This window comes from Dromaius novaehollandiae, chromosome 3 (assembly GCF_036370855.1).
Source record: "Dromaius novaehollandiae isolate bDroNov1 chromosome 3, bDroNov1.hap1, whole genome shotgun sequence".
Taxonomy (NCBI): Eukaryota; Metazoa; Chordata; class Aves; order Casuariiformes; family Dromaiidae; genus Dromaius; species Dromaius novaehollandiae.
The window spans coordinates 17097336-17169424 of NC_088100.1; the positions used below are offsets into that span (position 1 = coordinate 17097336).

The window sequence follows — 72089 nt, forward strand, 5'->3', positions numbered from 1 at the left end:
ATTCTGTGTGTCTATTTTAAAACAGGATTATTGGATATTTTTTTCTCTCTGCTAGGTTATACTTTCTACTCAAAACACTAGCTTGCACAGCCTAAGATTAAATTTTGCCAGAGTTATTTCAGGTGAAAACTACAGAAAAGGTAAGAAAAAATATAACAGAACCAGATTTTGTACTTTTTCCCAGTAATTTCTATTATTTCTTCAGAGAACTTTGTTGCATGAAGACAATAAAATAAGGGGATCTCTACACCTGTGAACAGATCCCTCCAAATTGTTAGTCACAGGAACCACATAAGTGAAAATACAAACTCTGGTGCTGTAAATGAGGACAGAAAAGTCGTCTGCAAGCTTTCTGTGAGCATATGGGACAGGGGTATATCTTTGGTGGTGAAGTCTACAGGGAACATGTCGCTCTCTCCAGTGCTTCCTCATTAGCCATGGCCTTCATTTTTTTGTACCAGTTCTGCTTAATTTATTACAGCCTATTTGAGGCCGGAACACCACTGAAACAGGACTGGGATAAGAGGGTTTAGGAAGGCTACAGCAAGGGAAAATATGATGGATTTGAGAGCGCAGGACTCGTATCATGAAACCACCATGCCAGCCACAAAATGCTCCATTTTACATAATTGGCTTGATTCATCATTTTAATTCACCAGCTTCCCCAGCTCCAACTGAGCATAATTTGTGGGAAACCTGTTCACCCCACCTGGCCTCACTGGGACATCTTCCAGACAGTCACACAAAGAAAACAGCTTTGTAGCTGGGTTTTGACGCTACATTACTCATTGGACATTATGTGTGACACTGCCAAGAAAATTCGAGGCCTTTTCACTTGTTCACGGCAGAAGAGACCCCACCAGCCCACGCAGCCAAGGCCAGGAGGCGTGAGCTCAGGTGAAGCACCATCTCGTGCCAGCTGTTCAGCAAGTTGCTGAACCTGGAGCAGCAGCACTCCCCTTCGTAGGCTGCGTTCCCTGGTCCCACAGCACAGGGATTTGACTGAAATAGCCTTATTGGATGACTAAAAAAGCTGAGAGAAGGAAAGAGTAGCAATATGCCCTGGCAGCTCAGCCAGCAAGTGCTTGGCTTGCTTTTGCCACGGCAGCTGCTGTCTCCATAGCAGTAGACCTCTGTGAGGAGGCTGCAGGTTTCAGATCACAGGCAAGGCTCGGGCACTTCTGAGAAGGGTTTGGCCACAAGGCTCTGGGCGCAGTTTTCCACTAAGCCGCTCTCTCCTTGGAATAATCTTCCAACGACAAAAAGCCCATGCATATCCTACAACCTTCTCTGGTTGCTAGTTGGGTTATACCAGAAAACACCACAAATGAAACAGTCATGACATGGAAGGGTCGCAGACAATCCAGCACAACACGGGCCACACAAATATAGCTGATGGGCTGCCTGCTTTCACTTGCTAAAATAGATTAAGCATCTCTTCTCTTAAAGCTAGAAGGGAATTCATGACTAGGAAAATATGTTGTTTTGCTAGTGTTACTGTCCCTTGTCACATACATGTCAAATACAGAAAGCGCCTCAGATCTTATTATTCTGTAGTGCAAATTTGTGGTTTTGTAAATTCTGCACATCAAGATTAAACAGTTGATGCAAAGTCAAACTGAAGAGCTCTAAAACCATGCCACAAAAGCAGCTGCATTAGAGGACACATATTTTGAGGCACTCTGCAAGCTAACACCTCTGCTAACACAAGCATTTAGGGGGTCACACGGCAGCTCCCCAAAATTGCTACCCAGATGAGCTACTCACCTTCCTCCTATCGGAATATGCCTCTGTGCTGCTGAACTAAGATCACTCTCAACCACAGAATGTCATGTTTAAGATTCAGTTCTATAAAACCCTCCATTCATTTCAGCAGCTTTCAGGCAGGACATGTATTCTTCTAGCTTTTTAAGTCCTGACTGAAAATCATGAACAACCTTGCTAACCTGAGAAGCAGCAGGGAAAGGGATATGGAGGAGAGAAACAAATTTCAGTACAGAGAAGTTTTGCACAACTTCAAGACAAAGACAGTCAGAGGAATATGTAAGGCTGAAAAAGAGACATAACCCATGCAATAGCCATGAAAGAAAAAGAGGAACAGAGGCAAAAAGTTAGCACAAGTTAAGGATGTTGAAATCTGGGAATTAGCAATTATGGCTGAATCTCAATCCTGAGAGATGTTTTTGATGGGAAAACTGAGGCAGACATACGTTCTGTAACTTACTCCAGTACCCCAGAAAGCTAGTGGCAGAATCAGGAGTGGATCTCTGTAGTCCCAGTCTGCTGCCATTTACAATGAACCTGCTAAATTTGAAAGCTGAACCCTACATCCTCATATCACTTCCCAAAAGAGAGAGGGCTAAAACTGACTTCATTGAAATCAAGTGAAATTTTATCACTGACTTCAGTAAGGACCCAAATTCTGTCCCCAACGCCTACCTTGATGACAAGTAGATCTCCACTTCCTTGTAGGTATTTGACAGACAATGACAGAAGAAGCATCAGTGTGTACCACTGCCTGCTTATTATATAAAAGCATTGTGCCTGAGTTGAACGTCTCATGAGAGGAGCACCCTCAAAACCTATTTGATGCAGGAACTAGTGTCTGCAGTCTCCCCAAAGTAGTTAAAACACTCTCTGTACCAACCATTTGAAAGCTTGTAGAAGCTACGGCTATGTGGGTGGCATTCCCAGCCCTGAGTTCTCTGGCTATGGCCATACTAATAAATTAAACAGTGCTAGGAAATATTGTTGGAATTCAATCATCTCCACTTGCCAAATGCTAGTTGCAGATGGGGGAAGCACATACAAGCTAGCAGTCTCCTGGGTGTCCTGGGCAGGCAGCGCTAGGACACGTGTTTTGGGAGTTAGCACAGATCAGGACCATTCCTTCTGGGCAGACTGAATTAGGGGAGGGGAGTTGAACCAACACAGCTGGTTGCGGTGTACTAGTTGGTCCTAGTGCCAAAGACCAGCCCTGGAAAACATTAAATTCACTAATACAAGTAGCCTCTAAGCAGTTTCTAGGTCCTATTTGCAACATCATTTAACCCATTCTTCTCATCTGAGGACATCGGATAAGAGTACTTCAGTCCCAAACTCAGGGTAGCTTGTTTTCAAATGCTGAGCAGATCTTTTGCTGGGAAAGGAGGAAGCAGTCTTCTGCCCTTAGAAGAGAAGTGGCAGTATGACTGAGATGCCTTGCTGAAGGTACAAAATGCATCCTAGGTTTTACCACAACCACAGTCTCATCCATGTCTTCCAAAAGAGACCTTCCGAAGGGATTTGCAGGTGATCCCTTCTTCTCCCAGTATTAGGGAGGAAGATTCCTGCTGGAAATACCCTTTAGCAAATACAACTTTAAATGAAGTAGATGGCACAAATGAAAATGATAATCAAAAAAAGAAAAAAGAAAAGCAGCACATAATGTTCCCTTTTATGCACTTTTACATGGCTTTTTTGAATAAAGTTTTATGTGATAGCTTTAAAACTAAATCTAGAGTGCCTTTCTCATCCAGCAGACAGGTGAACTATAAGAAACCAAGACACTTGAAAGTCAGAAATGTAGGTGATGTTGATAACATCATCACACAGTGCAATAATAGCATTCAGTCACTCAAGGTCTTTCATTTTTGGAACTGCCCCATATGAGCGTGACATTCATTAGTTCAAACCTGCATTGTGCTATAGCATTTGGAAAAAAAGTCACTAGGAAGAGTATTAAAAATTGCATGAAGGAGTCTTTCCCTCGGGCATTTCTTCCCAAGGTCAGAAAGCCTTGCTCTTTGTTTTTTCTGCTGACATGAAAACGTTCAGAGATGACGTGACATGAAGACTCACATCTAATCCAGCTCTTTAATTTTGAAAAATCTTCATCTTCAAACACTGTTTCAGATATGATTTTGTTTGATCTTCACTAAACAAAAAAAATATATAAGTGCTGTGTTTTCTGACATACCAGCTGTAGGAGGTACCCATAGAAAACCACATGGGGATGAATAAAAACAGCTCCAGACCTTCCTTCATCCCAGCGAGAAGAGAAATATTTATGACAGTTGAAAGGCACAGTGACTATTTTGCCCCTAAGCTTTGTTCTTATTTTCCTCTTTGCATGCAGTAATTACTTGCGCTTATTCATAGATCCACCTGATGCCTTGGTGCAAAGGTATTTTTATACTAATTAACACAAACATTTACCAAAATACTTCTCTTTGAAAGACTTCAGGCCAAAATCACCCACGGTGCAGCTCTGTCTATGCCAGTGGATTTACACCCAAGGTGATCTGCCCCTGCATAACAAAACAGAAACACGAGCATTTGCCACGCCAACACAGACGTGCTAGGTGAAGGAACCGGTCGAAACCTTTACTCGGCCCCGACACCCAGCTTTCGCTGCCCCACAGGGTGTGCGCAGAAGCGGTTCATGGGGTGAGCGTGCTGCCGGGGGGGGCTATCTGCTCTCCATGCCAAAGCCCTCCAGCGGTTGTCCCCATCCCTTCGCTCTGGTGGAGAGCCCCGTTCTCTGGGCCCCAAATCTGGCATTTCATGGCTTCCACTTCTGAAGATCACTGACAACAACAAGAGAAGAAACACATCTGTCAGAAAAAGCGTGGCTATTCCCGATAAGCTCTAAGACTTTCAAAAGGCAGTTTATGGAGCTGAGTAGAGGAAACTGTCTCGGCATTAAAAACAGAGCTTGTCAATATTTTATGACCTTCCTTTCCTCCTCCCCCCAGCCTCTCTTGCAGCAGAAAAGGGCTTCTTTCACCTCAGACATGCTTTTTTCATGAACAGTTCAGTTTTTCAGTGATTGACTAAGCTTATCGAAATCATACAGTAACAAGAACTAACATTTTGAAAATGTCAGTGTGATTTAGGAACTTAAATCCTTTTTAGTAAAAATGATGAAATCCCTGCTCTGCCAATTCAGTAAATGTGGCTTTGGGGCTCCTAGGATGAACACAGGAGTCCCAGGATCACAAAGCATGGGTTTGGCATAAGGTCACTTTGCCAGTTTTAACTCCCTCAAAAATCTTGATGATTAACTTTTTACCTGCAGTTGTTAGGCTGAAGTTGGGTACCACTTGCCCAAATGAGGCTAAGTTTAGATCAGGTGTAGTCTTTCCTAAAGCCAGCATAAAAGCCTGAAGCTGGTATAGGCTCTATACTGCATGCTCTGGCTAGTTTGACAGCGAGATTGCACTCCCAGCATGCTCTGCTGCGTCACCTGCAATGCCCAGACTCACCAGTCATCTTCTCAGAGCCACAGGCTGAAGGATGGCACATGGTACACTGGCGCCCGTCTCCTCTCCATCCCTGGCTTCTCATGTCTTCACTTTGACATTCCCCCAGGTTGTGCAGATGCAACTTTTTGTAGGGCAATGCTGGAGCCAGGGTCATGAAAGTGATCTGGGTTTTACAAATGGGAAAAGCTAAGATTGGCCAAGAAAGAGACATTTGTCCTGGCTCATTTGAGCTGATGGCACAGCCCCACAAATGGTAAGTGCAGCAAACAGGGAAGAACAAGTGACAGGAATCTCTCAGACTAGCTTTTCTGGAAAGAAAAAAAATGTACATGGCAATCCAGCCTGAACTCACTCAAAAGCAGGAGGATCTAGGCTGCTGCAGAAGACCTCTGGCATGTAGGCAAGATGCCTACAACGGTGTGCCATGGTGTACACCCTTTACCGTCCCCATCCTGCTGCTGCCTGTGTGCAGAGCTCCAGCCCCACCACCCCTGCAAGGCAGGGCCAGATCCTGCCTCCACACGCCCCCAACACAAGCAGACTGAGCTCAGCCAGAACTCAGCGCACACGTCCTGCATTCCCCTTGCAACTCCTGGACTACAGCTCCCACCCTTGGGCACTGGCGATGCATTGGTTCTCCAGGTGGAAGAAGGCTGTTCAGGGCACAAGGTATCTGACTTATCTCAAGCAGGGGGGGGAAAGCAAAGCAAGCACCAAAATCTGTGGAGCTCGGTTTCTTCTGGAGGTGCATGCTGCCACTGGACTCTCTCATGCCTCAACATGCGAGTTCAAACTGAAGCTTTCTGCAAGGTTGGGAAATTCGTAACAGCTCCCTCTTGTGTGGGTTCTTTGGTATCTAACAGGGCTGAGCTCCCACTGTGGTCCTTTCCTCACTGGGGCATCTCAGAGCAATTCTCCCCTACCTACTTGCCAGGACATCTTATCTTTGAGTTTCTTGCCCCTCTGCCCCAAACTTGGCTGAAATTGGCTTTTGCATTCAGGGAGGGATGCTTCTCCCCAGGTAGGAGGAATATGCCCTCACACAGACTGTGACTGTAAAGCTTCATTTCCTTAGGAAGCCAGCCTAAAATCCTGTGTGGAACAGCCCAACACCTGGCCATACACAGAAAGGAGAGATACGGCTACAGTTAGCACAGTGGGTGTCTGGGCAGCCAGGAACAGACTGAAGAGCTTATCCCTGTTTTCCCCTAAGTTCACCCAGGAGGCCCCGGATGCTTCAGTGCCCTCAGCCAAATCACAGCTGCATCCAGGCTCAGCAATCCCCATAAGACCAGAAGGAGCATCCTCTAACCAAGAGCAATTTCCATTGCTGAGTCAAGCGATAGACATAGACCCATGCCCCAAACTACTGCACAGCAAACCGCACAGTCCTTGGGCAGCTTGCAGCCCATGGGGGCTCGGGCAAGCACCCCAATGTGCTGTGCACAAGGAGGGAGGAAGGACACGCTGGGCCAGCAGATGAAGAGTGGTCCAACAGCCGTAAGGCACTGCAGTTCATGACCCCATGCCACTGGATAGCTTGGCAGTGATCAGAGGCAAGTCTCAGTTTTACTGAACGCAGTCCAGCAAATCCATTTGCTCCTGTGCTAATGCTTACGTTTTTCTCACTTTCTACTTTTACAAGAACTTTCTAACACAGATAGCCTCTGTACTGTGTATACGGAAGGCTTCATTGTTGACCTTTAAAGCTAATGGCTCTGTCTACATTTCAGATGTTTACACTTGTACATTTAAAGCCAGTTCTTGGGTTGATAGGTGCTGTGAACAAAATTGCCAGCCCTTCTGGCAGGCCATCCAAAGCCCCAGAGCCATTAGTATGCAGCTCACTGAGCGGATCTGCTGTGGGGACAGTGCCAAAGCAGCTGGCCCATCCTGCCTGGGCATTGGGATGCTTTCTGCAAGATGCTGCTGCTGGCAGCACGTTGTTTGCAGGTACAATAGCATGATCTGGAAGGCAAAAGGACTGAAGGATCTGCACTGGCCCAGTGCTCATGGCCAGTTTCATATCTTTCCCTCTAACACCTAGGCAAGATGCTGAAGTAAACAGGTTCAGCTGCCCAAGTGATGCTTTTCTGTCAAGAATAAATCTCAGTGATGGAAAACGTCTTTGAGATGAGGTGCCAAAGCACTGAGTTTACTATCACTGCATTTACTATCACTGATACTTATCAGCCTAACCTCTGCTGGCAGTTCATTAGCTCTGGCAAAAACAGAGATACACTCTCACACATTGTGTTTTGTGTCCTAGTTGAGTCTATAAGCACACTGTGAGCACTCTCTGACACAAGAAACCAGTGCTCCAGGGAACGTCCAGTCTAGAAAGAACATGCAAGAGAAAAATAACATTAAATGACTGTCCTGTCCACAATCAACCTGGCTTCTGAGCATGTTACTCAGCATCAAGTTACGTTAAGCAGTTGTGTCATCTGTTCATGTGTCTTGCAGAATAGCACCAAATCTTATCATTAGAGCCAATGTATTAGATTTCTTTATACTTAAATAATCTTACTAGTAATGTATATGAGTGCTAACAACCTGTGCTAGGCCAACATGACACTAAGCAGTAAGTACTAAATAGCTGATGGTTAGTAGGAACTTCCATTAGTTGAAAGAATGGAGAACAATGCTTCTGGATCAGAAGAGTTCATTTCTAAGTCCTCAAACCATAAAAGCAGTATTTTGGCCATAGAGTTACTATGTATTTCTTGCTGGACCTTCCTGCAGCTGAAAGTCTTTGTATTACATAAACCTGAGTTAGAGACAAACACAGGACAGAAAGCACTAAGAATCTGCATAAGAAGAGTTAGAAGCAACAAATACCTGGTCAAAGCAAAGCAAAGGCAGCATTCTCCCTCAGCCCTGATTAGAGCAGCTAGGACGCCAAAGGCCATTTTCAAATACCTTTATGGGAATTTTTCTTGTCTTTGGTAAAGTACTTTCAGACAGTGCAATCCTCAACTGCCCCTATGCACTTGCTCATTTTCTGCATCTGAGGAGTGCACCCAGCAGCGTCAGTCATGGCCAGCGCCGTACAAATACATCAGTGGGAGTAAGGGAGGTTTTAAACACTGAATCAGAGTAGCACAGCTTTGGCTCGTCAAAGAGCTTGGCAATCATCCACTCATCTTCAGCTTCGCAGCTCCCCATCAAATACGGGCAGGTCCTTCAATGAGAGCCCAGAGCTACTGTCCCTAGTGCAGATGAAAGCCAAACCTGACACTGATATTACAACTTTTCAGTCAGCAGGCAAGCAAATATTCTTGTTTAATTGTATTTGTTGAGTGACACATGCAGGCCCTATGTAGTTTAGAATTTGACGTATCATTTTATTTATCATAGCCGCTTCTACAGTTTTACAAATGGATGACACGCAATCCATTATCATTTTGGAAGCATTATTATCTGTGAAAACATGCCCCTGAACCTTGAATTTTTAAAAATTGTTCTATTTTTTACATTCCTCTTGCATTCAGATTACAAATTCCTGATCTTGCCAATGAGATTTCCTCCTCCTCACCAACCTAAAATAAATTAGAGAACAAGCTGCTATCTCTAAAAGCTTTATAAATAAAACATATGGCACACACACACAAAGGCTACAATTTTAGAGTACTTCTGCATCCTGGATGGATTTAGAGATGTCATTGCAAAGGCACAGACGCTGCCAGTCATAGGAGCTTAACAAGTGCTGTGCAGTTTGACATCCCATCCGACTGTGGCCTTTTGTGGCCTTTGAGGCTTCCCAGGGCAGCAAGTAACATGCCAATTGCTTCTATCAAAGCGAGAAAGTTCTGGTAACCACACCAATAGTTCATCCCATGATGAAACTAAAATCACTCTTTCCTGGTTCAACTAAAAAAAATTATGACAGTTTGAAAAAATGCTAAAAGTTTTCTGGAGGTGGCTAAATCACATCATTCAGAGTAGTTAGTGGAAACATTTGGTTTTTTCTTTACTTTAAAAAGGAAATATTTTTCCTTTAAAAAAAATTTGGGTTTTATCTTCTTCTCTTTTCCAATAGAAACAGATTAAATATGAGGAGGGAGAATAAGAGAAAAGAAAGGAGCTCCAGAACTAAGAAAGCTTGACTTTCTAAAAAATTTGTGTTGATTTTTGACTGAATTATGATAAAGCTGCCATTTAGCCCTTTTCTGTGTCTCGAAGTCCCCTCCTTGGAGGTCAGCTGGAGGGGACACCATGACCAGTCTGATCAAGGGGCAGGCTCCAGCGAGGTTTCCTTCCTGCACAGTTTCCATTGTGTCGAACATAACACATATGTTGACTGAAAGCTCTTCATGGCTTCAAGACCTCTGAATGCCCGCAGGGACTGAAAAGGAAGAAAAGAAGAAGGAGGGGAAAAAAACCCCTGTGTATTGGACTGTCACTTATCCAGGTGACACAGCCAAATGTATTAACCTGACCCTGCAGCGAAGCAAACGCAGTGAGTCTGCATGTGTCTCTGCCCATCTAGTGTGGTGTCTGGCCCCCGAGTGAGACCCCTGGTGCAGCTCCCAGAGCAGCGTGGGCTCAGAGGCAGTCTGAAAAATGCCAGCCCAGGCTGACCCACTGCAGAGGCAGTCCAGCCTCCTTGGCTTTTCCTGTGAATAAGATGCACACAAACCTTATAATATCTTTGTCTGCCCTGGAACGGTGGATTTATTATCCATGTGAGAGTCTGCTTTTTGGAGCTAAGCTAAGCTCCTGGCCTCAGCGAAGTCCTACAGACAGACAGCAAATAGAGTTGGCTTCTTCCATGCCTATTAGATATGTTAACTTCCATTTCCACTGAATTTCCCCTGTTCTTGGAACAGGAGAAAAAGCAAAGGACACAGAATGACCTTTTACATACACCGTTTCGCATTTTTACACCATTCCATTCCACAGCCTGTTTTGTTCAGCTTCTTTCCAAATCCGACAGAGCCAGCGTCTCTTCATCTGAAAACCCTTCTGTGGTGTCAATCACGCAGGACTTACCTCTTCCCATTTCTGCTGTGCTTTATGGGTCTGAATTCACCCACCTGACTCTAGGTACCGACCTGCTGTACCGACATTAGGAGCCTCAATGCCCTTGGCTGCTTTCGTAGGCAGGTGAAAGAGGCGGGCACATCCAAAAAGCAGCTCCAACTGGTGGGTCAAGCAAGGGGTAAATCTCCCTCTCTGCCCAGCCAGGGTGACTGCAAAGAAGCTGGACCATACCGGCCTGCTTTAAATACACCCCGGACTTCACGCTGGGGCAGAGTGGGGATGAGCGCTCACACTGTCACTGCAAGGTAGTTTAAGGAGCTGTCTCTTACCTCCTCTCCTAAGCCACTTCTTACTACCTATTAGTTATTCCTTCCCAACAGAGTACCGCTGGGACAGAGCTGGGGCTCTGGCTTGTGTCAAACAAGCAAGACTGTCAGGCACAAGTCCAAGACAAGCAGTAAGCGAAGGTGACAACAGGCAAGGGACAATGAAGAAAATCAAGTTGCTTTTTAAATATGATTCCAGTGATTCAAAGGAGTCATTATAGTAAATTCACTGATTAAGAAGTTAACTACACTGGGCACAAGGTCAAATCACAAATGGGTAAGATCTATAAATCCTCCATTTCTGCTTGAAGGCCAGTACTAAAGAGAAGAGAGAAATCAGGTTTCTGTCTTCATTAGCAAAAAACACCTGCAAGAAACCATAGATGCCAAACATACCTCCTCTCCATCTTTCTCTGCTCTTCTCATACCAGCCCAGTTCCCTAATCTGCTACAGCTGCCAGTCCTTTAGTGGTAAGAAATATTTTTAATAAGCATTGCTGAATGTTACAGAAACATTGGAGAGCAACTGGAGACCAATTAAACAGCCTTATCCCAAGGCAGCAACATGTTGAAACACAGGAAAGGCAAGCAATAACCAGCAATGGGTTATCGCTGCAATGCACCAACTTTCATTAAAATTGATCTGCCCATGAAAATAAATCCTGCTGAAGTACAGCTAGTGCTTCATCTTATTTACAGTCTGATCTCGAACATCAGCTGGTGGTAACAATATGATCAGATGAAGGTAAGAGAAGAACATGGCACTAATTATATAAACTTCTAGGCATGGGTACCAAGGGGGTCAAAATCCTCATACCTTCAGAGTTCAGGAGAATATAGGTTTTTTGGCTCATGTCCCTCCCTCCCCTTAAGAGGACATGAGGGAAAGCAACTGCTGCAGCACCCTATCATATTCCCCCAAGATCTGTGGCCAGGTTTGTGCCTCTGGTCCCCTGACCACTTTTTGCTAGAGGACACAGTGGCTGCTGTGCAGTAGCCTCCATCCTTTGGTTTCAGAAATTGTCTTTGGCCATCTCCCTCACCTCCTATACAATTCAGTTCATTAAAAGACATAGCAGAGGGAGACAGAAATGGACATGAGACAGGAGAAACGCTTGGAGGAGCCCAGGCATTATTCTTAGCTTCGACAAATCTGCAGAGAAGTCTCTAGGTAGGCTCTGAAGCAGAGCATGCAGCACATGGTGATGCCAGCAAGACACTTCTTTCCCTTTACCCCTGCCCCTCCACCTTTGAAGGAGGCATTTAGTGAACATCCATCCCAGATATCCTATGCATTATTTCTAGATGTCCTCCCAGCTAATCTGATTCCATCAAAACCTGAAGGTTGGACATCCCTCAATACTTTGTGTCTTTGCTGAAACTGTGGACGCTGCATGGAAAGCGAATGGGACTGAGATTATATCCTTCGCATAAACCTTCTCACTGATGTTGTCATGGTCTTCCTAACTTACTGATCTCCACTCTACCAGAGGTACCCTAAGAAGGGTTGGGACCAGATAGGAAACTATGTCCCAATGAGACAAGACAACAGTCTACGTCTGAGCTGCTCCTGACGATGGTGGGAAGTTCCAGTCCAGGACAGGGTCTCATAGCTTTACTTGCCAACACAACATTTTCCAGTTCTAAAGAGAAGTAGTTCTCTTTCATGCTGCCTTTAAACATACTAAATCAAATAAAGACTAACAGCTTGCTGTTTCTGTCCTGCCTGTCAGGCACTGCTTATTTCAGCATCCATTCAAAATAGCTAAGACTCACAAGAGTATGTCTCATGCCCTCCATGTCTTTACAAAGCACACTTATCTTTATGGGACAAGAGATAGATGCTTTTATTGCAAGGACTTCTTTTTATTCTTTGCTTAAGCAGCAGCTACCACAATGATGCTCTAGCTTATGACAAAGCTCCTAGGTACCCTCACAAAGAAAACAATATGCAGGAAATGCCATATAAATTATATCTAACACATTATATATTTCCATCTTTCACTAATATCTACCAGCTGATTCTCTAATCTTTTATAATTTCTGTCTCATATGAAAGATACAACAATTTGCCTCACGCGTCAGCCTCTGGGAGCTACCCTGGGTTTGAAATCAGCCCTTCCTAGCTGACAGGAGTTACAACACTCAAATTAGACCCATTGCCTGGCCTAGGCATCAGGACCATAGAAGGAGCCAGGATTTGAGCACCTGAATCCGATTATTCTTTGGGATTTAAACCCCCAAGTGAAAACACGTGCTAGGCGCCTGTTGGGGGCAACCTGGATTCATTCATCATGGTGTTCTGCAACACAGCCCACTGTGGAGGGTCCCTCAGCAGTCATGTCCAGTCAGGCCACCAGGGCTGCAGCTCCGCAGAAGTGAACAAAGCCTAAAGGCCCTCCATGTGGTCACCCCTGCGTCCTGGGGAGCCAGGGCAACAGCCGAGAGCACAGTCCTTACCAAGACAGATGTATGTGTTCATCCAGATCAATAGTGAGAAAGATTCCCTAAATCCCAGCTCAGAGCCTCTTCCTTAACCTAGCCATATCCTGTGGTCGGGGACCAGTATCCCTTCTGTTACTCCTTCACAGCATCCTAAGTAACACAAATGAGCTCAGGGCAATAAAAGGGTCCCCGGTTCCTTTGTTTGAGGTTGCCTGTCTTCTTGGGTCTCTTTCTATATCTTCTATGATTAACAGTTTAATTTTGCAATTACAGAGGGAAAGAAAATATTTGGTACAGCTTACTCTATTGCCTTAGCCTGAATCAGTCACCAAAAGGCCCTTAAAAAAATCTCCTAGCTGATCCTGCCCCTAAGACAGAGAAGTAAGGATCCTAGCCTGACCCTGGCAGATGTTCATATAGCTTGTCCTTGAAAACACTGGTGGAATGATTGTGTATAACCTTCCTGGGTGATTTATTCCTCCCTTCCTAGCTAAAATGCCTTTCCTTCATCTAGTCTAAATGTTACCATCACCCAAGTCATTGTGCTCACAGGTAACACCAGAAGGAAACTGCTAGGGGGAGCAACAGTTTCACCATCACTTGGTGACTGCTGACTTCAGTAACACCACCTTGCTCTCATCCACTTCAAAATTTTTCTGAACACCTTACTAATGGCAGCCTCGTTCTCCATCTGCCATCTCTCTGATGGATCCTTTTTTTTCAACACCTTATATCAAACACATAAATTATTTGACCTCTCTTTTTTGAGCTCCTCTTTGCCTGCTGTTTCTCACACACCACCTCTTAGACATGGACAGAGTTCCCAGGAATGCTTTTAGGACCCTACGTTTTTCTTTCCTTGAAACCCTCCTGGGCCCCAGGGCCTAGGACCTGCCCTGGCAGGACCCCAGCAGCTGGCGTACAGCAGCAGTGGGGACTGCTGTTAATTAAATAGTATCACTCTTGCATTGCACCCTTCATTTGCTACACTGGCCTGTCATTTCTCATCTTAAACTTAGGCATTAGGGCCATGGTTCAATCACCAAGGCTTAGCAAACCACCTCCATGCCCCAGGGGTGGTCTGTGTGTGCACTCCCAGACTGTGGGAAATGGGAGGTAAACAGACTTCAAGTGTCCATCTAAACTAAGTTGAATTAGGTCACATTTGCTATGGTTAAAAGCATATATATGGACAGGTACCAGTGGATGATGATTGGCAACTTATTACCTAGTAGTAACTTGACAGAGAGTCTGACCCCTTGACTGTGGCCCAAAAGAGGTCACAAACTCTCTTTCTTCCATGTTTAAGTCACAAATGGGGCCCAGCTCCCTTCAGGCAATCATAGTTAAACAGCACTCTCAGGAGGAACAAATTTCTTCTGACGAAACATTTGTGTTCCTCCTATATTACCTTCTTATCCGTGAATAAATGCAGCAGGCTTATCTTTGCTGCTCTGTGTTTGCTTTAATAACTAGCATGAAGCCTATATTTATTACCCAAATCCTGTTTTTAAATCTCACTCCTAGATAAAGCAGTAATGACATGACTCCTCTGCTCTGATAACCCTGCAGCAATTCTTTCTTTCATGAGGAGAAAAACCCAGCCTCGCTCTCCCCCAGTGGATCTGCTGCCATTCTGCTGTCTAATATTATTGCAAGAAACATTCCTGGTTGTCCCCAGTTTCCATTCTTCTTGGGAATTCAACACAAAGATTGCTGCAACTCTCCAGGACAGATGCACATGGATATAAGGCACTTCTACATTTATTCAAAATAATGGCAGGGAGCTCTCTGAAAAGGAAGGGGGGTGCATGAAGGAAACATTGTTTTCATGTAGGAAAGACGGATTCATCCCCCCCCAAATGGCAAAACAGCAACTGGATTCCCACCTTTGGAGACACACTCAAAGGTAACAGAAAGCTGTTTCAGAATAGGTATTCACATGGAGGATCTCATTAAGAAAGATGTTCAGATTTATCTATGCTGTGAAAGTCTTAAGTAGAATAAAGATTCTGGTAATCACAACAGAATAAGCTTGAGACTTCCCTTTGCTGGGAAAACTAATCTGACTTGGAGAACAATGTTCTCATAGTGATTTGCGCTGGTTTTCTTCCACACCCTAGAAGAGCAGTATTGTCTATAAACAAAAGAGAAATTTTGCTTGAGGAAAGACACAGGAATGAAAGATGGTGTGGAGGGAAAGGAAAGATTCGAAAATGACAGATATGTAAAAAGGGAGAGAAACACTGAAGTTTACAACAGGCAGAGGCTCAACTGTCTTTTAAAGCAATTGAAATTGTCCTCTCCTGGCTCTGATGGCACTGACAGAAGAGATTACTGTTCCCAGAGGCACACCAGATTACCTTCCTCCAATTCCTCCACTAGCAGAGCACTCTGAAGAAAGGTCAAAATATGCTTTGGACAACAACAATCTGGTTGTGTCCGATCTGGGGACTTGGCAGGCTCCGGCAGTGACGTGCACCCAAGGCAGTGAAGGCTTCAACCAGCCCAGCTGGTCCCAGGCTTCACATTTGGCTGCGCTTATCTGCCTACAGCCCCAAACCGCTCCGGCAGAAGGTCTGGCAAGGTGGAAATGGTCAGCGGAGCAGGATCAGTCACCCCTTGCACCAGCACAGCCAGGCCTGGGAGACAGCATCTCACCAGCTCCTCGGCCCCGCTCCACACATGGCGAAGGCACTCAGCAAGTTGGCCCTGGTGCAGGGCCAGTCTTTTATCCCTCTCAGAAGATAGCTGCTCCCTCCAATCCACCAGCATGACAGCTCATGCAATCAGTCCCCTAAGCTGGTTTAGTCAAGTGATCTGTATTGCTTTTTAAAAAAGCTAAATTGTTCCTTTTTTTTTTTCCTCTTCCTAACCCAGCTCATTTTGACCACACAAAGGTGCTGGGCAATGATGCATGCAATTAGATGGGCAGGTCTGGGGGAGCAGGAACTTCTGGGAGGAGATCAAGGACGTGAAAGAAACCTTACACCAGCTGGAAGCTGGTCGGTCCCTGACAGATCCAAGCTCTGGGCCACACAGCTCTCAGGGGCAACACACCAAAGCACTTGTGTTGGACGCTTTTAATTAAACACAGTTTATTTCAGCTTTATTTGACTTAAGCTAAGACAGATTTCAAGCCAGATTGGATTAAGAAGTGGTATCGCACCTTGCAAGAGCTATGCCATCCATGTGTTGAATTACAAGCAGCACCAAACACTGACACCTTTACACAAAATCTTTTTCCTCATCAGTTCCTCATCTGTGAGGAAGAATATTTAATGCAAAAAAACAACATTTGTGGGGATTTTCAAACCAAAAATTTGGGTGCTTTTAGAAGCCCAGTGTGATACCAATTGTATAAATTGGGCAGCGTGACCTAGAGATTGCAAGGAAATGACATTGCCTACTGTGGGCTGCTGGGCAGCAGATCGACTTTCTGAAATTAGAGAGGTAGGGTTTTCCGTCTTAAAAAAGCCAGAGTATCAACTTTTAAGAGAATGCTCAGGTGTTTCAACCAAGTCTACTACATTAAGAAAACCAAATAATTTTTGCGTAGGTGGTTCTGATAGAAGCTGGCACATGGTGAACTTTTCAGATAAAGACAGTATTTAGTTGAATAAGTGATAAACACATGTTTTTTAGAAGTCAAACCTTGAGACCTGAAAACTTCATCAAAAGCAGGTCACATTCTCTATGGACAGAAACTTGCTGTCTGCATTGTCATACTGTTCTGTGCCAAGAACAAAATAGACGCTGCCTGGCACAACACAGAGACCAACTCTCTTCCCCAAGGAAACCAAAAACCCAGCAGAGGACTGGGAGCCCTTGTTCCATGTTCTGGAAGCCCTTTCAGATGCTTGGGTTTGGGCACTAGTAGAGTCACTACAGTTCACAAGAAATGAACTAAACTATTTGAAAAGGAAAGAATCCAAAGCTTTAATCTCTTGATTAATTTTGCCCAGATCAAACCTGCTCTTCACACCCCCAATAGCAGAGCTTTTGTAGAGCAAATCCCTGCAAGCCATGGAGGCATCCAGCTTCTGATCCTGTTCTGCAGGAAAGCTACGGGCTGCCTTCAGTGCAGTGTTCCCACAGATGTGGGAACACATTACATCTAATGTTCATTATTCTCTGGATTTTAGCTGAGAACTAGTTCTTGTTTAGGATGATCTAGAAAACACATATGAAAGACAAAACTGCTGCAGAATTTAAATAGTGTCATTCAGTTTCCAAGGAACATAACTACCTTCATCCTTATTGAATCCAGTCGGACTTTTTCATAAAGCATATAAAGCTTAGAGTTCATTTATTCAGTTAATATCCCCTTACCTGAAAGCCTATTGCAGAATATTGCAGAGTCATTTGCAAAGGACATCCCTTCATAATACATGCTTTCATATCCATGTGACATTCCCTGGGAAGTTACACAAAAAGACACAGGGACAATTTAGAAGTCTAATCCTGCCAGACGACTCACTGTTGTGTTGTTGTAGGCAAAATTCAATTAGGAGAGCTTGCAGGATCAGCCTCTGTGCTTGTTAGTATCCAGCACAGAACAGCTATGTTTTTGCTGCCTATTGACTGAGCAATCGAAAGACGATTGCTGCATGCAGCCAGAGCGACAGCTGAAGAGCTTTGCAGTTCAGGAATGGGGGAGGCTGCAAAATAAAGCAACAGCCTGAAGGGCCTTCATCCACCCAATGGATTACAAGGCTCCAAGTGTGCAAACAAAACTTCACCATTACTCTTATAGGAAATCTTTCATACATGACCATATATGACATTTTGTTTGCCTGCCCCTAACAACAAACAGCTTAACCATCAATTTTTGCAGCTCTCACAGTTGTAGACTCTGCATGCCAAGCAAGATTTGTCTCTTATGGTTGTGGCTAAGTAAAGAACTCCCAATACAAGCTGCCTACACCAAAATGCCCCCCTGAGGCCTCATACATACCCCACACACATCACCAAAAATCCTTATTGACTTAGGCATATCGCTGGTCCTCTGCTCCAGAAAGCATCAACCCTTCCCTGAAAAGTTCCTCACTTTACAAGTGAGGGGTCTAATACTCTAAGGCTCTTTGTGAGGAAGATTTATTAGAGGTGGTGGATGGCTTCTGGAGGTGTGCCCCACAGTCTACAACATGCACTTAGATTACATCTGATTTTTAGATTGCCTGAAGTTGGATGAAGTCATTTCCCTCCAAGTAACTAGGACATGCCACCACCCCTAATGGTTTAACATCACCTAAGCCCCAGGAGAGACCGGGGATGGACCTAAGCCATGGATGGACACTTGGGTCAGGGAAACAGCAGAGGCAGGGCAAGACTTTTTTCCCCTTTTCCTCCAAGCTCCAACACGCATGCAGTTCTCCAGCCAGGAGCAACACTGGGAGCACTTGCACAGATACAGCGTTGGCCGGGCTTGTCCAGACCCAATCTGGGCAAGGTTATTTTATTATATCCAGCCCCTACATACCCTAGCCTTCCCAGCTATTGCAGAGAGGCTTTTATCAAAGTCATTAAGATCTGACACAGCTCAGGCACCAAATGCACAGGTTTAGAGTAAAAGTCAGTGCCACAGTGCCAAGAAAATTCAAAACTAAAGAAATTAAGGAAATGGTCCCAAACTAGTTTGTGACTGTAGTGACAGGACTGGTGGGGTACGAATAGAGGAGCAGAAAAGCTCACATCTACAGATAACAGGCAGAAAACTGAAGCATTGTAGCTAGAAACTTCCTGGAGCCTTTTCCAGGCCAAGGTTTTGCTGCTTCCAGCCCTCAGTTCCTCTGAGTGCAGGAGCCAGGAAATTAAGACTTAAGCCATTATAAAAATTTGCCTCATGTCAGAAGCATTTGGTGCTCTGAGGCTGATGTATTGAGCACGCTCCAACAGCCAGCACTAAATGATGGCAGCAATCTCCAGTAGGACAAGAGGCCGGGCACAGCGGCTGATGTGGAGGCACCGTTAATGCAAGAGTCTTGAGGGTGGCCACCTGGGACTCCCACGTTTTGGCTAACAAATGGAAAGTCTCATAGGCACTTGCAAAAGATAGAGTCAGAGCAAGAGAAATAATCAGCCTAAATCCATTGCAACTAGTCCTTTACAACTGCACTTTGGACTTATGCTGCACTGCTACTTTCCTCAGAGAATTAGAGGACTTAAATGTTTATGAAATCTTGCAGCTTCCTAACAGTTAAGCAAGTGTCACAGTTTGCAAGGAGGAATTGAGGCAAGATTCCCAGTCGCATTGTGGCCGGACAAGTAACGGTGTACAGAAGTCCCAACTTTTTATCTTTGTTGAACTTGTACCTAACAAAACCTCTTAAACATTAGCTGTTCATGATTGTTTACAAACAATAAAGTTACAGATAATAAAGTTATTTACTGACTAAACTTGTCTTTGAATAATATTCAAGCAGTTCTCTCTCCATTTGCAATCTTCCTTCATTTTTTTTCGACTGGTGTGATGAAGAGGTAAGGTTGCTTTCTCTTTCATTTTGTTCTTTTCCTTCTTATTACCTATATCAGCACTTTTCCAGCAGCATTCCCTGTTTAAGCTGGAAGTAGATTCAACAACAAGGATCATTATATCATGCTGGAATTCTACCAGCTCTAGAGAGACGATCAGGTTAAAACATCTTTCTCTGAAAGCCTCCACGTTCTTACAACTTCATTTTTTTGGAACAGAGGGGTTGAACATACAAGTCAAAAAATGTAAAATATCTTTTGCCCCTTCCCTAAAGAAAAAAAAAAGAAAGAAAAAAGAAAAAAGAATACAATCAGCAAACACAAAGTACCTCTGTAGTGGTCGATAGCTACTAAAACAATCTGCAAAAAGTCCCTGACCTCAATTGAACAACCTCTGAAATGATGCATGATCCTAAGTTTTGCCATTTGAACAGTTGTACAGTCAAGACTGAGCCCATCAGAAAAAAGAAAAAAAGAAAAGCCATTATTGGCAACTGCAACCAGAAATGGATTTGAACTCAGAGGCAAGGAGCTAGACTTTATTGATCTTCTTATCTGGAATTCAGTGACTCAGTGGGGAACACAGAAATGGGAGATTATGGGCTGGTTATAAAGTTCTCCTCTTCTATTATTTCCAGACAGTGTTCCTTACAAAAAGCCAATCTACTATTTTTAATCTGGCGCCTGGCTCCCTGGATTTCTTTAGAAGGCTTCACATGAATGATTAGCTGATAAATATACAACGAAATTTAAAACATTACTGTTCCAGTTATTGAAATAACCAGTGTTTGTTAGAATTTTGTTCTTTTACTCACCCTCATTAAGAGGACCTAAATGTCAAGCAAAAAGTATCTTCATGTATATGTTCATTTCACAGTCCAAATTTATTCACCAAGCAAAGGTCAGGAATTTGCTGAATTACAGATGCAATTGTTTAGGGCAACTTAGTGAAAGCTGCACTCAATTTGTTCAGCACAGCACCCTAGAAGTTCCCACGGAAAAATATTGTGCCAGACATATTAACTGCAAATTGCATTATAAATTCATTTATAATTAAAACTGCCATTTCTGTGCCTTCTGCCAGACCTCACATTCTACTGAACAGACACATCGTTCTAATCCTTACTGGTTTTGTGGCATTTTTAATCTTCATAACAGCGAAGTTTCTCAACACCCCCAGGGAATGCACATGGCTCAGGAAACTGAGGCAGGAGCTATGCAACGTTTGCACGCCCTGAGTTATCAGAGTGAGATCAGAGGTGCCACCTCTCCATCCACCGTGTCTTGCCCCGTCCCCAAGGCTCCATCTAAACACACTGGCCTCTAACACAAACGTGAAGTTTCTCCAGAGCTGGACTCGCAGCCCATCTCACCCCATCAATGTCAAAGCAGAGCCCAGGGGTTTGGCCCCCTCCAATAACGCCTATGGAAACCAAAGACTCAGATGCCACCAAGGACAACCTGTTACTTGCCCCATAAAGTGCCTGTGTTTTTACAGGTTTTTGTAGCTGTCCTGCCACAGACCCTTCCAGCCCAAGGCAAGGAGAGACAACCACACTCAGCCTGCAGAAAGAGCTGCCTCAGTGCCCTCCCCGAGCAGTCAGGTCCCAGCCAACACAGTGTCATCTCCAAACCCACCCCTGCAGCTCCTCCGCTGCCCCTCACCTCCCGGGCGCACACAGGGGCAACGAGGGCAGCCTGTGCCAGACATATTAATTGCAAATCGCATTACAAACGGCATTACAAATTGCATTATAAATTCATGGGCTGGCCTCTGTTTTACTGTGTTACTAGGAGCAAGCCCACTGCGCTGGCAGTAACACCACAGCTGCTTCGCAAAGCCATCCTCCGCGTGGGGTGTATGCTGGCGTATATGCTGCATATCCCACTACTCCATGCATTTCTCTGGCCTCGCATGTTTACATCTCAAGCAACTCACAACTGGGTGAGGGAGCCCAAATCACTGCATCAGCGCAAGTACTCACTCTGTGCTGCTTGAATCATCGCGGTAGCACCGTAGCACCTAGCCAGGGCTCCTGTTGGACCACAACACAAGCATAGACTTTCCCTGCAAATTTTCAGTTTAAAGCAAGGTTACAGTACCCTTAGTGAAAAGGGCAACAGAAGTGCAACTTAATTACCCAGTATTATAATACAGCTATTCTGAGAGGCTGCAAGAGGCAATTGGCACCGCTCTGATGGAATATTCCACACAGCCAGCAGTGATTTCATGCAGCCTTAAAGACAGGCAGTTATCTAGATCCGTTGAAAGGTAAGCGTGACATGCAAAGTGTTATTCTCTCCATACATAAAGTATAACCGTGTATTTTCAGGCTATATAGCTTATATTTTTAGATGAGAAGAAAGCAAAGCAAGAAAAAAAAAAGTCAAGCTAGAAATAAATTGGACACAATTCAAAAGGGCAATGGAAAAATACAGGATGAGAAGGAGAGGGTAAGCAGCAAGTCAATAGAAAAGGATCGAGGCATTACCATGAATCACAAGTCAGCAGTGCCACACAAACGCTGTGTGCATTGCACACAACGCAAAATGAGAAAATATCACATCACAAGTAAATACCTAGGAACATGTAGGTAAAAAGTACGAAGGAATCTTCAGCTCTTCTTGGCTCCGCTAAGACCCCAGCAGGAAAATCAAGTGTAGTCCTGGGCACTGTATTTCAGATGTGGACCAACAGAAGAGACCCCAGGGGAAAGCAAAAAGTATGATCAGCAACCTAGAAAATATGGCTTAGGAGGAAAGACTGGATTAGTTAGGCTGTGCAGGTAAAGGGAGAGAAGGCTGAGGAGAGCCATAATAATTCCTTTTAAAGACATAAAGGGTAGCCACAAAGCAGAAAAGTCTAACTGTCCTTCCTGGCAACTAAACACAGAGTAAAAAACAAAAGGTTTAAATCAGCAGCGTTAGGTCAGGCATGAGCAAGTGGGCTTTTTTACCATTGAGAATAGCGAAGTTCTGGAACAGACTGCCTGGGTAAGGCTTTGGGGGATGTGAGTGAAGGTAAGGTACCTCAGGTATAGTGCACCCTCTCTTGGGTGCACCCTGCGGGCACTGGGTTTCCCTGGCTGCCTCACAGGTGCCAAACAGGGCCCGTCCTCCAAGCCTGGAGGCACAGTTAGACACGAGGCCATAGAGGCTTCCTCATGGAGAACGGAGGCCAAAACCGTGCCTGCGTTGGACCACCCTCTCTGTTAGGACACCCAAAGACCGAGCGGCTCCCATCTACACTGCGTGCTCCTCAAGGATACTCCTAAACACGCTCAGGACCTCCTGAGGACAGGCTTTGCTGACCAGGACAGGCTTTGCTGACCAGAACAAGAGTCAGTCACTTGGGAAGGGACATTCGAGGAACTTTGAAGAGCTGCTCCTTTTGCCTGCTGGGCTGCAGGCTGGTCAGCAGAGCCACTGGCCAGTTTCTCAGTACCAGCAGGGACTGTACAAACCGGACCTTGCTGGCACACTCGCTCCTTGTTTACTGGGAAGAAAATAAACTGCAAAGGAATATGACCACAGAGAAGCCAACAGCATTGAAGAACAAGACGAGTTTGTGTAAGCATGGCTGTGGCAGCACATGATGCTTCGAGCTGCAGACAATCCTGGCAGGTAGGCAGCAGCCTCTGTTGGAAGCCTCACAAACCCTTTCACCTGCTGCTGGATACCGAAAAACCTCCGACATCCATCTACTGGCTCATGCCAATGTTTATGCTTCCTCAAGAGGCTTGATATTCACAACAAGATAAATAAAGCAAAACTGATTAATTCATGAAGGAGACCAAAAGTTACAGCCAGAACTTGCAAAATAGTCACCGTTATTTTACTTGAAAATGCCAGCTATGTACCTAAGACAAAAATGCCTAAACTCTACCTAGAAAATTCATAAGCATTTTTCTGCAGTAGTGTATACCTTGTCTACACTACCAAATTTCTTTTCTGTTGGGGGAGTTGCACCAAAGCAGAAAATACACTTTGCACCAAAGCAGAAAATACACTTCTATGATTTTCCATGACAGAGGTACCCAAAAAGTCACTTTAAAACTGCTCCTATTACAACCAGGCTTCACTAAAGTAAATGAAACAGATAAAGTATCTCAAGAGAGACCCAGAACCAGAAAGCACAGTTTCTTCAACTCTCTACTTTATTGTAATAGTAGATTATGCTTGGACTTCAACTCAAAATTACGGTTTAGCACAGAGAAAATGCGCTTTCCTGGTTTATTTCTTTACTGTCAGCCATTCAATGCCCCCTTGCTAGCAATAGAAAGTGGTTGCATGCTTAACCTCTTTCCTTGACAAGCCTAGCTCCAAAAAAGAAATTGAGGGAAATGGGAGGTAGATGTGGCTGGTTACACCCAGGCAGTTGTGAAATCATGGCAGCACATCTGGCTGTGCAACGCTTTGAGGCAGCAGGGAAAGACCCAATTACGCTCATCATTTTTTAATTAGGAAATGACGTGCAATTTGCAAGCCTTAGTGCAACGGGATCTTTTAACAGTCAGAACTGACGTTTCAGGATTGTGTTAGGTAACTTTTGCTTCCCCTGTCCACAAAGTCACTCAAGTAAGTAGTTCAGACAAAGAGCAAAAGTCTTTTGTCTGAGTTTTAATCCAAACTACCAGAGTCGTGCAGGCATTCTTTTCATTCTTTTTCTCTCTTTTTTTTTTTCTTTTTTTATAAGACTATAATTTCTTCCCTGCAGCCAGCAGTGACAACTGTGAGTACATCTGTCTGAATTCCAGCACACCTGATAAAAAGGTTGGGGGTTTTTTTTGAAAGAAAGAAGAGAAAGTTTGCAAAGCCTGGAAAAGGGGAGGAGATCATGCGCCCACCAGCCCCCGTGTCAGAGACCTGGCTGTGGCTGGGAAGGAGCCACCCGACAGCAGCAGGGTCCTGCAGCCCCTCCTCTGCCATGGGCATGAGACACTGCACGTCAGAGCCACATCCAGCACGCAAGGTCCCAGAGTGACAGGGAGGTGATGATGCCACTGACGTAGCGTGTGGGAGCAACAGAGCTCCTAAAGGAATCGCGCGGCAGGATCTCGCTCCCAACATGCAAGGCTTGGTGGGTCTGAAGAAGAAGAAGATTTACTTTTAGCTCCTGCTGCTGCAAAAGCCACAGCACTGCGTTTACACAGCAAACACACAGCTGCCTAGGTATGCCCCCAACCAGTTCTGCCAAACGGAGAGGCACCGGCCTCCAGAAGTCTGGCAAGACTTGGAAATTAGGTCATCATCAAGCACAGGAAGGCCAGGAAGAGGTCACAGCAGCTTTAGAAACCTGCTCTCCAGATACCACCCACCAGGTGCCCACGTCCTAGGCAGCCCACAGGAACGGGGGATAGACACTCGGCGCTATCAGGGATCCTCTGAAGGCAGCCTTGAACGTGCAAGACAAAAGCTATGAAATGATAACTGGCTGCTTGCTCAGATGTAACTACTGCCTGCCACTTCGTGTAAAGCTGTTGCAACAAAACAGGTCCCTTTAAAGTAAATCCCCTCATGCAGATACGTCTTAAGCATAACGCAGACTCTCCAGAAGAAACACATCTGTTCACTGCTGCACACCGAAAGCTGCGTACAGGCGTTTTAAGGAAGACAGTGAGAAGTTAGAACAACAAAAGCCATGGATATCCCAGATGGAAACTTAGCTAGTGAAACTAGCACCGTCTCCAAAACAACAGGACTGAGAGATTAATATTATCCTTGCCTTCTGGGAAAAAATACAGTAGAAAAGGGGCTAGTATGCAGTGTTTCAGACTCAGAGGCATGAGTCAAAGCATGGCTTTAGATGAATGGTAGAGACCTGTTTTGATCAGCTGAAATGCAAAGAGATACAACTAGGGGAGGAATCAAAAGAGCAATTCTAGCTACACCATGCTATTACATACAAAAATTCACGTCTCAACTATGCCAGCCTGGAGGATCAACATGGCTCAGGCAGTGCTCAAACTCCATCAGGTGATTTTAACTTTTTTATATGTCTATAGGTAGTCATTTATATATTTAAACAAACATTTTCTTGCTATTAAGACTCTGACCACTCAGATTTGAAATAATTGCTAAGACTTACACTTTCAAAACCAGAGTTTTCTCTATCTGTATATTTCCAAAAAATGATCAAACTATTAGGGTTTCCTCACCTTGAGATTTGACCTTACCTTGATACAGATGACTTGGATAATCTAAATTAAATTATCCCTGCAACACAATTAAAAAGTACTGCCTGTGGACTCCAAGCACTGGAATATCATTAAATAAGGATGCACTATTAAATCATGAACCTGCTACTCTCAGGTTTAGATTCAGAATCCAAGCCCATGTAATTCAAATCTTACCTGCCCTTAAACTGAATAAAACATGACCTGGGTTTGTTTACATTCTGCAGAGTTCACTCACTGTAGCTCTCTACTATGCAAGTCTCCAAGGCAAACTCAGTAAAATACAGAGAAAGGTTGTGGAATATTCATCTTCTGACTTGCCTTTCACCTATTTTAATTAATTCCACTGTTAATTTCATTACTAAAGCACTCCAGAACAATTCAATATTTTTAGTATTTTGTTTGGTTTTCAATTTTGTTTGGTTTTATCAGTTACTCCAATTAAGTTCAGTTGCTTCTGTTCATTTCAATACCACAACAGAATATATGAAGTCTTGTAATTCATTCAGCTTTTGTTTTCTCTCCCACTGCGTTATCAAATGGACTTCTCTAAGGGGTCGATCCGCAACTAAAAGTGCTTTCATTCACCAGCCATAGTCATACAATATTTAACCACAAAAGCACTTGCATAAACTATAAAAATAGATCAATCCCTCAGTTGCCACTGCATGAAAACTAAGACATGCTGGAGCTGCTGCTATTTAACAACTGGAAGCAAAGAGCTGAAGACAAATGTTCGGCACCATCACACGGTGATGGATTTGCACGAAAATGACTCTCTGGATTTGGCCACAGGGTCAAGGCGAGCCCTCGTTCCTTGCTCACCCAAGTCACCAAATACATATCACATGTATCTGGACTATTCCAGCCTTTCCTGGCTGGTGGCAAAGGAAAAAGAGCCCCTGAAATAGGAATTAGACCTTTTTTTGGGAACACAAGAGACTCCGGTCAAATTCCTTTGCCTGCCTTGGGGACTTCAGCTGGCCTCTGAATTCAGTCACTTGAGCTAACCCCAGACTCCAGGGTGTCTTAGAGCTGGGCTCACTCACATGTTTCCTCTACTGGTGCCGTGTTTTGTATATCATAGCTGAGCATCCATTACACCAGAACGAATGAGCCCATCTGCCTCTAGCCCGCTGCGGAGGCAGCGACCCAGGATCCCACTGGCTCCAGGGCTGCTCCTTGCCCGTTCCCCAGCAAGCAACCACTGAGCAGGAACAGCAAGCTGAACACCCCCAGAACCCACGTCCAGGGAGCCCAGTCACCAAACACACATCACGTATGTGAGCAGGCTGAAGAGCCGGGGTGAGAGAGGACACGGGTTCCCCAAGGCCGTGGCACTCGGTGACTGGGAGAAGCACACCAAAGTCAGGCTGCCTTCAAGGCACGTGGCAATTTCAGCAGCACCTACTATCTTACTTCTTCCTTTCCTCCTCTTCCTCCCCAGGTTTCCCAGCATCCCCCGCCTCAGTCACAGCCCCACTGGCAATCAAGTGACTTAAAAACCACTGAAAAAGCAACACTCAAATTGCTCACCAGCTGACCACCCATGCACTGAATGAGCGGTGCCTGCTCGGGGGCTCTTCCCCTGGCCTCGCGCTCGGTTATTTACCTTCCGAGGAACGAGTTGGACAGGCAGAGTCAGAAATCCCTGGGGCACAGTCGCTCACAGCCCGAGGCCGGGGAGCAAGCGGGGGACACCCCGTTGGGGGCCGGCAGCACCGGGTACCGCCTGCTCACTGCTGTTGCAGCCAGGCCTGCAAGCACTGGTAGGACAGGCAGATACCCCGGGGTGTTAGGCAGAGCTAATCGGGGCTGTCAAGTAGCTACGCTCTAGATATAAAAGCCTCTCCAGCAGCAAAAAGGCAGCCCTTAAGCTTCCTCGTTGGATCCCGCTGGCACGCATGCCTGGAGGTTTGCGCTGCCTGTCCCACCTCTGTGTACGCAGGGGAGCAGAGCCAGCGGGCAGCATCAGCAGCGATGCACCACGGCTATTTCCCCGCCATATGCAGCAGAGTCTGAGGATTGCTTCTGGGTTTTGGCCCATCATCAGCTGGCCAGGAAGGATTTCCAATACAAGGTGTTGTGTTCGGCTGTCGGGATTTTGCAGAGCACTCGGGCTGAAGCCAGCGGCAGCAGGCATTAGCCTCGGGGCTAGGGAGCCTTTGGGTGCTTTGTAGCAGATAGCTAAAACACAAGTGGCAGGGAGTAATCTCTGGTCCCTTTGCCGATTGCAAACAGAGCTTTTTCAGGGGCAGGTTTAGTGACAGGACCCGTGAAATCCATGGGCTGAACTCACCAGAAGGGCTTTTCCCCCCATTACAGCATGCTCTGGGATAGCCAAGCAGCTATAGGAGGGCAGCAAAGCCAGTGCACTGTGGAGGGAGCTCGGTCCTTCAGTCCATCAGGGAAACACTGATTTTGTAAGACAGAAGAAAAGTTGCACTTTATTTTTTTTCCAACTCCCCTCCAAGGAAAGCCTGCATCAGCATTTTATTTCTTCACAGATCTAATCATGTGCTTACCAAAAAATTAATCCCATCACCCTAGAAAAAAAAATTGCAAGAAACAGCCCGATAATAAGTTTGCTGCATCTTCCACTTTAGCTTCTCAATACCATCAGCAAATTTCTGCTCCCTCCCCACGTGGGGCTGCTCGCAATGACGTTTGCCAAATATCCCAGACGCTACCTGCCACGCGCAATAGCGGATGCTGTCCTGCAGTCCAGCGCACACAGGCGCAGCTCTGCAACGCCGAGCTCGCTAACGAACGGTCCCTGGGTGTCTTGGGACTAAACCCAGGGGAAAGCAGAGCAGAAAGGGAGCCTAGTGCATGCAAGAAGGTGCATCTTTGAGCAGAAAATACTACCAGAGAGGTGGGTTACGTCCTCATCGCTGGTCCTTTCGATGGAAGCAAAAATCCCAAACATTTGAGTTTCTTTCCTCCAAGGACCTGTCAAATAACATTAGCAGCCAAGGAAGGCAGGGAATTCTCTGTTTGAGGACCTGTCATTGAAATGAGTGAGCAATCAGAAAGAAATACCAAAAGCAGAGAATGACAGACAGTGCTACATCGTTACTGCAGGAGAATGCAGAAAAAGCCATTTCAGTAAGCAAGAGCCCACTTTCAGACTGAGCAGAACCTTCATATGTATATAGGGTCAGTAGTGATTAGGAGATGCATAATAAATGGTTACATATCTCTTAATAAATATATAAATTAACATGTAAATAAATTCTTTATATATAATGCCTGCTACTCAAGGTCTTTCATTAATTTTGCTACAGCTTCTCAAGTCCATGCTTATGAAGATCCATTCAATGTTCGTTAATCTTTCATACAAATTAAGCATGACCTAAATTTTGGTCTCTCTCATACGTTTCTGCAGGAGGAAGGCTTTGTCTCAAGATCTATAGCTCCCATAGGCTGTCTCCATGCTCACCCCTCAGCAGAGGCCAGGCTGCAGCACAGGTCAGGCACCAGCCTGCACAAACGCAAAGACACAGCTGGGATGCACTCGGTGCCGGCTCGGGACCGCCCGTACCTCCCACACAGAAATGCTCCAACACCCTTTTATCCTCCACTTTGCAGATGCAGGCATCAGATGGAAAAATCAAGCTGAACACACAGTTTACACTCCTTATTTCGACTGCCCTGATTCCATGTCAAGCAAGCCATCGGGACAAGACAGGAGGAGAAAGCACAAGGGAGGGACAGAGGAAAAACAGGTCATGCAAAGATGGAATAAAAACTCAAAGCAAAAAGCAATATACATGAGATCAAGAACAGGAAAGGCAGGCCCAGGAGACAGGCACTCGTGAACTTGGCAGGTGAAGCGATGCGAGGAACCTATATATGACTGATTGCAGTGGACATGATGATGCACTCGTTCCTATCAAAATGGCTGTCGCATGAATGCCTCTTTTATGCCTCTCTATTTACCTTCGCTAAAACAAGGCTCTGGCATCTCCCAGCCCCGGACAACAGGCAGCCGTTCAAAACTCGACAGCAGTCCGCGAGTCTGCGGAGAGCAGCTTCGACAGATGGGCGCTGCTGGATTTAGCTGCGCTGGCCTGCACCGCGGCCGCCTGCTGCCACTCAGGCCAGCGCATTAGCGTAAGCCGCCCTCCGCGGGCTCCCCGCGCTTTAGCGATCACGTAACCCCGAGGGATTAAGCGGCACACGGAGCGCCCGTTCAGCAAAGGCTGCGGTTTGGCCAGCAGAGAGACGCCAGAGGAAAGAGCAGGCTGGTGGATGACGGGCTGGACCCCACGGAGGCAGCTGAGGATCAGGCTTCAGACGCGCCAAGGACCCCCGGCAGCAGCCCTGCAGCCTGGAATTCATTCGCCCACACGTAAATGACAATATAGGAGTTAGTCCCCAAGATCACCTGTGCCATCCACAGAGAGAAACAGGCGCTTAGTTAAGTGCTCCACCTCTGTAAAACGTTGTCTGACACTAGTCACATGAATTGTCTCCTTTGCCCCCAGTTAATGCTTACCGGGAGCCTGGGGTTGCTGGGCTAGATATAAATTTCTCCACTATAAGCATGTAAACTTAGGCAAGATTAATCCCAGGACAACTCGCACATGGCACGTGCTTGTCATGCTGCCACCACATGCCTGTTCCACACCAGTTGCTCTTTATCTAAGATGAATAAATACCCCTTTGACAATCTGCTGTTTAAAAATATGTATCTTTTGTGCCATGTCATTCAAAGACTAAGGGCAGTGGCTTTATGCTTGGGGAGATTATTCAATACATTTCATACATCTGTCCTAATCACAATCAACACCAGGGAAATACGGCCACATCAGCCTGGTGCTGCCTCGTGGGAAATTATTCTCCCTACAGACAGTTCAGGAAGTTTCTTGCAAAGTAAAGACTAATCTCCAAGTTCCCCTAGAAGTACAGTTTTGAGAAAAGCTCTAGAAAACATCAGGGTTTTTTTTCCTCTTATAATTCCAAAAAAGAATAGTCCACTCTTTCAGCAAACTGTACTCAAAAAGCAGTGTGCCACTACTGCAACAGAGAAGTATAACGCACCGAGGCTGTAGCCACACTGCAGACACAGCTAATGCCTTGCTTCGGCGCTAACCTGCTGCTTCCATGCCAAAAGTCCTCTTCCAAGGTACAGACGCTGCAGCAACACTAAAACACATTAACAACCTTTTGCTCTGTAGAGGGACCCACAGTCCTACGGTGCAAGACGAGGCTAATAGCATTTCTGGGACACGTTGGTCTGGGTAACACAAATGATACAAGGGTGATTCAGTTCATAATTAAACTTCCTCTTCTAAATATCAAGGTTCCTCAGATGACACTGGCACTTGCTCTTCTGACTCATCATTTTGCCATAACTAAGCAAAAATGAAATCTTCTTTGATGCTTAAGATATAAATAATTAAGGAAACTATTATTTTGAAAGCTAGTGAAACACCATCAAAATAAATAAATAGCTACATGAAGAGAAAAAAAATACTATATTCTGCTTGGGGACAGTGGCTTTTATTACAATGCATAGTCCTTGAAAGACAGTGATATAGCATCCATCCATCCATCCTTCAGATGCAGGAAACAGGTTAACTATGCACCCATACATGCTTCCAACAAGGTTTTTCTACGAGGCCAAATGGGTTTTCACTAGTGAAGCGTGACTCAGAAGTTCGCACCCTCCAGGCCATTCTTAGGGGTCAGTAGTTCAGAAAGTCTTGCTAGCTTCACATATAGGCTTGAATTTTCCTGCAAGTTAGTGCCATCTTCAAGTATGGCTTGACAGGTCCAGATCGCAGGAGCAAAGGAGCTCACAGGGCCCATCAGTCAGTGCTAAGATTGCAAAACATCCCACAAAGTGCAGTATTTACTCCAGTTCATCTGTCACTCTACTTCAAGTTTTTGCCCCCAGAGGAAAATTTTAAGGGCACTAAACTGCTTCCCAGCTCAAAGTTTGACCATTTTCTATGAGGACTGGGCCCTTGTCCCCCAGTCACCAGAGGGAAAGCAAAATCAACTCACGGTAAATGGGAGGCAGGAGAGCAGCTCAGCACAGAGCAGCTCACAGGGAACAAAACAGTGCCTTACCGCCAACACACACCTCCCAGGGCTCCCAAGACAAAAAGGGGTTTTTTAAAAAAAAAAAAAAAAAAAAAAAAGGCATTTTTAAATTCACCTCTTAGGAGCTCTAGAGCGGGATTTGTGAAGCCTCAGGACTGAGCAAGCAGGACTCCCCATCATACTCCGAGCTCCTGGGAAAGGTTAAGCCAACAGTTAGTTAATTAGGGTAGGGGTTGCAAGAGCCTCCAAGCCTGATCTCTGCCTCATTACAGACAACACAGAGCTGTGCCATTCACTTCAGCGAGGGCAGGATCAAGCCATTTGTGGTTCAGAAGCCCACTTGTCCCTCTTGATGAGTCTCTGTCTTTCTTTAGCACAAACAACTTGAAAAGCCTGTGAACCTAGTTCCTGAATAATACACAGAGATGAGAAATCCTTTCCAGTCTCCCTTTGGTGAGCTCTTTTCAAGATGAAGATGGGACATAACAGCCACCATAATTGTAGCCTCGCTAGCGTAACTTCAAAGCCTGTTTTTCCCATCACTTTTACTTCTATTTAAGGACCTGATTTTCAGGGGGCACAAAAGGCCTGATTTGCAAAGATGCTGTGATTGAGCTCAAGGGGAACACAGATGCACAGATGCAGGGCTCTTCGGAAAATCACATCTTATGCCGCAAAACCAAAGACTTAAAAATAGAATTCACACTGGTAATTTTTAACTGCTATGTCATAATATTCACCATCACCCAGCAAACTTTCCCACAATATTTAGCGTGAGGCTTACAACCATTTGCTTTGTCAACAACCCCCAGCAGTCCCCTGGTGCGGCAGCAGGCTCATCACCTGCAGCAAGCCAGCCGGCTGCTGTTGCTTTAGGCTGTTACCATGGTACTTTTATTTGGGTTCTCCCAGCCTGCGTGTGTACGGCTGGCTGACACAAGCTAAGCTTTTTATTTGCTTTACCATATGGGAAGCAGGGGATGGTCGACCCTAAATAAAATGATTTCAAGTGCCTGCAGAAACCAGCCCGCAGCATTCCAGAGCCATTGTGGGCAGGTGTCCGACGCAGCTCCCAACCACCCCGGCCGACCGCGGCCACCGCAAGGTATTTCCCACGCTAGTGCAGCCAAAGTGGCAGATGCCACGCGATGCTCCTCGCGCACAGGGCAGCGGTGGAGGCCAGCTAACACCAGCCGTGTCTGAACAGTGACGTGGCTAAAGAGGTCCTGCTCTCCTGGCATGCTGGCCGAGACACGGAGACAACAGGGCAAGGGAAGAGCGCCGGTGCAATGCTGCAGCGCTGAGCAGCAGAACATTATCTTCAGCTTCATCCCCCCTCTAGCGGCCACTTCTCCAATATCACTGTATGCTGGTGTTTTTATGAATTCAGGCTAGGTCCTCAAAAGCTGTCCCACTAACCACTCCAGCGAAACCCCTTGGAGTCATTCAGAAGATGACAGCTCAGTTTAGAGCACAGTCTGTTGTTTCAAATGAATTACCAGCTCCACAATATATGGTTTTCTCAGCAAGTCAACCGTACACTTAAGGTAAAGCCACTCAAAACAAGTACTGCTTTCCACCTGGGTTAAATATTACCTACTGCTTCATTCACCATCAGAGAGAGGGAGTGCATGTATGCCCACATGCAGCCAACCCACCACTAACACCTGCATGTCCCTAAATCCACTGTGCAATTGCACCCAGTGTAAATTATTCCTGGACTGTCCATACCTTGAGGTAAGAGCCAACTCTGATTAGAGGAATTAGAAGTACCACCGCTGCTTTCTTTTCATTACACCTTCCTATCGACTCCAAGATTTCTAAGAACACTTAAATCCATCTTTCCTCTTGGATTTTTTTTATTCTTCTAACGGCTGGAAGGAGACATGACCCCGATTCTTGAGAGAAAACCCTAGATTAACAGCAGATATGAGGGTCTCTCCTTCCTGAAGGTACTTGTGGCTGGACTCTGAAAAGTCCATCTCTACATAAACCATACAGCATGTTTGCTCTGGTCCCAAACATCCAGAAAAAGAGCACAGCGCAGCCCAGAAAGGGCATCCAGAGCAGTGAGTGTGAAAGACCAATAACAGAGTTTTGACGTTTATTAAAACGCACAGCACATCCACTGGGAACCCATTCCAGTCCTCAGCTGTACTGTTGTAACACCTGATGTGGTGAAATTAAGGACATATGATGTACTCGCTCATAGTCCCACGTCTGTGAGGTTACAAGGGAAATATCCACGCTGCAGAATAGGCAGCTCCAAGTGGCCCAAAGGAGAAGGTCTGCTTCCAAACCTTGTGCAAAGCAGATGACCTTGCACACGTGCTCTCCAACCCTACGCTCGGCACCACTGTGTTCATCACATAGTGCTGAGAGCATCAGGGAAGGAAAGCCCCAGCATCCCAGGCTTTACCACGAGGCGACAGCTGCCTGACACTTCTCCCTAAAGAATGCACGCAGCGTCTCGGGGAAGAGCCGGGAACACGACCCGCTGCTGCACGTCTGTCAGATCCGACCTGGCCGTAGCCAGCACAGCGGCACAGCTAACTCCTGCTGCTCACTTTGGCTTGTGTGTCACATTCTTGTCACCTGAACTGCTGGAATTCCTGTTGCTTCCTTAAAAAAATTAAAAAAAAAAAATTAAAAAAAAAAACAAAAAAAACCCACAACCAACCTTGGTGACAGTAAAATTTAGTGCTTGACCTTTGGCTTAAACATATGATAGGAAACCTACTATCTGGCATAATTCATGCCAAAACTAGCTTTTAGATTAACTCTTGTGGCAGTGGCCTAATTCACAAAAAAAATAGCGTTGGAGCTGGCAGAGAAAGCGTGCAGAGGTGGGAGCTGGAAGGCACGGGGCTGGCGGGAACCAAAAGGACGGCGGTTCACCGGCAGAGGTTGGGGGATCGCAGGCCGCGGGAGGACGAGGCTGCACGCTGGGGGCTGAGGTCAGGCGAGCTACCAGGGGCACCATCCCGAGGGGCAAAGCAGTCACCCTTTCAAACACATCACTGCGCACTAGTGTCAACGTGACCGCAGGGACGGGGTGTACCATCGTCTTTAAAAGACCATCCCTAAATGCTTCTCTTTAGGCTAAATCAGTTTATCACCACGAACAACTTTGCCTAAGCCGCACAAAACTCCCTCCCCCCGCAGAGCCTGAACAGCTATATTTGAGTTTATATGCATATTTAAATATGCCTCAATCTGTTTTTTCATGTGTTATTTGGGAACGTAAGTGCTGCTTTTGAATATCTGCAGAACAATATTTAACGTTTCATTTGAAACATTATTTTAGCTTTAATTAATTTAAATGCAATACAGCCATCCTATTATTTTGTACATAATCCTAGGATTTAGCTGTGATACTGCACTTTCCATTACTATATAATCGAAAGGTGGCAAGATTAAAAACTTATCATAAAATTAGCCTACTTAGCATAGTAAATAGCTTTTCAATTTGACAAAGGATAACCATTTTATGGAAACATGTATTAAAAAATAATCCTGTTGGGTTCTCCAGTGTTTACCAGTCTTAGTTCACATACAGCAATAAACACAGCCATCCTGATCAGAATAACTTCTCTAAAATTTGTATATATATTTACAGTATTATACTGTAATAGCTATATCAATGGAATGAGAGAGAGAATTTCCAGAAGCAGTAATTGAAACAGCAGAGTTAGTATTAAGCCTTGGATAAACCTGCAGCATATTTTGCTTAAAGTTATTACAAAATCCAGTGCACAACTGATATTTCTACTCCCTTTTGAAGTAAATTACATTTTAGCCCTCCTTTTAGCTGAGACTGCATTTAAGTGGCATAATAGACATTTACAGCCAGAATAGACATTCAAAATGAAAACATTTGGCCCTGCTGCCATTAGTCTGTTGTGAAATGCTCTTTCTAATATGCTTTCTGCTTAAAAACACTGCCTCTGAAGCTCATCTAATGAAAGCTCACTGCAGCCTCCCGGCCAAGTCACTCTTCCCTGCTGCTCTGCAGCATGTTTTCTCCTGAAGCAAATAGGAATTTACTTTTTTGTTTGTTTGGGGGGATATTTTATCATCATCCTGAAAATAAATTCACAGAGGAAATAAATCATTTAATTTAATATCAAGGAGAGGCAGAGGTGCATGGAAATCCATCCGTCAGCACATTCTCTGCTACGTACAGAGCCAAGTTAAAATTAAAGCAGGTAGGAACCTGAGGCCTCTATTTGTGTCCTGAACTGGGAAAACATGTTTCAGTGTCTCCCAGAACAGAGATTCGGGGGTGGGAGGAGGGAGATCCATTCCCAAACCCTGACGCAACCATACGGAAACACTCGGATCACATCAAAACAAAATCATTCCACAAAGCAGCACAAAGGGAGTGAGAAAACCACCATGAGAAACACGGTCACAGCCAGATAGTCCATCTTGAGTCTGAATCATGTCGGGACTTTGCCAGTAGAATATTTCACAGAGAGAGATGTTCTGACAAAATATTTTAATTTTAATGAGGCAGCATTTTCCAAAGGGAAAGAGAAAAGCTGTAGCCGACCCCGGTCACCAGGCAGACCCTGCAGTCACCAGCAGCGACAGGCTCTCGTCCATAGAGCCATACAGCAGAGGGATGCTACATGACACAGGCAGAGTGGCACTTGTCGGTGTTTGCTATAGCCTGACCCAGATAAACATAAGCTTGCAGCTGCCTCTGAGCTAAAGGATTGAGGATATTGTTTTGGAGAGCACCTAAGGACCAGATTCTCCAAGCTGACTAAGGGTGAGCAAGGGAGGCAGCTCCCTAGCCAAGACAGAAGACAGGAAAAACTCCCTGTATTATTAATCAGCAACTATTGTTAAAACCAGCAAACATGGCTAAAGCTGATGGGGAAGGACCGCAAATTATTAAACGAGCCAATGCTCTCTTTAAGTGGTGAAAGATGCAGACAGGCGTCAAATGGGATTTTGAAGTGAATGGGAGGGAAAGGCCCCATGTTTTAAGAAAAAACTAGGCCCAAATGAGTTGTGCGCCAAGTTTCATGGTATCAAATAGGGGTCAGGGCTTCTTAACCACTTTATTTCTGCAAATTTTACGCTGATGCTCTAGCATCTAGTAGAGTCAGAGGTCTGGAGATTCCCTCTCCCAGGGAACACATCCAAGACACTTTCACCGTGAGAACTGGGTCGCCATTGAAATTTGTCTACATGAAATATCTCCAAACAACTCAGGACTCAACAGTGCTTCCACAACTGTGATTTAACAGGCTGGCTTAGGTCCTTAGCAATTCATTTGGATAATGTTGCCAACAGCCTTTCTACTAGATTAAAACGAGAATCCACCAGAAAACACTATTCTGCCTGATCCAAAGGGGAGTAAAGAGCACACAAGCCATCCTAGATTTGGCCAACACACTCGACAACACTAGGGACTAAGAGGAGAGCCAGCTACCAGCACCCCCAGCTCTGAGAGGCACAGGAACAGAAACCACTACAAGGCCAAAAAGCATTTCTTGGAAACTCAGTGGTCCCAAGCCTTGGGCATCTCTCAGCAAAGAGCTGCCCCCTTCTTTCAGCTAAATCCTACAACACTTAGAAAGTACAACAAACTGCTTACCAGTAACCAAGAGCGGGAATTGGTCTGGGATGCTTTTCTCCCCAATCTGCTCCTAACAAGCACCAGTGCGTGTCCAGTCCGAGTCTTCACCCTTGGCCAAAAGAAAAACCTCAATACAAGAGTTTTCGGTGCCAGCCAAGTCCTCCCAAGCACTGTAGAGCATAAGCATCTCGCAGTAACACACCCTAATCACCACCTGACGAACAAAGCAGTGTTGCTTGCAGCAGGAGCTACACACTGTATTACAACTGGGGAAGAAGGAGAAGAGGGGTTTGGTTATCGGAAAGAATCATAAAGGCCATTCAACTAAGGTATTTTTTCTCTGAATATTTGAAGTTTCAGGGAAAAAAGCATGAATAACAGCTTGGGGGAAAAATATAGTTCTGTTTTAAATTCATTCCCCCTTGATGCATCTCATAGAATTTCAGCTTTTAAAAAGAGGATAAGCAACAGTAGCAGGGAAAACTTTAACACAACTTCTTCTAGAGTACATAACGCTCACCTTCAAATCTGACTCTTCTCCAGCAAAAGCAAAAACATGTTGTGGTGTGTGAGGAAGTCCACTAGCTTCAGGAGCCAGCAAAGCCTCAGGTCAGGCAGTCAGGCAGTGCCCCAGGGTTTGCTGTTCACTCAGTTTTTCCTCTGGACCCTGGAGGCAACGTATGTTTCTAAGACGAAACCCAGCTGAGCACCAGTAATGCCCAGACATGGGAATGGAAACTGGCGTTCCTTCTTTACCCAATTTTCCATAGTGATCTATTTAACTTCACAGCACATGTTCAGCCAACACCACCATTTTTCTGCTGATCAACGATGGCAGTAAGATCTCATCATTAAAGTTTGCAATATACTCCAACGAGATGAAAGCATAGTTTTTCTCAGTTTCTCTTCAGGCTCAGGAAGGAGCATAATCATCATCATTTCAAAGAGCAATCAGGCAGAACTTTATTTTTTTTTAATCTGTAAAAAAAGCACAGTCTGGCACAAGGATCTGACACCTACCAAATGTATTTCATCTATGTCAGTTTAATCTTTTTGCCATTCTCCAGGCAAAGGCTCTATTCTAGCATAGAAACCAATTGACTATCTCTGCTGTGTGGATCATAGCTTTTGAGACTGCTACTGATATCCTATGTAAACTCCTAAAACCTCCTCCAAAAACCTAGCTTTGCCTCAGCAAGCAGCAGGCCTTGCAACTTGATTCTCCTCAATTCTCAAATCATTTCTGGTAAAAAGCATTTTCTTCTTCATAATTCATGAAGCACAAAAGAGAGACCAAAGCACCGAGAGGTAATCAACAGATTAAAACAAAATGAGCCATTGCTGACTGTGAAAAGTAGGCTTTGAACAAGCACAATTCCATTCATTTACTTTTATTCTGCTGGGCAAGTTTTGGATTATTGACTGGTGTAAAGGAAGTAGTTACCCTTCAGGGATCACACCAGATTGCTAATATGCCTTTAGATATGCAGGCTGGCTGTGCCCTGCTGCAGGCATGAATGGCAGCAACTGTTCTTTGACCTCTTCTGTGCACTAATTGCTGTAATCACTCCAGGAAATTTGAGAAATCTGGGGATTTTTTTTTTTTTGTCATTACATTTTAATGTTGCAGTTGCTTCCTGAGGACAAGTCTAACACTAGGTTACTGCTGTTACTCCTGCACATTGCCTAAGGTTTCCAACAAATCTGACAAGTTACTTGAAGTGAAAATGCATCGGTTTAAGAGATACAGAAGCTTCCTTACCTGTACCCATGCATTTTTTAAAAACAAATTACAGTAGAAAATTAATATATCAAGAGAAAGGGTACATCGCTTAAAGTCATTGTGTTCTTCCATTTTATCTGAGCTAGTATGGTTATTAATATTAAAGCTGTTAATTTTTACAGCAATAAAACACACAAAGGAATTGCATAGCTAGCGATCAGTTCTGCATAAACTAACAAACATTAAGTATTGCACTGCTAAATATCTGTTTTTACTTATCCTTCTGTATTTTTTTCCTACTAGCCTAATCACTGTCCACTTGCAGCAATTATTGTGCCAGAACCCCTCCTAGACAGCTGCTCTGATTCATACACACATAACAAGAATCAGCACTTCCATCACTGCTTCACATCACTCCTGGTTCTTCAAACTCACTTCCAAAGCATACCTATTCACACAGGTCAGGTAAATTTTTACTGAAACTAATTTCTCCCTGAGTATTTGGGGGGTGAGGAGGTATTGTAAAGAAATAAAGGATTTGGTCATCTCAATGTTTGAGAGGATCAGGCATCAAACAACTGGCATCTCAGTTGCATTTGGAAGTAATCATTTTTCAGCAGGTAAGTTTTTGTCAAGGCTCAGACATGATCTATTCAAATGAAGCAACAGCAAGGTGTATTTAAGTACGTGTGAAAATTGAGAATTTAAGGCGGTGAGACCAGATGCATAGCTTTTCTCCAGGCTTTATACAGCACAAGCTGATTTACATTATAGCAGGTACATAACTCAAATCTGAGTAGCCATTTAGACATCAGTGACACAAGGATAAGATTAATACTAGTCACAGCAGTTCTTGTTCTCTTGTTGAGCCACTAGTAACTTAATTCCTCCCTAATCTGCATCTCTATTACATCCACAACTATAGTATCTGATATTACCCTGCAAGTGCAACACTTAGCTAAAAGGTACATTCTTCCTAGTTGTAATTACAGAAAGTTTACTTGGCCGTCACACACCCATTTCAAAGGGCCCTTTTACATTAATTGTTGAAAATAGTTCATTATTCCCAGAAATAAGGATACAAATTAAAGATTTCCACATACATAGGTGCTACGTTCCTTGGTATCAGAATCAAGCAGGAAGAGATAGCTACGATATAGCTAGACCCTACTACAAGGCAGGAGTCTCACCTTTTGTCCTGCCCACAACCTCTACTTCAGTAGAGCATCTAGAAATATATATATATAGGGTTGAATCTAAAACTGAGCCTAAGTCATACAAACTTATCTCCCACTACATGTTATTAATCACATTTACACTCTAAACATACAGGCCTACAATGAGCACTCTAATGCACCTGCCTTGATAACTTTAGCAACAAGCATTATCAGTTTCAGTGATTCAAAATGTGGTGACTGGTTATTCAACTTAATGTATCCTTACTCCAGTTCCCATTAAATTATTCTCAGACCACTGACCTGTTAGCAAATCAGTCCCACGGGGCAGTACAGAACCATCTGGTATCTTCTACTTTGAATTCCAGTCTTTGGGGCTTAGGGTTTGAGGGGTTTTTTTCATTATTATTTATGATTTTGCTCCCTAGAAAGCCTTGGAAAGTGTACACATCCTGCTAGCTTCAGGAACTCGGGGAAGAACAGTCACACAATCAACTTCAGTGCACTCGAGCAAAAGAGCAAGTGGGGTAATTTTATACAAAGGCAGCATCTCTCAAAGAAGCATCAGCTTATATATAACTTTGAAAAAGTGGGCAAAGAAGCCAACTCCAGCACTCTTTCAGTTCAAAGTGCTTTAACATCTATAAAAATTTCTCCATATCAACTAGACTAACATGAGGAAGAACAGCAGGCACACTTGCAGGATAGTTCTCATTAGTAAGGTGTTACATTAGAGCATTTAAGAAACTTGATTGTGTACAACAAGGCAGTAGCTAATTTCTATCATATTCTTATCAGATTTCCTCATTGCAAATCATTTGCAGGAACTCTGAGCACAGAACTCTTTCATAGTCCAAATGCCCTTAACTGAGGTACTATCAGGTTAGTGTGGAGTAACAGCAATATAGGACTTTTTCCACTGTTCTTATGCATTAAAACCAATACTCAGCTGTATAGTGTAGAAACTAAGAATATAGCTCTAGCCTGAATTTGCTGGCTTTACTGTGAAAACTGTTTTAATTGAATGTGCAATAATTCTGAAAGATCAGATCTAAGGTAACTATTTGACTTGACAGCTACCAAATAACCACAACTGGGAAGTTCTTCCTGCAGAAAAGTATTCCTGAAGAAAGTATGACATTCAAAAAAATGAAAACACAGCTTTGCCCACCAGAGCCATGAAGCCAGTACACCTCTGAATCTATCCAGCTTTGTATTAGCAAACTGCATAAAAACATTTCCAGATGTTAAAGAGTGATTAAGCCCAGAAGCCAGCTGCACAGTTTTTCAGTATCCAGGCAAACTTTTAATAAGCTGTTCAGCCTTGCATACCAAGTTTGCTTCTGTACTTTGATCAATTTCAGAATCACACCAATTCACAGCACCATCTTTTCCAGTTACAGGAAAAAAGCACAAGTCACAAAAGGTTAGGTTACAAAAGTCTAAAGATTTAGACATGTGTTTTACCATTCCAGGGTATTACAAGACAGTTCTTTATTTGAACATTAAAGTGCCAGCTTTATATACAAACTTTTAAAATAGTAAAAAGTAAACTTAAAACCTGCTAAGAAAGCAGTGAGGTCATGTAGCTTCCTCCAGAGTTTTCCACAGAGCACTCAAAATCTAACACTAGAATTTCTCAATCACTCCTTTCTTTATGGAGAGAACTGTAGAAGCTAGTGGTAACTGCCCATAACCTCCCATCTTGTAGGTGCCCATTTATTTCACAAAATGGAGTATCTTATGAAGTAGCTGCTTCTGTAAGAGACACCTAAGCATTCTATGAATTAATACAATTGACAAAGTCTAGTTAAAACCGCTGCAGCTACACTAGCCTCCTGAAAAGTACCAATGTCACCACACTTTGCAAGAGTGGGATTTTAGTACATGAACCAAATCACACTATGACCCAATACACTGTTTGCCCATAAACAGAGGAGCACATGCACACTAAATCATGTGGTCTCAGTCCATTTAAAATTCTGCATCCAGGGTGAAAGAGTTGTCTGTGGGCTTTGACATGACCCCCATCCTCTGATATTCACCTACTCGCTTCTCAAAGAAGTTGGTTTTGCCTTCCAGAGAGATGTTTTCCATGAAGTCAAAAGGATTCTCCACTTTGTATATCTGAAAGGAAAAGACAACTCCATGGTCACTGTGGGTTTCAAATCTCAAATATAGGACAGTATTAAAGAGCTCAGCTGGGAAGAAAGCAAAAAGAACCCAATGGCAATATAGTTGGGGTTCCTTTACAGTGAAGAGAAATTTCTGCCCCAGGCATTCTCTGCTGTACTCATTCCTGTCTTTTAGCTGCAGCTTCTTTCAGGAGTAGGCAGCAGCACAGCGACTTTTACATATTGTTGATTTTTTCATTAACAGCTTTTGCTATTCCCTCTGTGGGTCTCCCAACAAGATCTGACAGTGGGACTGCTAACTGGATTTAGAACTTGTACCAATATTGCTGCAGCTGTTTTATGATTCAGGTTTCTGCAGGAAATTAAATTTGATATTTTTCTTGTGAAAGAATATGCTTACTAGCCTTACCTTGTTAAATCCCAGTTCCAACATAAGTCGGTCTGCTACAAATTCTATGTATTGCTTCATTAAAGTGCAGTTCATGCCAATCAGTTTTACAGGCAGTGCCTCCGTCAAGAATTCCTGCAGATAACAGAAGTACTTAGTGTCCAAAAACCATGGCATCCATTTTGGGTGTAAAATTACCCTGGACAGTACAACAGTTCAGCTTTATGCTTAAGTATGAACAAGTTCTTAAACAAGGAGCAGCCAATTACCTGTTCTATGAGAACAGCATTCATGATGATTTCCTTAACTCTCTCCTCTGATGGTTTGCGTATCAAGTGCTTGAACATGAGGCAGGCAAAATCACAATGCAAACCCTGGAAAAGTTTCAGAAGAACATCTCAGGAACACTGATTTAAAAAAGCTACTCAAATCAGTGGTCCAGAAGAAATAGCCCATTTCTAGATACCATCTTTGCACTTGCCACATGATATTTAAGCTTCCTGCCTAACTAGACAGAAGTATAATAATCAAGACAATACAAGATGCACTTCTAAATGACAAGTACACCAAGTGCAAGGACTGGTGGGAGATACAACTATTTACTGAGAAGATAAAATGGTAAGTTCATTTATTCACTGCCTATAACATTTATTCACATTTATAAGCTTTATATGCTGCCTGTTTATAAACACTCCTCTTTTGAAGTATTGGCTACATTTGAATGTCATTACTTTGAACTACTGTGACACATTATCATCCTGAGTATTTGATTCATACCTCATCTCTACTGATGAGTTCATTAGAAAAAGTGAGTCCAGGCATTAATCCTCTTTTCTTCAGCCAAAAAATTGATGCAAACGAGCCAGAAAAGAAGATTCCTTCCACTGCTGCAAAAGCTACTACACGCTCTCCTGTTAAGGACAGACTGATTTTAGTAACACACAGAAAACTTATCAGGATTAAAACTCAGAAGTTGTGAGCAGACCTGTGAACAGAGTCTTCCAAGCAGAATCAAAGAATTGCAGCTCAAGTGTGCTATAATCTGTCCCTGAAACTATTATAGTAAAGGCTTCTAAGTAAAATACTCTAGACTACATAGCAAAGTAAAAGCTAATTAGAGAAGGTGGTAGGCAGCTGAAGCTAAGACTCCTTCCCCCCAGGTTAACTGTCATATCACCTTGCCCTCCTCCCCTCCCCCACAAAAAACTGCACATTGAACAAAGAGCAGTCATCTTCAGTGACAGATTAAAGTTAGTGATTGGTCATCATTGCTCAAGTGAAGAGCTTTGGCCATGAAGAACACCAATACCAGTGAATGCGGCTCTACCATCTCTTTTTCACCTTTGAAGTAAGGCATCAAGAATCAGAAAGGCAGATGCGCCATAGCCTCCAATTCTTCCAACTGAATGTGTCTGCTGGAGATCAGTGGCCAGTGCAGCTCAGGACACAAGAGCAGTTGCAATTTAATCATACAGCCAAGTATATGAAGATTGCTACCAGAGCTACTATTATTCAAAATACCAGCAATTTTAAAGGTTCACATTAGCAGTTTATCTGCAGGATGAACAAGATTTTCTTTATCTCCAGAATTATACCAGTATCTTCCAGATAGTGCTTACTCATCCTGTGACAATAATAATCCCTGTAAACTGTGGGAAGCCTGGAGAAGTTGTGGTTCCTCCATTCTTTTAGGGAAGGAATTTCACTTTGCTTCCAAAAAACATAACTCACCATATGTTGCTTGCTTGTCCCCAATCCAGCGCATGGCCCAGTCAGCCTTCTTTTTAACACATGGTAGTGTTTCAATAGCATTAAAAAGAAATTCCCTGAGAAGAAGCATACACTAATTAAAACAAGATTTCAGCAGAGCAACCAGTACAATAAAGCCTTCACAGCTGTAGGTGGCCTTGTTCATTTATAAGGGCTCTGTATCTTCACCTCAGTATAAGCTCCCCTCCCATTTTATTTGTACCAAATCTAGGGGCATTTGTGTTCATCTACCTTTGCATGACCTTCACTTTACATCGACAGCAATTCACACAAATTGTCATGACAATACCAAAAGGAGTACTGATTCACAAATAAGTATGCTTGAACAAGGTTCTCAAAGCTATAGACCAGCGGACCTCCACTTTTCAGTGACAAGGTGCCTAACTTTTCATGGAGGCAGTTCTTCCTTAAAGCAATTAAGCACCCCAAAGTAGGGAAGAATGATGTGGCTGGTCATCTTTCTGCAAAGTAGCAGCAATTAAATAAGTATTCTCTACACTGCAGCTAGCATTTCAGTAACACAAGACAACCCCAGCAGAGTGCTTGTCTCCCAGCACAATACAATAACTCAAAAAAGCCCAAGCTGCTTAAAGCCCTGCATTTAGTTTTGAGAAGATCCAATTCTTGAATTGATCCATCTTGTTGAGTTACATTTTTGTTATATTTGTAATCAATATTTTTTTTAAGCATGCAACATTATCTATATATAGCCAAAAGGAAGCTTTCCTTTATTGTATTAGAAAAAAAGAAGCCAAAAATAGTCAAGTCTCTCATGGCAGCACATGATATGAGAGTATCAGTCATTAACTGGACACACTGAATATTAGAGAGTGTTTTATTTAAAAAGCTATTATCCCCAGAGAATCTTCTCTACATAGCTATCTACCAATGCAGTGGGTTCTCCATATCAGAGCTCACTGTAGTTTAATATACCCCCTTATTTGACTGCTTTATTTAATCTCACTCCATTATTTCAATGTTAAGTATCTGGTTTTATTTTGAATCTAGATGAAATCTTGCTCATACACTTAGGAACAGAAAAATGTTCCAAAGTCAGTCTTCAGCAGCACTTCAGTGATATTTTAAATTAAGTCAAACTTTAGAATTTGAACTAGACTAAAGTCACAGAAGAATGATATGCATCATGTAAGCCTCAGTTATCAGTTTTGAACCTTTCATCATCAAGCAATACTAACCTTTCTTTGGAATCTTTAATGTATGTGTCAATTAGAAGACTGTACATTTCTGAATGTATGTTTTCCATGGCAATTTGGAAGCCATAGAAACAACGGGCTTCTGTGATCTGTACTTCTTGACTGAACCGCTCCACCTAGAGGAAATAAGTAACTCAGTGTTTACAGAACCATTAATAACTAAGTTGCATATTAAGGGTACTAATACTTTATATAAAAACTACATTTGCTCAGCCCCTAACATTATCTTCAAATTAAATCCATGCGTTCGGATTCTGAACAGAAACATGAAGAGCACCAGCATCCTACAGCTGCAAGTCTGCTTAAAGCTCCAAGTCTCAAGTTGTTCTTTGGTCCTCAGAGGAACAGAGAAACATCTTAATTTGACTTGGCCTCCATTAGGGAGAGGATCACTGACAGATCAGAAGCAGAACAAGGGCTCCAAACTGGTCAATTGATACTGCAAGTCTGTGCTTTGTGCTCTACAGGGAAAATAGCAAACCTTTGGATTTTAAAGAGCAACCCTCCACTTTGCTATATAGCATAAGGCAGTATTTCTAAGCACAAGTAATCAAACTAGATAGGCCAGCAAGTACTTCATTAAATATGTAGTTGTTTTGTTAGCTTCATTTCATGGAATAGTTTATTTCAGGGCCCTTTCTACACACTTACCAAGTTTTCATTCACAATGCCATCACTGGCAGCAAAGAAGGCAAGGACATGGGAAATGAAGTATTTTTCCTCAGGCTTCAGGGACTCCCAGTGCTGGATATCCTTTGAAAGATCCACCTGAAACATGAAAGAAGCAGTGAAACAATGAAGGGCTCCAAAAAGAAACAGAGGCTTCAGGCAGGAAGCCTGTACCAGCACCCAGCCCAGGGCACTACCCCGCAGCAAGGCACACTCTCAGTCCCCGTGAGGCTCTGGGAAATCCAGCATCTTATTCAGCTTTATTATTAACGTTACTGCGGGAGAAGTGCCTCTGATGCAGGGGCCAAGCTCCCGGGCCTCACCTCCTCAGCGGTCCAGAAGGAGGCCTCGGCCTTCTTGTACATCTGCCAGATGTCGTGGTACTGGATGGGGAAGATGACAAAGCGGCGGGGGTTGTCCCGCAGCAGCGGCTCCTCCTCCGCACCCCGCGGCACCTGCGGGCACAGAGCGGCCTGGCCTCAGCCACGGGGCCGCGGCGGCAGGACCCCGGCGGGGAGACACCGGTCCGGGGGGAGCGCACCCCAGGGCAAGGAGAGGAGGGGAGGGGAGGGGAGGGCGGTCGGGGAAGGGGGGCCAAGCGCAGCCCGCCGCACTCACCGGCTTCCCGTCGGCCTCCTGGAAGATCTTGCGCGCCGCCTTGCTGGCCAGGACGCGGCTGCTGCTGAGCGCGGGGGGCTGCGGAGAGAGGGGCGGTGAGCGCCGCGCGGAGGGCGCCGCGGGCGCGGGGGGGAAGGGGGCGCGGGGAGAGGGGCTCACCGTGTTCTCCTTGTCGCTCAGCGCCAGTTTCTTCAGCGGCGACAGGCGGGGCTGGTCGTGGCGGGCGGAGAGCGGGCCGCGGGAGGACAGCATGGCGGCAGCAGCACCGGGCGGCTGGCGGCGGGGATATGGGCCGCACCGCCGCGCCGCCCCTTTATATCGCCTTCGAACTTGGCGCCAGAACGCCCGGCTGGCCACTCACAGCCTGAGCCGGGCGCGCGGCCCCCGCCCCCGCGAGCCCATTGGCCGCAGGCGCGGCGCGGGCCCCGCCTCCCATTGTGGCCGAGGCGGGAGAAGAGGGCCTGCCCCGTGGTCCGGCGCTCCCGCCGCGGGGAAAAAGGCGGGAGAGCGCGGGAGCCCCGCCCCCGGCGCGCGGCTGGGGGCTGCGCGGGGGGAGGGGCGGGGGCGAGGGGCCCCGCCGGGGGCCGTGAGGAGCCGTTACGCGAGTAACGGCCGGGCCCAGCCGCGCGCTCGCCCCGTGCGGCACCTCCCGCGTGGAAGGGCCCGGAGGCCTGGTGAAACCCCCAAATTACCCTGCCGATAGGACTTTGCACATGGGCGCGTTGGGGCAGGGCCGTGGCAGTGTCGCTGGGGTCCAGACCCACCTTTATCCCCGATGAACAGTGTCAGTGGGGCGCCTCGCACCGGGACATGTCTCCCTGTAGATAAACCCTCCAGGAGTCTTAGGTTTCGCTTTCTCCAGGCTTGAGCTAATCTCCTGGAAAGCTGTAAACTCCATTTATTGCAGATGAGTGTTAACCCGCATAGGATTTAATGTAAAGCATAGCAGTTATTTCACAGCTGAATAAAGGGTACATAAAAAGATTTAAAAAACCCACACAGCCTTGATCGCTTGCAGCGTGCATTATCTCTTGTAAAGAGCAGTGTGGCTGTGGATCCTAAGTACGGTGTCTGTTTTTGAAAAATTTGAGATATAATAGGGCACCTTAATTCCAGATTTGGGGTTTAAGGTAGTGCTTTGGAAATATCCTGTCCTCCCCCCCACCTTGCTCTCCCCCTCTCTCTTCTCATCCCTCCTCCCCTCCCAATACGTTTTCCATTTCCCTCCACACTGATCGCCGCATTTGGAGACAGAAATTGTTTTCACAGAGAAACAGCCTCCATATGCCACCTGGTTTCATATGGTTTAAATAAATAGTACAAGAAGAGGAGAAAATAGCTACAAAAAAAGAAAGAAGATTCATCTGCTTTAAAAAGTCAATATTTATTTTACATTAATGAAATCGTCTTTATTTGAGCAGCAGCCGCATTTCCCTCTTCCTACCTCCCCACACCAACTCACAATGACTTGCAGATATTACGAAAGAAAATAGCCGTGGGCCGTCCCTGATGCGTCCCAGTCCCAGTCCCAGCTGGGACAGGAAAGGCGTGCGTCATGCTGAAGCTTTGAATGTGTCCGTGCAGCCCAGCTCCACAGAGGATCTGCACACTTTGGCCAAAAAGTTTTCTCTGTGACAACAGAAAGAGGTGTATTTTCACGACTGACAAAGAGCAGCAAGAAACTGCCAACGCAGCTTTCGGCTGGTTGCTTCCCTTGGAGCCGCAGACTGAGAGGCCGGTCGGTAGTTTGCATTGCTGGCGTTACAGCAGCACTGCATGTGGCTTGTGCTGGTCCTGGTTCACTGAAGCATGTCCTCAGTTTTAATGAAACTAGAAGCTTGTTGAGGCCTTGAGGCTTTTCGGTGGTGTGGGATGCCACTGAAGTCTCTTCACCTAAACACAGGCCCAGCCTGCTCCCAGGCCATGAGTTTTGAGGCCCGGTACTGCCTGGTGCTTGGCTGTAAGGTAAGTGGCTAAGGCAGGAGAGGAGCAGAAGACCAGGCCCCCAGGGAGATCGACAGAAACCAGGCATTCAGGAACCAGCCCATCAATGCAGCCCCTTAAACCGTCCTTTCAACTGTATAACAATACTGTATACTGCTTTAATGAGTAAATTTGGAAGAAAAATTAGAGTATTCCCTTCTGACATCATCTTCTGACACTGCAAGTTCCAGTATGTAACTCGTCTCAACACTTCATGTCAAGGTCACTGAATTTGGGTCTGACTCTCCTCAGCTGGGGCATATCAGAAATGGCCAGTAGAGTAAAGTCCTTTAGCAGACTGTGGTATTTGTCCTATTTAGGACAGTGGGCTGACTGCACGCACCCACCCAGGAGATGTTGTATGGGACCTTCTGGGCTAAATATTTATAGCAACCCCAGGACAGAAATCATTACAAAAACACATCCCAATACCCTCAGACAGGCTTCCAATCTAATATAAAATGCTACAAGCCATGACCTCCATCTGCTGCAGAAAGAGCAGGAGGCCATGAGACCATCACTGCTATCCCAGATGCCTGCAGCAACCAGGGATTTGGTGTGCCAGATACTCAGACAGAGGTGTATTCTGGCCCAGAGGCCAAGTGAAGGCCAAGGAAAGGCAAAACCAGCAACAAAAATACCCCATGCTTTCTGCTTTTTGACTTGATTCCAGTCGGGGACTTCAGGGAATATTTAAGGCAGTATCTTCAGTTCCTGTCCAGGTAGGTCTGTGTCTGGGGACAATGGCTTTTGCTCCAGGCCCTGATCCTGATCCAGATCCTCTCAGAGAGCAGCCAAACCTCAGCAAAACACAGACATCTCAGCCCCTCTTAGCCCCAGCTGTTCCAGAAAAGCAGTTATCCTGAACAAGCACTGAATTTAGCTCCAGTTCATTCAGACAGCACAGACATGGTGCACAGATAGCAGAGGTAGTACTAGAGGTGTTACTGTCCCAGCTGGGCACTGGTTACCTCCAGCAGAGGGGAGGCAGGATGTACCAGAGCGGGCTATTTCTTGGCCGTCCCAGTCCAAAGCCAGGTGCACAGGTAAACTCACACACTCAAATCCACCAGCCTGGGTGGGAACAGCCAAAGCATGGACATGCTCCTGCCACAGGAAAGCGGGTTCCTGGGGTCAGGAATGCCAGACGGTTCCAGAAGGCTTGCAAGAGCCCATATAGACCCCAGCTATCTCCTGCCACCTCTGCACTGCACACTGCTCCACCCTGCCCTACTGTCACCTGCTGCTGGGGAGGGGCTGGCAGATAGCTACCGCAGCTCCCTCCCTGCCCCTGCCAAATTCCTTCACCCACCCTTCCAAATAAAGGGACCCAAAGCTAATAGTCCAGAAGCCGCAGGCCACCTCTGTGTACCATCATGATGTAATTCCTGTGCTATCATTGCAACTCGAGCAACTACTCTCAGAAGTCAATGGCACAGGAGCAGAACCCTACACTGTGAAAGATGGCTCTGCAGTAAAAAAATGCTTGGAAGGGCTCGGAGATGTCAAACAGGCCTGCAAGGGAGGACATTGCACCTGTGTGTTGCTATAGATACAGCTTACTGATATTCGAGAATGAGTGGCCACACTGAATTGACGCATTACAACAATTTAATCCATTTACATCCATTCCTCTCATATAAGACTTGTGGGTCCTAACAGGCCCCCTACTTTGCTGCTCCTGCCTGAACCTATCAGGCCTCTGCCACCTGGTCCCGCCAAGATCATAACCCACACTCTGAAAAGGGCACCAACTCACATGGACTAAGACAGGACAAAGCCTCAGGTCTGGCAGGTGACTTGCAGCTCTCAGTTAGCAGGTTAATATATCTCTTCCCTAAGCCAAAGCTGTGATTATTCCATGGAGTGTTTAGCCAACCTTTGTGGATGACATCCTGTGGATGATACAGGACATTCAGCAGCAACTTCAGACCACAATTAAACACAAAATGGTACTTTAAGTCTTCCCTGCAAGGGGAAGTCAGCTGTGTTATGTTTATACGCCAGGCACAATACTTAGTCGTATACATACTGTTAGTGAGTATCATGGAGGAAAGCAAGCATGAGGAGCTCTGTCTCTCCATCACATATATCCTTCTTCATGACAAAACTACATTTTGGGACCAGCATTTTCAAGCAAGCTCCTTGCCAGAGCCAGAGTCAAAACAGTAGGCTGCTACCCTGCTTTGAAATGCTAGCAATTACCATCAGACTAGGGGATGTCCTACCAGCTGGTCCACCTATTCTTTGAGTGTTTACAAGGGTGCTTGGTCCAGGGTGGAGCTGTGTGTTCAAAAAAGAAAAATCCAAAAACTCTAATTAGTTTTACACCTTCTTTCTTTATAGGAATTTAGACACCCAGAAATGTGAAAGTAATAGCAGCCCAAGGGCAACTAGGCAGAGGCAGGTGTGAGATGTTGTATAACCAAGCTGTTCCTGCAAGTCCACTTCCAGACTGCACACCTGGGAGTCTCAGCCCAAGGAATGAACCCGGCACCCACCTCCAGGCCCTGGCATGTTTGATCAGCTGCAGACAAAGCTCAACACTGATGAATTCAAACCAACACAAATTGGAGGGAAAGGTGTAAATTACTCCCCCACTGTCATGGGTGCAAAGCAATGTGTGTGGGCACTGTTGTGGAGGGCTCAGGAATGCTTTCTGCACAGAGTGCCACTACTGCTAAGAAAGGGAACTCTAGGCATACAGTTAAAACTCTTTTGCCTGGGATTGTTTCACTTTTAGATATCTGTGCAAGACCTACAAATCCTGTTCTGTTACAGAAATAATCCATAGCATTGCAGGGTGCATGCGGAGTGAGACTCAGGGGAAGAATGGGATTTGTGGCCTCCAGGAAGAGAAATCTAGTGCTGGTGAGGATCTGCAGGTTATCTGCAGGCACTTCTAGTAGATAAAGTGAGTCCTTCTGCTTGTTTGTCTTGTATACATTTCTTCAGATAGTGTCAAACTCTGTCATTTCAGGGCAGGACTCATTCACAGGTGCTGGTTCCTAAGCCAAGCACTCAGAGGGAGTAGGCAAATGAAGCCTGCAAAGGCAAGCGAAAAAAGGAGATGCTCTCACTGAACTTCCTGAAAACCAGGGGAGGAAGCAGTCCTCCGTTCAGCTTCCCAAGTACACTGCATCATCTCCCCCTTCCTTAAGATTTGCTGTTTCTTCTCATCCTAATCTGCCACAACCTTCAGCTGGTTTATGTGGCTCTGCTGGGTAACGCTCCTCACTCCTGTAGGGCAGGGCCTTCCTCAGCAAAACTGTCAGGTTCATTTTCTTCCATTTTACTGCAAATCCTGTGCAGGATGGACAGTCACTGATTCCAGGTAGTGAACTGGCTCATATCACTGCAGCAACAGGCTTAAGTCAGATTAAAGTAGATGAGGATAACTGCGTGAGAGAGACTTTTTACTAGCTGAGGACACGGTATTTGTTTCATTTTTTTCCTCAGTTCAGGGAAATTGATTATTTTGCATGGCCTCATCCACAGCTCCGTCCCACACAGTTAGTATTTGTATAAAGTACCATGCTGAAGAGCCCCAACTTTAGGCCCAAAAATCCCTAAGTCTGAGTTCTACATGTAGCAAAAAAAATCTAAGTATTTTAAAGATAACCTGAGATAGAGAGCAGGTGGCCACAGACAGGGCAAGAGGAGGAAGCTGTGAGACAACACTGCCAAGATGACACGTGGTGGTCTCAATGGCCACCAGTTTTGCCACCAAGCTTGGAGTTAACCTTTAGCATTTTTTCATAAACTCACCCAACTCAGTTGAAGAGAAGGATGTTTGACATCTCTCCAGAACTGTTCTGAACCTTAAGGACTTAAACCAAATGTTCAACAGTTTGAATGAAAATTTTGCCTGAATCAGAGCTGTAAACACATTGTTTAGAGGCAATTGCCTTCCACTCACTGCAGGGCTTATAACTTAAGAGAGGACTCTAAAAACTAAGTTGCAAGGCCTCCACGGTGCCTGTTTGGGTAAGGCACATTCATGGACTGTTTCACTGAGAAATCTAAAGCAGAACAAAACAAAAATCTCTATTAGCTTGATTTTAGCTAAATATTAGATTGGCCAACGCAGCCCGTTGATTTGCTGGGTTGAGAATGCTGTCATGAGGTGACCTGCAGCCTGGTTACCTGATGACAAAGGCCAGCCTTTCCCGAGGTAATGAGCAGCTATTGGGAATCCTCTCACCAGGAAGCAAAGCCCTAACACACTTAGCGTCCCCACTCTCTTTAACTTTCTAAAAACACATTTCTCATCTATTCAAGGTCCTTACCTGCCATTTACAGCTCTCAGGGCAAAGCCTGCAGATAACACATGACCACATACGCAGTTATAATGGTGTAACTGGACGTATCGTTCCTCTGCTGTTCATGAAACTGAGTTTGTCCCAATGATCTTCTCCCCCACAGCGAGACTCCTTGTGTTGGGATATCCTGCTGGACATGAAAGGTGCTGATAAAATGTCTAGTGGGGCTCCTTCAGGTTTTGTCCCCCAGTGTGGTGGCTCACAGTGGGAAAACCCTGCTCTGAATTAGGCAGCTACCTGCATCTGACACACAGACCATGGAAAAGCAGAGTCTGCCATGCTGCACTGGAGGGAAGGGAGGCACAAACCTTCCTGTGAGACAGGAGTCTAGCACTCAGGTCTCCCACTCAATGTGAAGCTAAACAAGGCTGGATAGCGTGCTCTGGAGTATCTCTCTGGAGAGATAAATATTGCTCCCTATAACCTTATCAATAATAGATATCTTAAATGAAACACATTAGCCAGGTTGTCTGGATGACTTAAAGCATAGCCCCATAGCAGAGCACTGAGGGAATTATAGAGTAATAGGACACTAGAGTAAATTAGCTGGGAAGGGACCGGAAGAGGTCATCTAGTCTAACCCTCTACTTAAAGCAGGGCCAAACTGATCAGTCTGCTCAGGGCCTTGTCCAGGCCTGTTTTGAGTATCTGCAACGATGGAGAATCCGCACCTTCTCTGGGCAACACGTTCCTGTGTTTGACCACCCTCATGGTGAAAAAAGTTTTCCTAGTAGATAATTTGTTTTTTTCTTCTTGCAACTTGTGTCCATTGCTTTTTGTCCTTCCACTGTGCATTTCTGAGACGGCTATGGCTCCATCTCCTCTACACCTTCCCAGTATGTACTTGTAGACAGTGATAAGATTTCCCTTCAGCCTTCTCTTCTTAAGGCTGAACAAACCCAGTTCCTTCAGCCTCTCCTGGTACATCACTTACTCCAGCCCCCTGACCTGTTTGGTGGCCTTCTGCTATACTCACTCCATTAATTCAAAGTCTGTCTTGTACTGGGGAGCTAAAAAACTGGACACACTACTACAGATGCAGTCTTACAAGCGCCAAATAGAAGAAGCAGTGTTAAAAGCATTTCAAGAGCTAGAGAATCGTTTTCCAGTCAGTCCTGCTTGCTAGTCATGTGGAGGTCAGTAATACAAAGAGCACTCCTGATTTTGGTGCCTTCTTCAGGGTCTGTGAACACATGATGGAGCTGGAGTAGCTACACCAGGCACTGCATTCATATATGTGCTCAAGATGGCTGTCACTCTTCCTTTCTGTCAGGACCACTTTCTTGTCCCTTGCAACTCTTTGAGCAGGGGGCAATGTGACAGATGGAGGACTTTCAGCCTACTGCTGACTTGCCTAAAGCAGGTTTTAATCTCTTCTCCTGTACTCTGATCACAGAGAGTGTGGCTGATCTCTTGGCACACATGGAAAATTACAGGCCATTCCTGCTCCTGCATCAATCACAGCAAACAAACAACTCCAGTGAACTTTCCTTTGGGTTACATTCTTCAGCATTTACTCATATGAAACTGGGTATGCAAGGAAGGCAGCCTGATGAACCTTGTTTCTGGGCCGGCTTATGTTGTTTATGTTAAGCATGGTTCTTGCACAGCTGCTTTTCTGATACATCCTCACTAAGTGCTACTGCAACACCAAGTGGTCTGAGCTACTGCTTTCCTCTTAAACTAGGTTGCCATGATAGCAAGGCATCCAGGAGCCCCCATGCACCTCTAAACATTTTTAAAGAAAACCAAGCTCAAAACCGTGAAAGTCAGTAATTGAGGAGACAAAGGCAGGCCAGCAGATCAGGCTTTCTTACCTGGATTTGTGGTAGGCAGTTGGTTATCACCTAAACTTTACTCATCTTCCCACAGCCTCTGCAGGGACGTCTTGGGCCCTACACACCCACTACGCCTTCTCTACCTGCTCCATAATGACTGTTTCTTTTCCAGTAGAGAAATTTTTCCCTGGAAGATCCTCAACAAAAAAGACACATTGATTCCCTCTCCTCACCCCAGACTCTCCAGAGTATTCTGGCATCTATACCCGAAGAAACCACCTAATGAAGGATGTCAAGGGACCAAGAAAATGTCCTGCCTTTTGTCTTTGTATAATATTTTTTGGCAAATGCCTGGGGCACTGAAGGGTTTGAGAAGACCATGAGAACACCAAAATTTGGGTTTATATTGCGCTAGCATTTAAAAGGATAACCTCAGGTGGATAAATTGATGAATGTCTGAGATTAAATGTTGCAGAGGACTGCAGGGGATATAGGAGACAGAAAAGGATTGGCATCTGTTATCCTATCAGCAGTGTAGTTTTAAGGAATAAAAGTCCTGCTGAACAACCAAGGTCCCTTGCTTGGAACCCTGGAGCCTCTTGAATTGCCTCTATTTAGGCAGCCAAATCAACCCCAGATCTCCACTGATATAATGAGAGAGAGAGACACTCACATCTGTATAACTAAATGTGATGTCTTTATCTCAAAGTGAACATGCTCCCTGTACCTAGTTCTAGCAGCAAACCTTTTAAAAGCATGTTAAAAACCTGGGAGCCATTCAGAAGACAGCTCCAGGGAAGACTGGAAGCTTCAAAAACCTGCCCTGGAGCAAGAGACTGGAGCAAGCTGCCTCATTCAGCTTTACTAGGAGAAAGCTGAGAAGGTGAGTAGATAACACCCCACACTAGCAGGGGGGAAGGACTCTGACCAAACATTGCTGCAATCAGCCAAAAAACAAACAGAAAAAAGGTGTAAGATCTCATGGCTTGGAGGAGTAACTACAGGGTTTCAGAATAGAAATATTTATCATCAATGTTAATTATGCCTTGAACCAGATTTCCTGGGGACACGATAAGTTCTTCAATTCCCAGTGATGATTTCAAGACTTCACATGACAGTTTTATTCCATCACATTATGATTTACTCAGTGGTTACTGCCAAGTTTCACTGAGGGTAAAAGGATTAGGATAGATTATTTTAATAGTCCTTTTTTTTTTTTTTTTCTGACATCCATCAAACTACTCTTCCATTGCACAGCAAGTTCAAGCGCTCCCTGGGAACTTAGCTCCCCCCAGCTGGGCCTGCTGACACACCCAACTGAAGAAAGTATTTAAAAAAAAAAAAAAAAAGCTCTAAGATAAAGTTTTAACAATGAAAAGATCAATAAATCAATCATCGAAATTTCGTTTATGCAGAACAAGGCCTCTCATGTAATTTCATCACAAAAAATAACCAAAACAAGAGGCAACTCTTAGCCAACAGGCGCCCACTGCACCTACTTCACCCAATATTACCACAATTCCTGTTTAGGGGTGCAGTGACCTCTACCATTTTCAGTGAAGCTCAGAAAGAAATAGTCCCTTTATAGGATACAGCATTTCCTATCCCCCTTCCCTCAAAAGCCCATAAACAAATCCACTCTCTTCCTTCTTTCCCACACCAGGCCTTGGCTAAAAAGAGGCATCATCTTCTGCTGTTAATACATGCATTTTTGTAGCTGAATTACTATTAGAGTTTCCTTCCCAGCAGAATTTAGAAAAAAGGGTCTTCCACTATTTAAGCATCGGAGATCAATCAAACATGGATATAGCAAGACCTTATATGACCATTCATTTGCTACACTGGAATTGCCTCTCCTCTATAGTTTTCTACAACAGTTGCCTCCCCTTTGGCTGTCCCTACCTCTTCTCTAGTTTTTCTGGTACTTTTCAGTTTGTTTTAAGTTCCTATTTATTCCCTTTTTTCTAGTCCTGCCACACTAATTGCTCAAGACAGCACAAATTGCAGCCTCTTTTCCCTGGGATCCTTCCTGCTCTAGGATCCCACTAGGTGGCCCTAGCGCTCGCCTTTGAGCAGCTCCCACCGAGCACCAGGCTCTCAGCTACTTGCTGCCTCACTTTCCCCGAGAAGCCCCAAATCTGGAGCCCAGTGCCACAGCCCCATCCCACTGCGGTGCAAGGCAGGAAGCCACCACACTGCTCCGGGAGGGCAGGCTCCATCACAGAGCCCCGGACTCAAAAGCAGCTTTGAAAAGTAGCGCCAAACCCACGTGTACCCCGGGGACATGATCCCTTCCCTGGCAGTATTCTTGACATACCAAATACATGTTGCTTATATGCCCTGATGTCCCCAGCTCCCCATGATGAGGAAAGATAGAGATGCATGACCCATGAGCCAAGCTTAGAAATGGCTTTCTAATGCTGTGATCAAGAAAAGGGGTAGGACTGCTCCAGAGCTACCAGCCTTTCTGTCATTTCCTCTCAGCAAAGCCCCAGCTGCATCATCAAAAGCTATCCAGCTGCAAAGCTGAAGAGTATAAACACAGTCCTCAGAGAGGAGAGAGGGAGCAGAGGATCTGCACTGTTTGGACTTCGTAACCCTCATTGCCAATAATCCGTATTGGCAATGTCACCCGAGCCCAGCACCATCTCTGGGCACTTCCCAGAGGGGGAACAAAACTTCATGCTGGGCTATTGGGCCCCACGTGCGCTGGGAGAAGGGAAGCAGCTACAGGGATCACACACTGCTAGAGCATAGCAAGGACAGACAAATCACAGCCCAAGAAATCCAGGGTAATTTCCTGGAGGTGAATGGATGAAGGTATCTTAGTCTTCCAAGTCCTAAACCCCACAGCCCCTGTGCAGGAATTGCCCCCTTATCTAACTAAACAACATGGAGTTGTTTCTCCTGGCTCAGATCATCAGTTTTTAAATCCAGCCACATGTATAAGGAATAGAAATCCAGCAATGAAAAAGCAGCACTGGGACAACATTTTCCCCAAGGTGCTTTTAGTGAACCTGCTGAGAACATATTTAGGAAGAGCTTTTCCCTTGTTTCTGCCCCAGTATGTGCCCTACAGCTCCCACCAAGAGAACCAGAAACCAGCCAGGACAAGTAACATGGGCTGATGCTGCCCCTAAACACAACAAGCGAAGATGGCCAGCACAGGGGAGTAATTTAGGAAGGCTCTAGCAGGGCAGAGTTGATGGGTATCTGGGGAGGCCAGTACCCATGCTTGTGCCATTGCCTTCAGGGACCTGCCGGGCACTGCATATCCACCCCAGTGGGACACAGGACGCAGCCACACAGCTGCAGCTCCCCAGCCCTCTCACGCCTGCTTTCTCCCCTCAGCCATGCTTTCCTGAAATGCAGCATGGTGGGAATGATGGGAGGACACATTGCCCAGCACATTGCCAGTATAACGGGGCACAGCAACACCCTGGCCTTGTCACTCCATCCAGGACAGAGGTACCTCCACTGCTTCCTCCTCCAGCTTTGCAGCTGGCTGAGGAAAAGCACCAAAACCTTAGTTATGGGCCTGAAGCCTGCAGCTCTCCTCCAGCAATGGCCAGGTTGCGTGAAATGTGAAGGGGGCATTTGCAGTGTTTTCTGAATAAAGCTTCCTCTAAAAGCTAAAACAGCTTTAACCATGCAGGACAGGAGAGGGAGCTCTCTGGCCTCAAACTCTTCAGCCAGAGCTCACTGCCCATGGGAAAGCACATACAGAGATTACTGCACTGATAAACAGAAATGTCATTCCACAAGCTGTCCTGTGGGAAATCGGCATCGTCCTTTCTTGGACAAAACTGCCCACACAGGAAGAAGCCGGTGGTGTCTATGCACAGCCAGGACCTTGCGCTCCCACTGCACAGCATCATGCTGCAGCAAAACCCACATAAAGGGTCTTATGCCAGAGGAAGAAACAGAAAAAAATTCCCTCCACAGCCTGTAACTAGAGGATGCATGCAGCTGTGAGACCCCTCACAGCAGGGACCGGGCTGCACACATAGCCTTTCCGCATGCCACAGGCGGCCGCCGTCCTGCCCAGGCAGGAATGGCACACACATCGCATGGGCTCCCCTGTCCATCCAGCGCAAACATTAGCAACAGGCTTGAACATCTGCACTGGGCTCTCCTTGCCAAGCAAGTACAGAGTCCTGAGACACCAGAGAGAGACAGTATTTTTGCTTGCCACTCCAAGCTCCTCTTAGTCAGCCCTCAGCCCGGAAAGCTCTCCAGATTTTTTCTTCAGTGTCAGTGGCTTTGCAGGCTGCTTACAGCTATCCTAGACCACTGCTGATGGATAAACACATGCGTGTGCACGCACACACACACACACATGCACGCCCTTCTGGTGAAGTTGTAGCTAACCTGTAACAGAGTAAGGGCTGTGTCCGGTCATACAGCACAGAGAGAGAGGACAAGCAAATAATGAAAAATCTGTCATTCTCTGGAGACAAACGCATTTTGCCCAGGGTCATAAAAGCTCCTCGTCTTCTGATCTCCCTGAAATTCATGTGTTTTGGTGCCTTTTTTAGTATTAGTATTAAAATGGTCCAGGCTACTTCCAGTGATTGAACTGGCCCTGGCAAAAGGCTAGTGAGCAGAACTCACTCTACCTATCTTCTGTTGGCAGTTATCAAAACATTTTACAAAGGAAATGTCCAAGATGGAGATAAGGTCTAGATTAAATTCACACATCCCCTACACTCAGGTTTCCATTCTTCCTTATTACCCTCTCCCCTTTCCCACAGCCTACATGATAGGCCAAAAAAGGCGCAAGTTTCAGTCTTATCAGCCAAATTGGGTTAACTGTAGCCACGCCAACTGCTAACTACATGGCTGCTGCTATTCCAGCCTTTCCTTGTCCTCTAGGGCTCTGGAACGCCAATATATTAATATTTGTTAAAACGTGGTGATTTGGAGTTTCTCAGCTGGTTTCTTCACAAGTACCATCTTCCTCAGCTACTGGGGTAGTAGGAAGGTTTCATAAGACACCACAAAATCATCCTGTTTCCCAGGCAGAACAGAAACCTCTGCTGACAGCTCTGCCTTTTCCATCTCCTGCGAGATCAGCCTGTCTCCTGTGTCTTCACAGAGGATCACTGCTAGGGTTTTGTTTATTTTCTGCTAATGCTTTAAAAGTCCTTTCTTGCAGGTTCTGGGAGAGGCTATAGGACAGGGTTACATGTGAGGGCAAGAGCTGGGGATTGCTAGCTTGGTTCCTGAGCTATTCCCCGCTTTCATGTTTATTGTTATGTGGCAGGTAATAAGAAATTGGAGGAAAGCAAGAAACCTATAATACAACTAAAAGATCCCTGAAGCCAGAGCTCAAGAGAATTCCCTTGAGGGGCTGAACTGGCAAGAAGTGTCCTTCATTGACAAGGCAAAAAAGGCATGAGGATGCGCACCCTGAGTTGTTCCTGGAGATCAGATGGCGAGCATTTAGGCATGGACCTCCCTCCGTCCACCCCTGCCCCATGCCTGCCTGAATGCTACATCCCAGCACAAGCACTTACCACCTTCTCTGAGCCCAGGCCTCTGACTACAAGATGTACAGAGAGGACCTGATGCATTCATGGCTTGCAAACACTGGCAGTCTAAGTGATTTTTTAATCTCTGCCTGTCCACCACAACCCAGGGCCCATCCACACCCCAGTTTGTGGCTGCGCCATGGTAATGCAGTCATTCACGGCAGAAACAGGAATGCTGAGCAATTGGCCATTGCCTGGAAAGGGCCAGAGACATCCCCCCGGCCCAGGGCTAGGTCTCGGGCCTCAACGGTGCTCAGCACATCATTAACAGTGAGCAGAGCAAGTCAGAGAGAGATCTGAGTAGTATCTTGTATATTGAAAGCCACTGAAAGCCATTGAAAGCCAGACAAGCCACTGGTCGTGGCCTCACACAGCCAAGGGCTGCACACACAGTGCCTAGAGGGCCACTCTGGCAAGCTGCATTGCTTGTGTGAGTTTTAGTACAGAGAAATTTCCAGGGCACGGTAATGCTATCCATGGCTCAGAGTAATCTAATCAAATGGAGATGTCAACATCTGAATTAATCTCTGAGCTAAAAGGAGTCTCTGGTGACTTGGGCCCTTCTGGGGTATGATTCTCTTCATTCAGTAGGAGGTCAGAGGAAACACACCCCAAAATTGTCTGCAACACCTCTCCAGGGAGCTTAGAGGAGTGCGAGATGAATCCCACCCCTCGTAATTCCAAGTAGAAGTCATTTTATCTTGCATTTATGCAGAAAGAGCATGCCTCTCCTGCTGGGTCTCTGCTAGACTCACTGCTAGTCCCAGCAAAAATCCCATCATGATCTCCCAAAGCTGTGGTTAACCCCGCCAGTGAGGCGAGGGCTCCGCTTCCTTACACTGTGCTGGCTGGCTTCCAGCAGCCAAACGCAGCATGTTTTTACCTAAGTCTGTGATATCTGTGGGATCAGAGAGCCGTGCTGGCATTTCCCCACAAACCCACCCTGTAGGCCAGGAGCAGCCCTGGAAGCGGAGCAGTGCACAAACCAGCAGTGGTTGAGGTTTAATGGCAGGACCCCGCTGACGGTAGCAAAACCAGAGTTTCCCTCATGAAGTCCTGAGCCTAGAATAAGGGGTCACCCTGCCAGGGCATGCCAGGACCTGAGAGAGCAGCAGCCCATCACAGCCATCTGGAGAGAGGACAGGAGGATGACACTGAGTCGTTGCCCATCACTAGGTAGTTTGGCATTTTATTTGGACATCTGCCCATGTGTCTCATCACATTGGTCCTACAAAACAGCTCCCAATACCCTGTAAATAATCCATGGCAAGAATCCCAAAGCCCCAGGAAAGATGTACCACAGGAAGATAGCAGAAGGAAATAAGGATGTCACCACTTTCCTAGGTCCCTGCAATCACAAGGAATTAGTTAACCCCCAGACAGATGCATATTCACAGAAGTCTTTTAATGCCAAGAGGAATGGCCCTTTCTTCATTGATCCTTGTCAGATGAGAGCAAAAGACAGGCCCTTGTCTCCCATAGTAATGCTAGGGATTAGGGAAAAAATACGGTAACTCCTGGCTGAGCATTTCCGGTTCCCACCACTGCCTCCTGTGCCAGGAGCAAAATGTGCCCTTCAGGAACATGCTCATGCTGCTTTCATATGGAAGCACTAATGAAAGCACAATTTCAAGCCAGCATGTGTCCTTTATCACAACATCAGAAGGAAATCAGCTTGTCTAGTCTAGCTGTTCGGCTGCTCAGCTGTCTCTGCTCTGCTCCTGTGAGCAGCACTTTGGGGTCATGCCAGCAGCAGCGGCAGCTCTCTAATGACATACATCTGCACTGCAGCAGCCACCAGTGGGCTTCAAGGGGGGGCTCATGGGAGCTGGCAGCAGTCTGTTTCTGAGTCTTTAATGCTGCTTTAATATCGCAACAGAGCAAGTGTAACATATGGCTTCCTGAACCCTCTACAGCACCAAGAGCAAATCAGTTACTTATACTAAAATCCCTCATGCTCAGCCTCCAGTTTTCAATTGGCTTGACATTAAAAAAGACATGTTCAGTTTGCATCAATCAAAAATGCACCAAGTTAGCATCTTGCCCAATGCATTACCTCTGGCGGGAGTCAGTGATCATTAGGAACATGGTCCAGAACTTAGTAGGGCACACAACTGCTTAATTTTTCAAGTCAGTCCAACTGACTGCAACCACAAATCATGGACAGCTTTGTAAAATCAGGAAGAAAACTGTATTTAACTCATTCAGCTTGCCTGGCGAAAACAGGAGGAGCAACCACTGCTCAGGAGCAGTTTATTACCTCTTTCAGTGGTAATGAGCTGGCCCTCCTCGCATTTGCCACAAGGAGACATGAACGGCTGTCATCTGGGTTCTGATGAGGCCCAACAAAAATACAGCAAACTGAGATATATTTAGCAGCCAGGCATTTATACAAGTAACTGACAGGGTAAAGAATAACCACAATCCTGCTGTTGCACCAAAGAAAGCTTTCAGTCGCCTGCCTTGACCGTGGTCCAGGCCTGGAGGAGCACAGCATACTCATTGGCACCTCCCTTGGCCGGCTCTTAGCCAGCTTCCAGAGGCAGCTGGGGCTTTTGATCCTAATTTAATGGAGCAAGCCCAGATTTTAGTGGACGACTGATGTCCCCTGCAAGCTAGAGCACAGCAGGTTGAGGTGAGAGCTGGGAACAAAGCATCCATGATGTCCAGAGGCAATTGCGTGAATGTGGTCACCTCTTGAAAACACTGCAAAACATCTTCAAAGCTCTTTGAAAGGCTTCCCACAAGAGCAGAACGTCAAACCATCAGGAAAAAACCCTCAGTGCAAGACAGCCTCCAAGAGCAGGAGACCAAAGAAACCTCCCCCTGCCAGATATTCCTTAAAGAGTTTTTCAACTCTCACTCTACCTCCTCCAGGCCAAAAGTGCCATACACTCTGCTATAGGCTTTGCTGCTGCTATCACTGCTATCTGGGACCTGTTATATCTGCCACAGTGGTAGGCTGTGAAGAGCCTGGAGTCCTTCACCGTCAGCGGGCCTCATACCCTCCGGGCTATTTCTGATGTCCCATGCAATAGCATGTAGCGCAGCCAGGGGATTTTATACGCAGTGCTGAGGCTCTGGCATGACCTCGCCATGTGTGGCAGGGCAGCTGAGGCACCTCACCAGCTAAAAGCCTGAGCCCCATCTCCTATCACTTCCCAAGCCGCTCCCATGATTTTAGGGAGCCCAGAGACATGCAGCCTTCCTTAGCCTTCAAAGCAGGGCGGTCACAGCCACAGTGCCCACCAGAAACGATCGCTAGTGTGCTGACACCTGGGAACCAGCTGCGAGGGCTCACGACGCCTCTACAGAGCAGCACAACAGGAGCTGGCCTGAGCGCGGCACTGCTGTCCATCCTGACACTACCATCCATCCCTTCCAGGCCTGACCCACCTCTGCAGGTCGGCGCTGGGGCACTCGCCAGCGGCCGTCCACCCCGGGCTCCAGGCATCAGCGACAGCCCAGCGGGAAGCAGTGCATTTCCCAGGCACTCATCCACAGTTGTGTTCAGATTTTCACTTTCCCTGATGTAGACTTAAAGATTGTGGGCAGTAGCTAATTTCCATATGCATGTATATTTTGAAATATGTAGTTTTAGAGATGAAAGAAATGAGGACTGGACCCCTGGAGTGTAGTCCCGCTTCCAAAAGGTAACATAATTCAGATGCACTTGGTGCTCACTGTTTGAGAGATTCTCATAAAAACCACCATGTACTGAAGTGACAGACAACAGTGACTTCTTTCACCAAACTGAACAAACATTTCCAGTTATCTCCTTTTCACAGGCTTTCAGCAGCGACATTTTATGAGCATGTTTTTAGATAGATTCTTCTCACTGTTTGCTCAAGCCGGTTCAATCTGTTATACCATTGTACAACCTGTTATGGTAGATTTACATTTAGAGCTGTAAAAAAAGACTCCTGACAGTTTGGAGAGAGAAGACACACGGTGGAGCTTTTATTTTTGGGGGGGGGGGGGGGGGGGAGGGGGACGACTTAAAGTCAAATTAGCCTGTAAGCAGTGAGCTAGCAAAGACTTAGCTTCTTTTTCTTATCAAGAAAAGCTCACTGGGCTTTATTAGGCAACTCATTGGCAGTGTTTTATTCACGGGGGGGGGGGGGGGGGGTTGTCTTCTATTCACAGTCCTTCAAAGATGATTATTATTCTACTTAAAATGCTTTCTAAAGTCTCTGCTTTTGAGTCTAATCTGCATTAAAGAAGAGCTGCGGAAGAGCTTTTTCTGGTGAGCTAATAGAATTCCCATTTGAAACTTAAATGACCTCTTTATGGGAAGTCATGCTGGAACCAGTGTAAAAACAAACTTCAAAAAAAAGAAAAAAAAGAAAGAGAGAAGAAGAAATCATGTCCTTCTTTCCAAAGCAGAGCTCTGCTGCTATGGTTGCTTTCTGTGTTTTGAAGAGTCCTTCTGTGTGTTCCCCCTTGCTCAGAGCATGTGCAGTCACCAGCCTGTGTGCATTTATTAGCATGGGAATTTTGCAGACCCAGAGTCGCCAGTAAGGGTTAAAAGGCTCGTGTGCAATAAGAGGAAAATTAAGCACAATTAAACTCTGAGAGATCAACAAATTTCTTATAGATGCGGGTACCCCAATTCAGAACTGGCAAATTGGGGCAAAAAGAAACCATCATAAGACTGGTTTAGAAACCAATTGTGAGATTTTTTGAAAAATAAGACATTTTCAGTATTTCTTGCAGCTTGGATTTTTATATTTCATATTCAGCTTCTTTTTTCAGCCACAAATACCAGGGTCTTCCTTTTGTTTTCCTTTTTTTTAAATAAAGGTAGATACAGTTTAGTAGAAATCTTCAGTGAGATGCCTGTCAATACCAGCCTGTATGTGTGTAGCCTGTGTGTGAGTAGCGCAATGTAGGTTCCTATCACATTGTTTCAGTATGATTCATAATGTTTAAAATAAAGGCTATGAAATAGTCATGTATGAAATTCGTATGGCAATCCAAATACAGCAGAAGAGTTAAACAAAGCAATCTGGTTAAGTGACAAATCAAAGCCACGAGAAGTCCTCCTGTCTCTCTAGATGATATAAATTTAGTTCCCCTTTATAATAAGTTCTTGATCGTAACTTAAAAGAGGACTTTGTTTCTCTGATGTCTGAAAATGACAATTTAAGGATACACCTCTAATAGCAACACACTAAAAAAATGCATCATTCTTATGGCTAATAACATCAAGGTAAAAAATTCAACAGTCGGTGTTAATGTGTTACAAGACTTTAAAGCCAGCTTGTTGCAGAGGCATCCAAAGCACTGCAAGAATGTGGTCATGCTCTGGCACGGTCCTTACATCTAGGGCGAGGAATTCGCTGTTCTCAGAAGGTGGCCGATCCCTGCTGCCCGCTCAGCTCATGTCTCATTGGGTTCACCCTTGCAATGGAGACCTAGACACACTGGAAAGAAGGCCGCTTCACCGTCTTCCACCATGCCATGGCATGGAAGAGACCTTTTCTGCCACCTTTGTCAGGGCAAAGAGGTTTGGTCAAAGCTCAACAGCAGAACAAAGAATAAAGCCCAGTCTTCATGACCCAAGGCTGGAGACCAAGCCACCAGACCAGTGGCTTTCCCAGCCTGTTTTCTGCAGACTCCAGGGGTCTTTTTATTATTTCAAAAGAGCTGCAAAAGGCAACTAACCCGACTGGACCATAGGTCAAAATTCAGTCTAAGATAAATTTCCTTTGGGGACCTCTCAGATCGAAAGGGAACATTAAGATTTGCTGCATTTAACCAAATGGCTTCTGAAATGCTGCCAGATGTTGAGCAAAGGCCTTTGCCTGTGCAGTAAACTGACTCAGCTAAAAGCAGCATGGCATTAGGCTGCTTTATGTAAAATGCTCCACTGTCAGCACAAAGTGAGTCCACACACAAGATTTTATAGCATACAATTTATTATTTCCATCATTATTACACCAAGGTGTCAAGCAAGATCTTGAAGATTAAACAGCAGCAGTTAGCATACTAATAGAGATACTCATTTTCAACTCTACACCCCACTCCACAGCTTGCAAACCACTCAAGCTTGGAAAAACATCCAGCCTACCACAGTTTTAGCACTTCCCAATTAAATCCTCACCTTTAAATCTCTTACTCAGAGCCCTGTGTTGCTGAAATAGGGCAGCACTGCTCTGGTTGCCCATTCTTCTCACCTTTTTACTCTTCCAGGTTGAGACCACTTGGTTTGTGAGGATCAGTGGTTAATAAATCCTTTCCTTCTTCTTTCACAAGGCACATCATAGATGCCACACACACAACATTGGCACTGCTCTGTTATACACAGGCATTAAAAGCTTTCCAGTTCCTCCTCCAAATCCATAAACCAGATGCTTTCAGAGGTGGCACACTCACTCTGCCTGTAACTATGCTTAGCCAAGAGATGGACCTTCCCTAACAAACACTGCGCTAGATCTCCATAAAATGACAGCTTGCCTTTTAGTCATTTGGTTGTATCACCTCATTGATAGCTAAGGGAAGCACAGACAGTCTCTTCTAGGGCCTTTGTAACTGCTTTTTTTCTAAAAAACAAAATTCCGCGCTAATTAAATAAGTCTATGCTTTCTAAAAAACAAAACCTACACACATTATCAAGTGGTTTAGCATTAAGTTCTGGGGATGAGGGAACCTTTTATACCAGCCACAGGGCCATTGCTATGCTCTCTGACTCTGTTTTGCCATTTACAGAGCAGAGGTAACCACATCCACTCAAACAGGGGCAGGGAAGCTTAATTAACTAGTAGTTACACAATGCTTTTAGAGGGAAGCACATGTTTACAGTTTCATTTTGTAATAATTACTGTCACATACTACAGCAATGTCTCCAGGACTTTAATACCTAATCCATATGAGTGACATTTTACAGAGCTCAGCAAAAAATCCTTGTTATTAAGCAACCAATTATCCCTATGTCTGTATGCTCTGTTCTTACAGGTGCCCTGACATGTCTCTGAAGAAACAGGTAGTAGGCAAAAGTTTGACTTGCTCATGACTCAGTGATATTAGATCAACTTGCTTTAACCAACTGTCTCTGATGCAGTGACTGCACATTTACCCTACAATTAAAACAAAAAAAGTATGTTCTGTGTTCATCCAAAATGAGCCTGGTTCAGATGGCTATCTGAACACAGGAGTAGAGCTATTAAAAGATGACTGATTTGGTGCCTTCTGGGCTAAAACCAATACATAAAGAAGTAAGTAAAGAGTAAAGAAGGAAGATAGAAGAAAATCACGTTTGAGAATAAAGGTATTGAGCAAATAAGAATAAAAGTCCTACAGTTTCTTCTGGAATTACTTTCCTAAGCAGAGCATCTTTGGTTCCTGGGGTTGCCCCACTAGGGTACCCCATCTCCCTGATTCTTCTGCCTAGGTTTTCCATCTTAGGCTGCACGTAGCTGACAAATCCACTAAGATCAGCCTTTACACACATACATATATACCTCCAGCTTTCCATCCATTCCAGAGCAGATTTTTCCCTCTGGTTACCCATCCCTTCAATGGCTAGAACTTCATACAAATGTGGGCATCAAACTCAATTCACTATTTTCAGCCTGGCCAACCCTGGCTTGACCACTCAGCCCAAATCTCCTGTCCAAGGTCAAACACTTGCACAGTGATTTGTTCTGCTGAGCTGCCTCCTGTTGCTGTTCCGTTAATTAATGACAACAAAGGCGCTGAGCAAGTGTTTCCAGCTAGTGCTCACACTCGAGCTGTTGTGATGCCAGCAGCCTGTTTGAAACTTGGCCAGCAACGCGGCCCAGAAAACTGGACCTTGGCCTTCCTTGTAGAGAAATCCTCCTCCCACAGTGGCAGATGACCTGGCAACTCCTCCACACATTTTCCGCTGCATTCCTGCACTCACCACCTCATTTGGAGTTCAGGATTTGTCACATTTTCCTGCAACATTTCTTAGAAATGTGCCTGACCCAAAACATAGTATTAAACTGCTCTGAATTCAGAGAGAGCTGAGATTGAGGACAAACCCTTATTCCTGTGATAACCTCAGCTGTAACTCTCATGTCCAAATTTCTGTCCTGCCTTTGTTTGAGTCATAGCCAAACTGGCAGAAATCCTCTATAGTCTCAGAGGCCACATCTTTGCTGGTAAATAAAACAGGCCAGAGCTTGTCCTCTGCTCCTGAGGCCATCTGACACAGCCTAGCTTCCTCTGTACAGTGAAACAGCCTCTCCTCTACCAAAACTGGAAGGTCACATTCAAACTGGCAGCTGGGAAAGGTCCCTGGCCAGCAGTAGCCACCCAGCCATGCCTGGTTGTCATCTGAGAGAGCACTGGCAGGGCCAGGCCAGCACTGTGTCTGCCACCGTGCTGAGTACAGGCCAACTTGCACCAGCATCCATGTCACACCAGGTCCTGGCCTGTGCCCTGGTCCCGAACAGTTTATGGGTCTAGACATAGCCCAGCACCAGCTCAGTTTTAGGGAATGCTGGGGGAAGGTTCTCACTGTTTTTCATGCCAGTCTCCAGGTTGAGAGGTGTGGGTACAGAGCTGATCTTCCTCACATTGGCAAGGCCAAAGAGAGCCAGGGAATGGAGCTGACCAGAGCCAAGGTGCTCTGAGAGAGAGAACTTCCTTGCACAGCGCGTGAATTTGGATGTGGTTCAAGTTTATCGTATAGATGCAAAGGCTGAGAAAAACCTGAGTCCCCCCTGGCACCCAGAGTTCCTTAAAAGCCTTAACCTCACAGGCCAATGCAGCACTCCCTGACGCATGGCACATGCCATCAGCTGGTGCCGAGCTGCCTCCCGGCCCAGAGACCAGAGGGGCACAGGAGACAGCAGGGGAACAGGCTGAAATGAGGGAGTGAGAGGAACTGCTCAAATGCAAACATGTAAATTTGGAAGAAATAGTTCCCCAGTCTTTCTTGGTCCAGACTTCCAGCCCAGGGCCCAGAACACACAACTGCCTCTACAGCTGCATGGAGAAGCAGCACCAAGGCCACAGCTTTTGCCTTGGCTTACTACATGCCCATAGCAGGACAGACGGGGGCATCCCCAGCGCTTCCACGGGTACGCTCAAGCTTGCTGTCTGCACCAATACAGGCACCCCGCTACAAGGTGCTTCTGGGGACAGCTCTGTGCTACAGATCCCTCTGTGAAGCAGCACAGCCACTGCAGAGCCACCAGAAGGACCCCTTCCCTCTGCATGTCCACGCAAAGCCTCCTGACAGCCTCCTTAGCTGGCTGACAGAGCAGTGTAGCATTGGCCCAAGCTGCAGCATGGGCACCACGAAAGCCAGGGTGCCTATCAGTTACCTTCTCCTCCTACCACCTTGAAGCTCTTTGTCAGAGGGTTCAAACAGCTCCATATCCTAAGGCTGATAAAACACCCTGGCAGCATCTGGTACAATCATAGAAAAATTTAGGTTGGAAGATATAAATTTCCCTGGACCCTAGCAGTGGAAGACCTCGATTAGATGGGGCATGTGGGGACATGCCTTTTCTCCAGGCTATACAAAACCCATCTCCTTAGCTTCTTACTTGTCCAGTCTTAGATGTGGTTCAGACACCCCAATGAGCTGCCTGGGAGCCAGGGTCCTGTGCTCCTCAGGTACACATTTGAGTAGCCTAATTTGGGGCTTTGGACCACCCTTGATATTCATCTGCAACACTCCTAGGTCATGACTTTGGCATGTTCACTGGAGTCACTGCTCCTTTGAGAGCTGGAAAAGCAGAAGTTACAACATAAGAGTAATATTGTATTCTCCCAGCCTGTATCCCCCAACCAGGCTCTGATGGGTACTAAAAGCAGAGACACAACAAATCTCATCTTCCCTGCCTGCAGCACACATCTGCCCAGCTGTGTCCCTGCTCAACCTACTTTGTGCTCCCAGTTGTGCCTCTCAGAGGAGATGCAGTCACTGGGTTTACAAGAAGGGGTTATGAGGTAGAAGTCACAGCCTTGGATCTCTGACCAAGGTTTCCATCATCCAGGGAGCAATCCTCCCGCACCTTGTTCCATTTGGAAAGTGGTCCTGGCAGCCCAGGTGTGAACGCAGGGCAAATCTCTATCATCTGAAATCTCAGGCCTGTGTCTTGGCCTGAGACACAGCTTGATAGAGTTAACTACATGCTGAAAGGTACATTGTGCATTAGCCACATGCTGTACAGGTCAAAGTTTTTATAAAGGAAATTCTTTTAAAAGCTTCCTTGCCATTAGTTTCATCAAATGTGAAATGCTTAAAATTGTAGAAGGTCTTTCAACTAGAAAAATGCAAAGGCTTCCCCTCGAGGTAAAAGCACACCAGTGATTTTGCACTTAAAAGCCAAGTGAGATGAAAGGAAGGTCTCTTCACAATGGTTATTGCCAGTATAATTGATTCCTGCTCACACCGCCCTTTTCAGATAAAGACCTGGAAATTCCTGCCCTGCCTTCCCCTCGAACCACCCTGACTTAGCGGTCCCCACTCTACCACCTCCACCACCCCACACAGGAGCTACCCATTCACAGCATGTGCTCTGCCAAAGCTCTCTTTAGATATCTTTGCTACAGACCTGCCTAATCTCTCAGTCTCATTAGGAGACATGCAGGTTTGCTAACAGCAGAATAGTACATGCATACCATTAAGGGATCAGGCATGATCACGTTACAGACACTCAACGAGTTATCATAGACAGAGTCACAGAATGGTTGAGATTAGAAGGAGATCAACTCTGGAGATCATCTAGTCCAACCCCCTGCTCCAGCAGGGTCACCTAGAGCATGTTGCCCAGGACCCTGTCCAGATGGCTTTTGCATATCTCCAAGAATGGAGATTCTACAACCTCTCTGGGCAACCATGACCTGAGCCACAAAAACTGACATTATTCAAGCACTTGCTTTTAACCCAGCTCATCTGTGAGTGGCTGACTTGGCTCAAGCCTGAAGTGGGCTAAGGGCACATAGGGACAGTCACCACCGCTCTGCTGACAGGGGATAACCTGTCAGCTCACATAACTTATAAATACGTTCAAACACTAGGCCAGTTTTATTGCCTGCTGGTAAGATATTAACTTTGGCTATTTTTTCCTAAGTGTAAGTTAAACCAGTTTAACTGCATCTATATTTGGGTGGGAGGGGAGATCTCTTGTACTCAGTCCTTGTACAAACTGTGCTTGATGCTGGCTCCATAGGACTGAGCAGCAGAACACTTTCGAGCCCAGAACATCAGGAGAAAAGATATTCCTACAATAATCATAACCACTCAGCGCTGTTGACCTCCCAAGGAACAAGCTCTGCCTGCTCACCTCTCCTCTCATCATTACTGACAGACCAGTAAGCATTATCTCATTTCACCCAGGAGACACCAAGAAACTTGGTGGTCCCTTGTCCAGGAGCAATGCAAGCCTGCAGCAGCGCCAGGGCTGTGCCAACATCCTTGGTCCTATTCCAGCACCCTGTTTCACAGGGCCTCTTGGTCCCACTAGCCAGAGCTGCTGTAGGAAGTATCCCCGCAGCCC

General features: G+C 45.5%; 1 protein-coding gene and 1 long non-coding RNA gene across 2 annotated transcripts; both read right to left on the reverse strand.

Moving 5' to 3' along the window:
- Positions 1-4231: 4231 nt before the first annotated feature.
- LOC135327809 (uncharacterized) lies at positions 4232-37428 on the reverse strand. The gene is made up of 3 exons (XR_010388188.1): positions 37319-37428; positions 5247-5409; positions 4232-4568 (listed from the first exon to the last, which is right to left on the reverse strand). It is a non-coding gene; the product is annotated as an uncharacterized LOC135327809 (long non-coding RNA).
- A 4053-nt stretch (positions 37429-41481) lies between these two features.
- Positions 41482-47305, reverse strand: RRM2 (ribonucleotide reductase regulatory subunit M2). The gene is made up of 10 exons (XM_026097221.2): positions 47152-47305; positions 46993-47070; positions 46698-46829; positions 46357-46473; positions 45688-45821; positions 44453-44547; positions 43499-43632; positions 42991-43095; positions 42743-42856; positions 41482-42325 (listed from the first exon to the last, which is right to left on the reverse strand). The coding sequence occupies exons 1-10, from the start codon at positions 47242-47244 to the stop codon at positions 42173-42175; spliced, it is 1155 nt and encodes a 384-aa protein (XP_025953006.1). The 5' UTR covers positions 47245-47305; the 3' UTR covers positions 41482-42172.
- Between the last annotated feature and the right edge of the window lie 24784 nt (positions 47306-72089).

Coding starts and splice junctions, on each gene's coding strand:
- RRM2 (XM_026097221.2), bottom strand. CDS start 47,244: ATGCTGTCCTCCCGCGGCCCGCTCTCCGCCCGCCACGACCAGCCCCGC. Junction 46,474..46,697: donor CCTTCTGGACCGCTGAGGAG/GTGAGGCCCGGG, acceptor TTCATGTTTCAG/GTGGATCTTTCAAAGGATAT. Junction 43,633..44,452: donor GGACAAGCAAGCAACATATG/GTGAGTTATGTT, acceptor TGTCCTTAACAG/GAGAGCGTGTAGTAGCTTTT.